Genomic DNA, 72,089 nt, shown 5'->3' on the forward strand with positions numbered 1-72,089 from the left:
TCCACATTTGTCCATATTTTGTCTTTCAATTTTGACCGGTTATTAGACATTATCTCAGCCGTTGGATCACACAAATCCAATAGTTCCTGCGTTTCCCAAAATAATTTGTTTAAACCCATAAAGGCTCGATATATGAGGGTCGTTGATCAAATGATCAAACGGTCCAAATTTCGTCTCTGGGTTTAAACCCACGAGACCAACCCCAATCCCCTAACCCTAAAATCATTTCTCCACGAGCTCAGCCGCCCTCATTTTACAAAACTCTCTCCTTTCTCTCATCCGCCCCAAGCCCATCAATCCCAAATCCTTGCACAAATTTGTGCAAGGTCAAAAATCAAAGCATCAAAACACTCAATCTGTCCCTTTACTCGCGAATCCCGCTGCTCTTTTTTCTCTTTCATCACTGGATTTGAAATGCCCAAATCTGAAACCCTAAGCTCAAAGATGAAATCTCAAATCGTCTGAATCTCTCTTATGCTCTTTCAAATCTGAAGCATGCATGAAGGATTCTCAGGTCTCATCATAATTATTTGATGTCCAGAGGTCAAATGCAGTGACCTCTGGACATTGAATCTTTGTCCGATGGTTTTCTCGTCTACAACAGCCGTCTCTCACTCAGGTAAATCTCTCCACAATTTTCCCCTTAGATCTCTTTGATTTTCACTTGTTTTCTCGCATCATTAATCTTTCCGTCACTCTCCACTATCAATTTTGAATTTTGTTGAACCCTAGAGGCATTGAATGCCACTATAAAAGGAGCCTTCAATGCTCTGACCTAACAACACAATATGCATACGAAAGTCACCTAACAAAATAGAGAAATATCAATTTTTAGTCTTGAGTAGTAAACCAAGCTAGGGTTTCTAACTAACCTTGATTTCTTTCGGATTCTGAGTTCTATACTAGTCGGAGTTTGAGTCTCTGGTTCTTAACGGCTGAAAAAGATTCTCGTTTGGTTTGCTGCCCAAAAGAAGGTCAGTAAACCTTGACATTTTCTTCCTTTTTAATTGTTTAATTGAAATCATGTTTGTTCTGTTGTTTCTTCTTAGTTAACTATGTCTTTGATATGTTATAGTCAATTACCTCTATGTGTTTTGTTATTAGCTCATGATTGATTACTAAACTTTAGAGGGCAAGTTTCTTTAATAACCTGAAATCATAATCATGTACTAATCAATTATCCTGGTAATCTTAATGAACATGTCTATGAATAACTTATGCACTGTTAAGTTCATGATATTTACAAAGAAACTCTCAAATGATCTCATATGGTTGCCTTAATTATTAGACCTTCTGAAGTCTACTATGGTTCTCATGTATGCCATATTAATCAACTTTAGTGTTATAGTTATGATTCACTTGATAAACTATCCCAAATGTATATGAACCCTTAAATGATAAAGACAAGACTGCCACTTTAGTCTAGGTACATCAACTCATGACATTTAGATCAATTTCTTCTTTCAAATGTGCTTCTTTGACTGTGTAATCATGTCTGGGATCTCTTTATATAAACATGTTCTAAAACCTATTGTATCTTTGCACTGGCCCCTTTGTGTGTATTTTGATGACTGTTACACATTTTGCTTAAGTCAGGGAATTTGGTTAAGATATATCTATGGTGTTGAGTTTCATTTGTCGGGTTAAAGTCATGATTAGGACTAAAAGAACTTAACCTAGACAACAAACCTTTAATACAATGCTTTTCACTATCTTTTCCTGAAACTTATACATAGTAACACTGTTGGTCTGACTCAACCATATTTGTGATGTTGTAATCCTGTTGGAATATCCTATGTATGCTCTCTCTCTCTCTCTCTCTCTCTCTCTAATATTCTGTACTTATCTTGTGCTTAAATAACACTGTCTGCCTCTCATGATCATGTATGCTCTTTCATTATCTCTGAAATGAACTAGGTTTGACCTCTGAACCTAAAATGAACTTTCTACTGCTGCCTGCTTACTTAAATATAGTAATATGCTTTAACTTTTAGTGAGATTAGTATGAGGAAGTTAAGAGCTTTTAAGAAGGAAGAATCATTCCATGACTTATTTACTTGCACTTCTGTTAGCATCCTTTAAAGATTCCAAAGTGTCCTACTAGTGCTCTCTCCCTATGTGTGCCTGTGGCTGACTTCATTAAGTACTGTTAAGTCTGTTAAAGCATATGACAGTGTAGAACATGACTGACTATGGATTATGATCTCTTTGGTGTTGTCTGTCGTGTTATGAGCAATTATATATAAGAAATGTACATATGTTTGTGTGTTATTATTACTGTTATATTATAATTTACATTGAGTGCCTCATTAGCAGTTAAACTTGTAGGGAAGAGTAAGTGTGAGTGATTGAGGGTATTTAGGAGTAAAATTTAATTGTTGGTTGAGATGCTCTCCCTGACACAAGCACTGCTCGGGATCCCTGAGATCCTTATGAAATTTGAAGTGTCAGGGATCCAAAAGGTATCTTGGTCATGAATGGAATTTACCTTAAACCCTTAATCTATTGGTATTTGCTAATCTCTTTAGGTTTAGTATTAAATGGAAACCAAGGTTTCATTGTAAATTGCTTTACTCTATGTGACTTCACCTTAATTTGCATTCCTCACTATTAATGATTGTTATAGTTTTCTCTTTGGCCTACATTAGTGTTGCTTATGTTTAACTGTTGAATTGGGCCATGTATCCAATAACCTTTTTTTTTTTTACGCATGTGTCTGAGTTGGGCCTGCCGAGTTCTCAAAGAACTCAGCCCCAAAGTTTAGCCTGAACTTGGGGTCACCTGAAGCTGCAACTATTCGCTCATTATCTGCTGGGCCTAATTCCTCTCAGGTCCAAACCATGAGTGCATTTCTCTTTCTCTATTACTTTTAGTCTACTATTGTTTATATGTATTAACACTGACAATATTGGATTAATTGTATACTTTTATTCCTTTGAATCATATTGACTACCCAGGCAAGCCTTAAAGTACGTAGGTAAAAAAGAAGAGTAGTACTGCAACTTAGTAGTAATTAATTCTAATTGTTAATCACTTCTATTATTTAACTTCCGTAATTATTTTTTTACTAAAGGTTTCCATGATAATTTGAAATAAGACAGATCTATCAACTGTCTCTCTTTCAAAAACAAGAGGAAAACTGAAAAACTCAGAAAAATAATTTCAAAAGTGGGTTATTTCTACAAATGAACAAACACTGTTGCAGTTAAGGATCTTTCAAACGGTTTGAATTTGAATTTGGGATTTTTAAGGTATATGTAAACCCCGTTTTACTAAAATGGTTCTTACTTTATACACATAACCACTTTGTTTCAAAGTCAAATGTTCTTTTTAAAACTTAACCTCATTTTATTAGTGAAGTAAGTATGGCCTCGTCCTACCACATCGACCAAGATCAGGAGTTTCGTGGGGCTAAGCTCAAGACCGTATTGACTACAACACCGATGTTAGTATTTCCCTCCAGTTTAGGATGTATACTATGTATTGCAACGCTTCACGCGTTGGCTTGGGCTGTATATTGATGCAGGTTGGATGAGTTATTGCATATGCTGCACGTTAGTTGAAGCCCCACGAGAAGAATTATCCCGTGCATGATATGGAGTTGGCCGTGATAGTTTATGCTCTCAAGACCTGGAGGCATTATCTTTATGGGGGTGTCATGTGAGGTCTACACCGATCACTGCAGTTTGCAGTATTTTTTAAGTAGAGGGACGGGAATCGGAGGCAGCGCAGGTGGCTTGAGTTACTGAAGGATTATGATATTACTATTCTCTATCATCCGGACAAGGCTAATATGGTTGCGAATGCCTTGAGCAGAAAGGCCGAGAGTATGGGTAATTTTGCATTCACTTCAGTAGAGGAAAGGCCATTGGCTTTAGACATTAAGTCCTTAGATAACAGACTTGTGAGGTTGGATATTTCACAGCTCAGTCAAGTTCTTGGATGTGTTGTGGCTCAGTCTTCTTTATTTGAGTGGATCAAGACTCGTCAGTACGATGATCCGCACTTACTGGTTCTTAGAGAGACGATGTTGCGGGGTGGTGCCAAAGAGGTCACTATCGGTGATGATGGCCTGAGGGCGACGATTCCAGAGGAGGCACACAGTTCACGGAATTCTATTCATCCAGGTGATACAAAGATGTATCATGACCTAAGGCAATATTATTGGTGGCGGTGGATGAAGAAAGATATAGTCGAACATGTGACGAGATGTCTAAATTGCTAGTAGGTTAAGTATGAGCACCAGAGGCCAAGTGGCCTCTTTCAGCAGATAGTTATACTGGAGTGAAAGTGGGAGCGCATCACTATAGACTTCGTAGTTGGGTTGCCGTGGATATTGAGGAAATTTGTTGCAGTTTGGGTCATTGTCGACAGACTCACCAAGTCCGCACACTTTATTCTGGTAGTGACTACGTATTCTTCAGAGAGGTTGGTCCAGATTTATATTCAGGAGATTGTTCGATTACTTGGTGTGCCTATTTCCATTATTTCAGATAGAGGCCCTCATTTCACTTCATATTTCTTGAGAGCAGTATAAAGTGATTTGGGTACCTAGGTAGAGCTCGACACGACCTTTCACCTGCAGATCGACGGGCAGTCAGAGCGGATAGTTCAAATTCCAGAGGATATGCTCAGAGCATGTGTGATTGACTTTGGATGGCAGTGGAATCGATTCTTACCTTTGGCCGAGTTTGCTTATAACAACAGTTATCAGTCCAGCATTGAGATGGCTCCATTTGAGGCCTCATATGGCCGGCAATGTCGTTCTCCAATTATTTGGTTTGAGTCCAGCGAGGCTAGATTATATGGTACTAATTTGGTAGAAAATATCTTGGATAAGGTAAAGCTGATACAAGAGCGACTTCGCATAACTCAATCCAGATAGAAGAGTTACGCGGATCAGAAAGTGCGTGATTTATCATTTATGCTTGGTGAGAAGGTTCTCTTGAAATTCTCGCCGATAAAGGGTATCACGAGGTTCGGAAAGAAGAGAAAGTTGAGTCCTCGGTTCATTGACCCATTTAAGGTGTTAGAGAGAATTGGAGAGGTTGCTTACAGGCTTGCTTTGACTCCTAGCCTATCGGGAGTTCATCCAGTTTTCCACATGTCTATGCGCCGGAAGTACCATGTCGACAGGTCACATGTGTTATATTACAACATAGTTCATCTAGATGAGATCTTAGGTTACGAGGAGGAGCTAGTTGCCATTGTTTCTAGGCAGGTTTGCCAGTTGAGGTCTAAAAAGGTGTCAGCGGTAAAGGTCTAGTGGAGGGGTCAACCAGTTGAGGAGGTGACTTGGGAGACCGAAGAGGACATGCAGAGAAGATATCCACACTTATTCAGGACTCCAGGTATAATTCTCGACCCGTTCGAGGAGGAGCGTTTGTTTAAGAGGTAGAAAATGTGACGACCCAACCGGTCGTTTTGCTTTCTAGACCCCCCATTCCCCTATTTAAGACTTCCCGTATATGCTTTTACTGTTTTATGACTTGCGGGAATGATTGATTTTATTTTAGAAAGGTTCAGGTTGAATTCAGAACACTTAGTTCCTTAATAGTGGCCTCAGATGGCCAAGTTTAACTTGAGTCAACATTTTGAGTAAACGACCTCGGAATTCGGATTTGATAGTTCCCACAAGTTTTATGATGATTTTGGACTTGGGCGTGTATTCGGATCGAGTTTTGGGTGATCGAGTTATGATCAAGTTTTATGATGATTCGTGACTTGTGCGTAAACTTTTGCATCATTTCGAGTTGTCTAAGTATGATTCGTCACGTTCAGAACTAGTTGAAGAAGTTTGAAATTCATAAGTTGATTAATTTGGTTTTAGGGTGCGATTCTTAGTTTCAAAGTTGCTTTACGTGTTTCGAGGATTTGAGCAGGTCTGTATCATGTTAATGAACTTGTTGATGCAATTGAAAGGGGTCTCGGGTGGATTGGGGGTTTTGGTCATTTTTGTGCTTCGCGTTCTCGAATATTGTATCGCGTTCGTGAATACTAGGACCAGTGGCCTTCGCGTTCACAATGGCAGTCCCGCGTTCGTGTAGAAATAATTAGGTTTTGGGGGGGGGCCAGGGGTCTGTGGGTCATTGCCCTTCGCATTCGCGAAGCGAGGACCGCGTTCTCGAAGCTTTGGTTGGGCAAGCCTTCGCAATCTTTTGCGAAGAACATTTTCTGGGCAGTGTCAACTTTTTCCTTCGTGATTGGCGGGCTTCTTTCGCGATTGCGAAGAAGGGATACTTGGGTAGTAGCTTGATTTAAAAACGGGATTTAGGGCATATTCTTCATTGCACATATCTCTTGGCCGATGTTGGAGCTCTTGGAGAGGGATTTTTCACCTAGCATCTTGAGGTAAGTAGTTTCTACATAATGCGAGTTTAATACATAGATTATGATTAGATTTTAACATAGAAATTTTATAAATTATGGGATTAAGTTGAAAAATCTAGGTTTTGGTAAAAATGGGATTAGACCACGAAATTGATTATAGAATTGAGTAGAAATTATATATTTGAGTTCGTAAGGTCATGGATAACATTATTCTACAAATATTTTGAGAATCCAGGCACGTGGGCCAAATTTGTGTTGGGTAATTACTCTAATAGGTAAATTATGAACTTTTGAGCATATAGTGATTAGCTTGCATGGCCTTTGGTTAATTTCGGATCTCTCGGCATCGATTTGGGGCAACTAGTGAGGTTGAAGGGCCGAGTAGTGGACTTGAAAGTGAGGTAAGTCTCTTGACTAACCTTGTAAGAGGGAATTAACATCATAAGTGTTTAAATTGTTATTTGTTAATAATTGTGGGTGCTACGTACGCACGAAGTGACGAGAGTCTGTACGTAGCTAAAATCAAGTTTATGTCTGGGTAGATATATGACATTATCATGCAATACTTATATTATTTGAAACCAACTTGTTAGTTTAATTACTTGAATTTATAATTGAAATTTGATTAGGGATTATGTTAGATCGAGTTTTGTTACTTTGAGTTTTGGCTTCGATTGTTTATAGAAAATTATACTCCTTTATGTGCCCATCATGGTGGGACTAGCCATGTAGGGTTGTAGGTTAGGAGGTAGTTGAGTCGTGCCTTACTTCGTACCATGGTGGGACTAGCCATGTAGGGTTTTTGTCTAAGATAGCTAGTGGGAATGTTGTGGCTTACTATTTCGCTTTTCAGTGCATATCCTATTTACTAGCTATCGCTTTTGCTTTGCTTCTTTCTTCTAGATTTTATGGTGTTCCTATTTTTCTTATGACTGTTGTGGTGATACTAATATTTATTAATATTGTCTCCCTTTGCTTTGCATCTTTCTTCTGGATTTCATGGTGTTCCTATTTATCTTATGATTGTTGTTGTGATACTAATATTGTCTCCCTTTTTGTCCTTTTGTCTATTTGTTTTTTGAGCCGAGAGTCTTTCGGAAACAACCTCTCTACTCCTTCGGGGTAAGGGTAAGGTCTGCTACACACTACCCTCCCCAGACCCCATTAGTGGGATTGTACTGGGTTGTTGTTGTTGTATGTGCCCATCATGGCGTTGTAAATGTATGTCTCGTAGTCTGAAGAGTTCAGTATTCTTGTGGATCGGGCCAAATATATATATATATATATATATATATATATATATATATATATATATATATATATATATATATATATATTATGAGATGCATCCATGGATCGGGCTGTACGACCTCGATAGTGTATATACCAAATTATTATGGATCGGGCCATACGGCCTCGGCATATGTGACGACCCGATAGGTTATTTTGAGTACTAGCCTTTATTTCCGTATTCCGAGACCTCTATTAGCTTCGTTTGATATTTCTGGATTTGCGTGCGTTTGCCGAGTCTTTTTCTAGAAAGTTTACTCATAAAAATTTGAAGAAAATATGATTTTTGAATTTAAAAACAACTTGAGTTGACTACGGTCAACATTTTATGTAAACAACCCCGAAATTGAATTTGGAGGTCCCTAGGTTGATTTGACTTATTTTGCTGAAAGCTAGTAATTTATAAGTTTGGAAATTTCCTAGGGTTAACCGTAGGTTGACTTTATGTCTATCGAGTTTGGGTTTTGATTTTGGGACTTGGTATAGGTCCTTTTGCGGCTTGAAACTTTCTGCAAATTTTGGTGCAATTCGGAGTTGGTTTGATATGATTCAGACACTCAGTTGTGATTCTAGTTGTTCTTGAGTATCCCTTTGAAATTTCATTCGTTTTGATGTTCAATTTGTAGTTTTAGATGTTATTTTGGTGATTTGGTAGCGCGAGCGAGTTTGTATGATGTTATTACACTTTTGTGCATGTTTGATTTGGAGCCCAAGGGACTCGGGTGAGTTTCAGACACATTTCAGATGAGTTTGGAAAGTTTGAGGACTACTGATGCAGTGTTGCTTCTGGTGTCTGGTGCATATCTCGCAATTGTGAGGTCTAGATCACAATTGCGAGCCTTGTTTTTGCTAATAGAATTTTGTATTTGCGAGGATGGGCTGGGGGCTGGGACATCATATTTGCGAAGAGGGAGTCGCATTTGCGATGTATTGTGTGTCCGCATTTGTGACTCTGGCATCGCAATTATGATGTAGTGTTGAGTTGGAGTATCTTCACATTTGCGAAGTAGTTGGCCACCTTTGCAAAGGAGGGTTGTTCATATTTGCGAACATTTTGTCGTATTTGCAATATCTGGTTTATGATGCACAATTCGCATTTGTGACAAGTGCTTCGCATTTTTAGTGTTTGCAATTGCGAACAAGACATCGCAATTGCAACATCTGCAGCTAGGTAAAAGAGGAAAAACATGACTTACCTCATTTTACACCATATCTCAACCCTAAACACTATAGAGGCGATTTTTCAAGGATTTCTTCTTCCCAAAACCATTGATAAGAAACTCTAATCCACTTTCTTTCAATTCCCCATTACTTTTCATGAGATTTCAATATCAAATTTAGGATTTCCATTGTCGAAGTTAGGGATTTGGGTAAAAATTGGAAATTTTTCAAAATTGAGGTTTAGACCTCAAATTGAGGTCGAATTTCATAATAAATCACATAACCGGGCTTAGAGGTGAATGGTAATCAGGTTTTGGTTTGAATCTCTGGTTTTGACCAAGAAAGCCCGAGGTTGACTTTTGTTGACAATTTCAAAAAGGATCAAAATTGAACCTCTTTCATTAATGGGTAGTTTCTAAAGCTTATTTTGAATTGTTTGATCGATAATTTCCTAGATTTGGTTGGTTTGGAGGCTTGTTCAAAAGGCAAGGTCGTGGTTGATTGATTGCTTTATTCGCGGAGTGAGGTAAGTGTTGTGTCTAACCTTGACTTGAGGGAATTAGGAATTGTTGAATTAATTGTTATGTGAATTATGTGGGGAAAAGACGTATATGCGAGGTGACGAGTGTATATACGTCGTCATGGGATTTAGCATGCGGGATTTGGATATTTATTCCCATGTTTTCGATTATTCCATGATACCTCTTGTTATATGCTTTAATTGTTACATGTTTTTACTGGACTACAATGCTATATTTGTTGTCATTTAATTGTTACTTTCCTTAATTTGTTCATTTGTCGTATGATTTCTGCTTATTTGCTACTTGTTTCTACTTGCCTTAATTGAATATTTTAATTATCACATATTTTACCTATTTTTATTGTTCTTATATTATTTGATGCACTCTATAATGTTGTTTCACTTATGTGAGCGGTTTAACTGTTCTGTACTGATAAATTGGTAAAGTTTGAGATTTTGAGATGTTAGATATTCTCCGATTATTCTGTGGTTCCTTACTGTCTTGTACATTCACCTTCTTTATGTTGACATTTTGTAAACATTATTGTTGAATTGCTTATGTTGATGATTTGAAATTGTTTGGGGATCGGATTGCACGCCACAACAGAATTTACTGGTATTGATATGATATAAAGCAATAAGGACGAATTATAATATGAACAGATGGTGATATGGTGGAATCGAGTTACGCGCCGCAACATATTTGATATGTTGTAATTGTTGAGTTATCCTAGGTATTGTGATATGAGACTTGACACTTTGTTATTCTGGGGCTCTCTAGTAGATGACCTTCTGGTCCTTTTATATGACTTTATTGCTTTATTTCTATTCCTATTTTTCTGTTATTATTATTTCGTCAGGTTATTTGTAAGTGACTTACCATAGTCTCATCACTACTTCGTCGAGGTTAGGCTCGACACTTACAGAGTACTTGAAGTCGGTTGTACTCATGCTACACTTTTGCACTTCTTGTGCAAATACCGGAGTGGGTTCGAGTGGCGCGTAGCGAGAGTGCTTGGATTCAGCTACTTTAGGAGACTTGAGGTATATCTACTCTGCGTCCGCAGCCTTGAAGTGCCATTTCCATTCTACATTTACTGTTTATTTAGTTTTATGTAGTTGTATTTTGTTCAAACTTTATCTGTAGTACTCTAGATGCTCATGTATTCGTGACTCCAGATTTTGGGATATGTTTAGACTTCGTCATTTAATATTTTATTAGTCTATTTCAAATGATTACAGTTTATTATTGTTAACGGTTTAATTCTTAATTGTTAAACTGGTTAAGTAATTTCGCTAATGTTGGCTTGCCTAGCAACTGAAATATTAGGCGCCATCACAGTCCCGAAGGTAGGATTCCGGGTTGTGACAAGTTGATATCAGAGCACTAGGTTTCCTAGGTCTCACGAGTCATGAGAAGGCTTAGTAGAGTTTGGAGGATCGGTACGTAGACGTCTATACTTATCTTCTAGAGGCTATATGTCTTTAGGAAAATTTTACTTATTTCTTTCTCTATCATGCGACTTTATTCTATTACTGAAGTTTGAACCATTCTATTCTTGTTCTCTCGCATATGGTGAGAACACGTACAACATCTACAGCCAGGCAGTAGCAATGCCCCATGTTGCAGCCACTACCAGGGGCTAAGGGTCGGGGTTGAGGCGTAGCTCAGCCTAGAGCACATACAACGGCACCTATTGCGGAGCCTCAAATTGATCGTGAGGAGGAGATCCAGTTCAGACCACACCGGTCCGATCCGCTCAGGTCTCAGAGGGATTCATTGCTACTCCCGTACTTCAGGACACTCTACTCCACTTAGTTGGACTCATGGAGATTGTGGATCCGGCTGGAGTATTTCCTATGGCAGTAGATGTCTCTCAAGCTGGGGGAAGAGCACAGACTCCCGCCACTCACACTCCAGAGCATATGGCTCCCATATTTTAGACTCCAGCGGTTCTAGCAGTTGGAGTAGTTCAGCCTGTTATTGCTACACAGCCCGGGGTGAGGCCTGCGATATCTTTTGAGGGATTGATGAGGTTGGGTAAGTTCACCAAGCTCTTTCCTATTCACTTTGGTGGTACACCTTCCAAGGACCCACATGACTATTTGGACTGTTGCCTTGAGTTGTTGCACAACATGGGTATTGTGATGTCCAATGGAGTTGACTTTACAGTGTTCTAGATGACCGGTTCTGCCAAGAGGTGGTGACAGGATTATGTGTAGAGCAGACCAGCCGATTCACCTCCACTTACTTGGGATCAATTTTTGCAGCTATTTTTGGAGAAGTTCATTCCTTTCACTCTGAGAGAGGAGTACTGCATGCATTTCGAGCGGCTCAATCAGGATGGCATGACAATTACCTAGTACGGGACTAGATTTATGGATCTAGCCCGTCATACATCTATTTTGATTCCCATATATAGGGAGAGGGTGAGGAGATTTATTGATGGTCTTACTTTCGGTATCAGGCTATAGATGGCCAATGAGACGGGGGATGATATTTGTTTCCAAAGGGCCATAGATATTGCTAGACGGATCGAGATGATTCATAGTCAAGGTAGAGAGACGGTGTCTGATTAGAGGCCTCGTCATTTTGGTAATTTCAGTGGTGCCTCATCTGGAGGCAGGGGTTCTTTGGTAGAGGCCATCCTCCTAGGCCGATTCAGTCAGCTTTTCAGGTAGCCTACGATATTTTGGGAAGTTGTGCTTCTTATGGATCTCGTCCCGAGTAGCCAGCATTCAGTACACCTTCAGCTCCTATCAGTGCACCACCGCTACAAAGTTACTACAGTGGTTATCCGGGCCGTTAGGGTCAGTATCAGCTTTAGCAGTCACAACAGCCGAGAGAGTGCTTTGAGTGTGGAGGTATGGGTCACATCAGGAGGTATTGTCCTAGATTGATGGGCGACAAACCTCACCAGTGTTCTCGTCCCATTATGCTAGCACCGGTTGCTCCACCTCCCGCATAGCCAGCTAAAGGCGGGGGTCAAGCATCTAGAGGTAAAGATCAGGCCATTAGAGGTGGAGGCCAGCCAACTAGAGGCCGTCCGAGAGGCGGAGGTCAGAGTGGTGTGTCCCAACCCCATTTTTATGTATTCCCAGCCAGACCTGAGGCAGAGTAATTTGACGCCGTCATCACTGGTATCGTTCTAGTTTGTCATAGGGATGCCTCAGTTTTATTTGATCCAGGCTCTACTTATTCGAATGTGTCATCTTAATTTGCTTCATATATGGTTATGCCTCGTGATTCATTAATTGCTCCTGTCTATATGTTCATGCATGTGGGAGATTCTGTTGTAGTAGATCATGTTTATCGCACATGTATGGTTTCTATCGTAAGCTTTGAGACTAGGGTATACCTTCTACTTCTTGATATGGTGGACTTTGATGTTATCTTGAGTATGGATTGGCTATCACCTTATCATGCCATTTTGGACTGTCACGCTAAGACGGTGACCTTAGCCATGTCGGGGTTGCCCCGATTAGAGTGGAGAGGGACTCCCGGCCATTCTACCAACAGGGTTATTTCTTATATTAAGGCTCGGCGTATGGTCAAGAAGGGTTTTTAGCATATTTGGCCTATATCCGTGATCCTAATATACAGGCCCCTTCTGTAGATTCAGTACCGGTTGTGCGCGAGTTTCCAAAGGTGTTTTTTTAGATTTCCTAGGGATGCCACCCGACAGAGATATCGAATTATGTATTGACTTGGCTCCTAGCACTCAGCCCATTTCTATTCCACCATATTGTATGGTCCCAACTGAGTTGAAGGAACTGAAGGAGCAGTTACAGGATTTGCTTGATAGCGGATTCATTAGACCTAGTTTTTCGCCCTAGGGTGCACCAGTGTTATTAGGGAAGAATAAGGATGGTTCGATGAGGATGTGTATAGATTATCGGCAGTTGAACAAGGTCACTATCAAGAACAAATATCCATTGCTGAGGATTGATGACTTATTTGATCATCTTCAGGTGCCAAAACATTTTCGAAGATTGATCTGAGATCTGGCTACCATCAGCTAAAGATTAGGGCATCAGATGTCACTAAGATCGCTTTTCGGACTCAGTTTGGTCATTCTAAGTTCATAGTGATGTCATTTGGCTTGACAAATTTCCCAACTGTATTTATGGATTTGATGAACCGTGTATTCAAGCCCTATTTGGATTCTTTTGTGATCGCCTTCATTGATGATATTTTGGTCTACTCCCGCAGTCGAGAGGAGCATGAGTAGCATCTACGGATCATACTTCAGACTCTAAGAGATAGTCAGTTATAATCCATGTTTTCAAAGTGTGAGTTATAGTTGGACTCTAAGAGATAGTCAGTTATAATCCTTTTTGGGCCATGTTGTATCTTTCAAGGGAAATAACTGGCCTAGACCTACTTCAGCTACAGAGATTCAGAGCTTCCTGGGTTTGGCAGGTTATTATCGCCGGTTCGTGGAGGAGTTTTTAGCTATCTCAGCCCCATTGACGAAGTTGACCTAGAAGGGTGCTATTTTCAGATGGTCTGACGAGTATGAGTTGGACTTTTAGAAGCTCAAGACTGGTTTGACTACAGCCTCGGTGTTGGGGTTGCCTATAGGCTCGGGATCTTACATCGTGTATTTCAATGCATCACATATTGGGCTTGGCACGTATTGATGCAAGATGGTAGGGTGATTTCCTACGCGTCTCGGCATCTGAAGGTTCATGAGATGAACTACCCCATTTATGATTTAGAGTTGGCATCTATTATTCATACATTGATGATATGGAGGCATTACCTCTACGGCATATCGTGTGAGGTATTCACAGATAATCAGAGTCTACATCACATGTTTATGTAAAAAAATTTAAGCTTGAGGCAGCAGAGGTGGTTAGAGCTTTTAAAATACTATGATATCACCATTTTGTACTGCGAGAAGGCCAATGTGGTGGCCGATGCTTTGGTAGAAATGATGAGAGTATGGGTAGCCTTATATATATTCCAGTTGGTGAGAGACTGCTAGCATTAGATGTTCAGGCTTTGGCCAATCAGCTCATGAGGTTAGATGTTTCGGAATCTAGCTGGGTTTTTGCTTGCGTGGTTTCTCGGTGTTCTTTGCATGAGCACATCAGAGAGCATCAGTACGACGACCCCTATTTGCTTGTTCTTAAGAACACAGTGCATCACAATGATGCGAAGGAGGCTTCTATTGGAGCTGATGGGGTGTTATGGATGCAGGGTCGGATTTGTGTGCCCAATGTTGATGGGCTACGCGAGTTGATTCCTGAGGAGGCCCATAGTTTGTGGTATTCCATTCATCCGGGTGCTACCAAGATATATCAGGATTTGAGGCAGCATTATTGGTGGAGAAGAATAAAGAAAGATATAGTAGAGTATGTGGCTCGGTGTTTGAACTGTCAACAGGTGAAGTACGAACACCAAAGGCCGTGCGGTTTGCTTCATAGACTTGAGATTCCCGAGAGAAAAGTAGGAGCGTATTACCATGGATTTCGTTGTTGGGATCCCACATATTTTGAAGAAATTTGACGCAGTGTGGGTTATTTTGGATAGACTGACCAAGTCTGCACATTTCATTCCGGTGGCGGCTACCTATTCTTCAGAGCAGCTAGCTCAGATCTATATCCGGGAGATTATTCGTCTTCATGGTATGCCGGTGTCTATTATCTCTGACCAAGGTACGGATTTCACATCGCATTTCTGGAGATCCATGCAGCATGAGTTAGGCACACAGGTTGAGTTGAGTATAACATTTCACCCCCAGACAGACGGGCAGTCCGAGCACACCATTCAGATCTTGGAGGATATGTTACGTGCGTGTGTTATGGATTTCAGGGGTTCATGGGATCAGTTTCTACCGCTTGCTGAGTTTGCCTACAATAACAACTACCAATCGAGTATTCAGATGGCTCCTTATGAGGTTTTATATGGGAGGCGATTTCGTTCTCTAGTTAATTTGTTTGAGCCGGGAGAGGCTAGGTTGTTGGGAACTGATTTGGTTCGGGATGCCTTAGAGAAAGTCAAGTTAATTTAGGATCGGCTTCGTACAACCCAGTCTAGGCAGAAGAGTTATGTTGATTGGAAGGTTCGGGATATAGCTTATATGGTGGGAGAGAGGGTTTTGCTCAAAGTATCAACCATTAAGGGTGTGACGAGGTTCAGGAAGAAGGGCAAGTTGAGACCTAAGTATATTTGTTCTTTTGAGATCCTTGAGAGTGCTGGTAAGGTGGCCTTCAGACTTGCATTGCCACTCAGCTTATCGACAATTCACCCGGTGTTTGATGGTAGGCTATAATTACGTATTTTAGTCGCTTATTGCACTCCAATTTACTGCAATTTATTCATTTTGAGCTTTAATTGATAGTGTTTTGCACTTATTATGTGTTTTATGCTTTGTAGGAGTGATTCCGAGCTAAGCAGATGCTATGAAATAAATTTGATTGATTTGGAGCTTTGAAATCTGAGTAAAAGCTCAAGGGATTAAGCTGGGATTGTGTTCGGGGGTCGAGAACCACATCTGGATATCAAAAAGCAAGGAAAATTCAGTACTCTGAGAATGCCCCATTGCCGCGGTGCGTGGGGCGCCACGCGTGTACATTTTCATGCTATCTGTCAGAAATCAACTCTCTGGATTTCTCCACTAAAGCCCTACATGGCACGTCGCCCCATGTGGCATGCATGTGCAATTTGTATAGAGTGAAAATCCAATTTCGGCTAGGAGAAGGTGATTTCATTTGGGCCCGACCCTACTTGGTATAAATACATGAAAAAATGTTATTTTCCATACTTTTTGAAATATTTGAGACCTAAGGAGGCTAAGGAGGAGTTAGAGAAGCAAAAGCACAAGGATTTCATCATTCAATCCTCACTCAAGACCCGAGTTTGGATCGTTTTATGTTTTCTTTTACTTTAAACATATTTGTGATGAATTGCTCCATATCTATGGAGAAATTCTCTTTAGGGTTTGATGGATTTGGTATATTGATGATTGTTTGTGTATTATAACTCTAGTTTTATGTATTGAAGCATTTTTGTATGATTTAATTGTTGCATCTATATTCACTTGTTCATGTAATTGAGAGAGGCATAACTTGTGATATCTTTGCATTATCTTGTTGGTTGAGTTAATTAATTCTTCTTAGTAATAGAAAGAGGCTAGTTGAATTATTGATTAAACCTAGTTAGGAGGATAATCGAGAGGGGTTCTCCTAAAGACCAATCCACTACGCATTCTTGCATATCTTCACGTGCTTAAATTGGTTCATCTTGTGAGGTTGAGACTTAATCGAGAGAAGAGTTTCTACTAAACGTTTGAACTAATAATTGAGTGAATTTGAGAGACTCACTTGAATATTAGAAGTGAATTATCTAGAGTTAGATCCCGAACAATTATCTTGCACCTATCCTATCAAAACCATATCTTCTCCCATTGATAACCTTATTTGCTTATTCCTTGTTTCGATAGTCATTAGTCAATAGCTCTAGATTCTTAGTTGATTATAGTTTTAATCAAATAAATCTTAACTGTTGATTCTCCTGAATAACAATCAAGCTAGAAACTACGAAAATACCGTTTAACTCCAATCCCCGTGGATACGATATTATACTATACTATCTTTGACTAGCAAGCATAATTAAAGTGGTGTTTTGCGCTTGTCAAATTTTGGCGTCATTGCCGGGAATTGGCAATCAATAGTGTTTGAAATAGTTTGTAGTTCTAATTCGGAAATGTTTCTTTATATTTTATTTTATTTTTCTCTTTTTACGTTTGGTGTTCTTTAACTGTGCGTATGTTTCAGGTTGAGGTTGGTGTATGACTAGAGCTTCTACGAAGGAAGTGCTACCATACGAGCCAGAAATTGAAAAACAACCGCGACAGCTGAAGAAGGAAAGAAATCTCACCGAGACAACAGAAAAGGTTGGGCAATCCTCAACCAAAGAACTTATAGCTGGAAACAATGAAGATAATGTGGATTTGGATGCGGGAGAAGCGGCCCAACGAAGAGAACAAGCTTCACGGGATGCTGAGGAAGCAACTATTAGAGATGCGCAGAACATTTGTGAAGAAGAGATGGGTCTCAAACTTAATCAACATCAACCCTTTCCTGGGAGACCACTTGGCGATTATGTTAGACCAGCCTACAATCAAGGTTTATCAAGTGTTAGACCACCTCCAATTGCAGCAAACAATTTCGAGTTAAAGCAAGGGTTGCTTCAAACCCTTCAAAATTGTTATGTTTTCAGAGGGAAGGCAAACAAAGATCAGAATACACATATAATGAATTTCGAGTAAATTATGAACACTTCTCAATACAATAGTGTGTCACAAGATGCAGTGTATCTAAGGGCATTCCCCTTTTCTCTTAAAGATGATGCAAAGCAGTGGCTTCGAAGCTTACCCACGGGATCAATTAGAACTTGGGAGGAGATGACTAGAAAATTTATTGATAAATATTTCTCCTCAGCTAAGACAGGCAAGTTTAGAAGAGAAATCCATAACTTCTGCCAGAAAAGAGAATGAAACTATTTTTGAAGCATGGGAGAGGTTTAAGGAGATTGTTAGAAAGTGTCAACATAGCGGAATTGAACTCTGGATGCAACTCCGGGACTTATGGGATGGATTGACACCGGCCTCACGTAAAACGTTAAGTAATGCAGCGGGAGGCCCGTTGATGAAGAAGACTCTAGAGGAGATAGTTACAATTCTTGATGAGTTATCTAAAGATGCTAATCAGTGGCTCTCTAAGAGTGCGGAAAGAAAAAGGTCAACTGGTGTTCACCAGATTGATGCTAACACATCTGTGTAGGTACATCTTGATGTTATGGCCAAAGAGATAAGGAAGCTGACCTTAGCCTCGATGCAAAGTGAGCCTCATGCAGCTTGTGATATATGTGTAAAAGGACACCCTACTCATGAGTGTCAAGCCTCAATTGAGGAAGTGAATGTTGTGGAAAACTAAAATTTTAATGCAATGGGTTAGAAGCACCCCAATTTTTCATGGAGTTCACATGGGGGTACTGCGAATGCTTGGCAACAAAATAACTCTAGACCTAGGGACAAGGAGTTCCAGCATTCCAAAATCAGCAGAGGCAGCAATTTCAGCCTCAACAGCCCATTCAGTCTGGCACAGAAGATCTCATGAAGGCCTTCATTCTGAAAATTGATGGGAGGCTTGAAACTCATAGCGCAGCTATCGGGAACATGAAGCAGCTATCAAAGAAATAGGTACTAGTTTTCGAAACTTGGAAAGACAGGTTAGGCAGCTAGCAACTCTATTGTCTGAGAGGATTCCAGGAACGCTCCCCGCTGATACTGAGATAAATCCCAAAGAAACGGTGAATGTTGTGACCTTGAGAAGTGGGAAAGTGTTGAAAGATCCCACCCCGATCCAAAAAGAGGTGAAACTTGAAAAGGAAATGGGGGAGCAGCTGAATAATGATATTGACAAGAAGAAGAAAGGCAAGAAGTGAGCTGATAAAAAGAAGAAGGAGGAAACTTCGAGAAGGGATGAATCTAATGAGAGTAAGCATATGCCTGCACTACCTTTTCCTCAAAAGCTATGTAGATAAAAGCAGGACAAACAATTTGAGAGATCAATTTATGGATATGCTAAAGCAAGTCCATGTAAACTTACCATTTACAGAAATGCTCTCACAAATGCCAGCTTATGCCAAATTCTTGAAGGAGATCACAAAGAAGAGGAAGATAGAAAAGACCTCAATGGTGAAGCTCACAGAGCATCGCAGTGTTATATTGCAAAACAAACTCCCACAAAAGTGTGGAGACCCAATGAGTTTTACTATACCTTGCTCTTTAGGATCTATTAATTTTAATAAATCTTTATATGATTATGGTGCCTCAATTAACTTAATTCCTATATCTATTTACAGGAAACTGGAGAAGGAGATTAGAGAGATAAGGTCAGTGCTAATATCTTTGCTGCTGGCAGACCAAACGACTCTGATACCCGAGGGGATAGTGGAAGATGTCTTAGTTCGGGTAGATAAGTTCATATTTCTTATAGATTTTATAGTAGTGAATATGGAGGAGAAAAAAAGAGATCCCCCTCATCTTAGGAAGACCATTATTAGCAACGGGTAGAGCAATATTAGACATACACGAGAGAAAGCTCATGATTAGAGTGGGTGAGGAGATTGTGACTTTCGATATGAATATAGAAAAAGGGGTACAAAAGAAAAAATCAGCTGCAAGTGTTGAGTGAAAAGTGAAGGGCTCAAAAGAGAAGGCTGCACTAAGTGAGAAAGGTAAGTGTGGGATGTACTCCAAAAAGGCTGAGAACAAGCTGTCTGCATGGTTGTGTGCATTAGTTCGAAGGCGAGGAATGGAGCTCGCCTTCGACTCAGACCCCGACTATGTTCAGGAAGTTTCCTTTACCTTATGCTTTTTAATTGTGTGTCATGGGGACATTCCACAACTTAAAGTGTGGGTTGGGGGTAATTGTATATTGTATATATATGTGTTGGTTTTGTTAGTTGTAGTAGTGGAAAATTGAAAAAAAAACATAAGAATTGAAAACATTTTGATTTTTCCCAACAATGGATATCATTCGACAGATTTCTTGAGGTATTAAAGTCAAAAGAAAAAGAAAAAAGATTTTATTTTGTTAGGTAGTGTAATAATCCCCCCTTGAGATTTTTTTGTGCCACGATTCTTTTCCAAGGGTTTTATTTGAACCAGGTGTAATTAGTTTTTATTTTTTTTACGAGCAGGAAACCTTGTGCTATGATTTTAAATAAAAGAAATATCTCTTTACATTATTATGCCTTGAGAATAGTATGTGCTTTAGTTCTGACACTTAGTCTCAGTTTTGACTCTTTTATAAGTACTTTAAATTGTATGACCTTAACTTTGCTCAACGCTTTGACTAGAGTGTCTTGATGAGTCTGATCTTGAGTGAGTTATATGCCATGTCTGTGCGAGGTTTTGTGTTATTCAGTGTATTGCATTTGATGTCTAGAACTTGTCCCGTGTATTTGCAAAGCGAAATAGTAGTTGTATTCAGTCTTGGAAGTGATATAGGCGTTTCTTTGTTAAGCTAGTTATAAGCTTTTACCCATCTAATGGTTATGTGTCTTAGTTAACTCTTTTGAGCCTGTAATCCTGTTTCTTTGGCAACCACATTAAAAGCCCTACCCATTTGTTTGGATTGACCATCTATTTGAACCTTTTACCTCACGTGAGCACTTGAATTTGATATAAACTTTGTAAAAGTTGAAGTGTTGGGTGGTTGGTTTGGCTTTTGAGTGGAATTATTGAAATAAGGAGAAAGGTGCACTGTTTTAAAAAAGTAAGAGCCACTTGAATTGAAAAAGAAAAATAAAAATAAATGTATAATTGTTAAAAATATTCCTTGATAGTGGTGACTCTTGATGTAATTGTACTTAAAAAAGTAGGGAGTAGACGTATATTGATGTGAATGTAGAGTTATGGTTTGACATAAGTGTGGGGTTTTGAATTGTTAATTGTATGTATTAAAAGTGCTTAGGGAGATGTGGTCACTCTTATATCTAAATGTATCCTACCCATCCCACAACCTACATTACAACTAATTAAAGTCCTACTTGATCCTTAACTGAATGAGCTCAATTAGTAGAGTAGTATAATACGGGCAAGCCTATGGTGCATCCTTTGTGGCATATGAATGTTGCTTCTGAGAGTGAGCGAATTATTTCTATCTTGAATTCCTAATTATTCTTAATTTCCATTGTGTGTGGAACTACTCTCTATTGTTGTGTGAGGGCACTTGATTCATGAAGGAAAGGTAATGTCGTTGACCTCTGTGTTAGAGTAAGTGGGCAGGTTATAAAAATATGTTCGGGGGTCGAGAACCACATCTGGATATCAAAAAGCAAGGAAAATTCCGTACTCTAAGAAAGCCCCACTGCCGCGGCGTGTGGGACGTCGTATGGGGTGCCACGCGTGTACATTTTCATGCTGTTTGTCAGAAATCAACTCTCTGGATTTCCTCACTAAAGCTCTGCATGGCACGTCGCCCCATGCGGCGTGCCTTTGCAATTTGTACAAAGTGAAAATCCAATTTCGGTTAGGAGAAGGTGATTTCGTCTAGGCCCGACCCTACTTGGTATAAGTACATGAAAAAATATTATTTTCCCGACTTTTTGACATATTTGAGACCTAAGGAGTCTAAGGAGGAGTTGGAGAAGGAAAAGCACAAGGATTTTATCATTCAATCCTCACTCAAGACCGAGTTTGGATCGTTTTATGTTTTCCTTTACTTTAAACATATTTGTGATGAATTGCTCCATATCTATGGAGTAATTCTCTTTAGGGTTTGATGGATTTGGTATATTGATGATTGTTTGTGTATTATAACTCTAGTTTTATGTATTGAAGCATTTTTGTATGATTTAATTGTTGCATCTATATTCACTTGTTCATGTAATCAAGAGAGGCATAACTTATGATATCTTTGCATTATCTTGTTGGTTGTGTTAATTAATTCTTCTTACTAATCGAAAGAGGCTAGTTGAATTATTTATTAAACCTAGTTAGGAGGATAATCGAGAGGAGTTCTCCTAAAGACCAATCCACTACGCATTCTTGCATATCTTCACGTGCTTAAATTGGTTCATCTTGTGAGGTTGAGACTTAATCGAGAGAGGAGTCTCTACTAAACGTTTGAACTAATAATTGAGTGAATTTGAGAGACTCACTTGAACATTAGAAGTAAATTATCTAGAGTTAGATCCCGAACAATTATCTTGCACCTATCCTATCAAAACCCTATCTTCTCTCATTGATAACCTTCTTTGCTTATTCCTTGTTTCGATAGTCATTATTCAATAACTCTAGATTGTTAGTTAATTGTAGTTTTAATCACATAAATCTGAACTGTTGATTCTCCTGAATAGCAATCAGGTTATAAACTACGAAAATGCCGTTTAACTCCAAACCTTGTGGATACGATATAATATTTTTTTTTACTAGCGAGCATAATTAAAGTGGTATTTTGCGCTCGTCAGTGTTCCATATTTTCTATGCTCCAGATGTATAATGGGGATCCATCCCATGTATTAGATTTGAGCTCAGTCCAATTGGACTAGGATTTGACTTATGAGGAGGAGCTGGTGGCTATTCTAGCTCGGCAGGTCCGGAAGTTGAGGTCTAAGAGTTATCCTTATGTGAGAGTGCAGTGAAGAGGTCAACCGATCGAGGCATCTACATGGGAGTTCGAGTCCGATATACGGAGTAGATACCCACACCTTTCCACAATTTCAGGTACTTTTCTATGTCCGTTCGAGGATTAAAGTTTATTTTAGAGGTGGAGAATGTGACGACCCGATAGGTTTTTTTAGTACTAGCCCGTTTTTTAAAAATAACTTGAGTTCACTACGGTCAACATTTTATGTAAAGGACCTCGGATCGGTGTTTAGACGATTCCGATAGGTGCGTATTGTGATTTTGGACTTGGGGTATGTCCCGAATTGAATTTGGAGGTCCCTAGGTTGATTTGACTTATTTTTAGTCGAAAGCTAGTAATTTGAAAGTTTAGAAATTTTCTAGGTTTGACCGTAGGTTTACTTCATGGCTATCGGTTTCGGATTTTGATTTGAAAGTTTAAAATGTGGTGCAATTCGAAGATGGTTTGATCTGATTCGTGCGCTCAGTTGTGATTCTAGTTGTTCTTGAGTTTCCCTTTGAAATTTCATGTGTTTTGATATTCGATTTGTAGTTTTAGATGTTATTTTGGTGATTTGATCATGCGAGCGAGTTCATAAGCAACTCTAATCCACTTTCTTTCAATTCCCTATTACTTTTCATGAGATTCAACATCAAATGTAGGATTTTCATGGTAGAAATAAGGTATTTGTGTAAAAATTGGAGATTTTGTAAAATTGAGGTTTAGACCTAAAATTTAGGTCGGATTTTAAAACAAATCATATAACCGGGCTCGGGGATGAATGGGTAATTGGGTTTTGGTCTGAATCTCGGGTTTTTGTCCAAGCGAGCCCGTAGTTGACTTTTGTTGACTATTTCAAAAATAATCAAAATTGAACCTCTTTCATTAATGGGTAGTTTCTAAAGCTTATTTTGAATCGTTTGATCGATGATTTGCTAGATTTGGTTGGTTTGGAGGCGTGATCAAAAGGCAAGGCCGTGGTTGATTGGTTGCTTTGTTCACGGAGTGAGGTAACTGTTGTGTCTAACCTTAACTTGAGAGAATTAGGACTTGTTGAATTAATTGTTATGTGAATTTTTGGGATTTAACATGTGGGATTTGGATATTTATTCCCATGTTTTCGATTATTCTGTGGTACCTCTTGTTATATGCTTTAATTGTTACATGTTTCAATGCTATATTTGTTACTTGTCATTTAATGGTTACTTGCATTAATTTGTTCATTCCTCACATGATTTCTGCTTTTTTGCTACCTATTTCTACCTGCCTTAATTGTATATTTTAATTGTCACATGTTTTACATGTTTTATTGTTCTTATATTATTTGATGCACTATATAATGTTGTTTCACTTATGCGAGCTGTTTAATTGTTCTGTACTGATGTATTGGTAAAGTTTGAGATTTCGAGATGGTAGATATTTTCCGATTATTTTGTGGTTCCTTACTGTCTTGTACATTCACCTTCTTTATGTTGACATTTTATAAACATTGTTGTTGAACTGTGTATGTTGATGATTTGAAATTGTTTTGGGATCAGGTTGCACGCCGCAACAGAATTTAATGATATTGAAATGATATGAAGGAATAAGGATGGATTATGCTATGAATAGATGAGGATATGGTGGGATCAGGTTGCACCCTGCAACAGACTTGATATGTTATAATTATTCGTGATTGTTAAGTTATCCTCGGTATTGTGATATGAGACTTGAGACTTTGTTATTCTGGGGATCTCTGATAGATGACTTTCGGGTCTGTTTTAATGAGTTTATTATTTTATTTCTATTTCTATTTTTCTATTATTATTATTATTATTATTATTATTATTATTATTATTATTATTATTATTATTATTATTATTACTATTACTATTATTATTATTATTATTACTATTATTACTACTACTACTACTATTATTATTATTATTATTATTATTATTACTATTACTATTATTAGTATTATTACTATTATTATTATTATTACTATTACTATTATTATTATTATTATTATTATTGTTATTATTATTATTATTATTATTATTATTATTATTATTATTATTATTATTATTATTATTATTTCGTACATGTTATTTGTAAGTGACTTTCCATAGCCTCGTCACTACTTCGTCGAGATTAGGCTCGGCACTTACAGAGTACATGGGGTCGATTGTACTCATGCTACAATTTTGCACTTCTTATGTAGATACCGGTGTGGGTCCCATCGTCATGTAGCCAAACTGCTCGGATTCAGCTACTTTAGACTTTGCAAAATTCGTTTGCACTAATATAGTCTGATCAGATATATCATATAATTTACATCTAGGGTTTAACGTAGATAGCAATTTAAAATAAATTTTATACGATAAACATATATAAGTTCAGAACCTGGTGCATAATTATAACCATGCTTTTTCACATTTAATGTTAAAGCATCAAGTATTATTATTATTATTATTATTATTATTATTATTATTATTATTATTATTATTACTATTACTATTATTATTATTATTATTATTATTATTATTATTATTATTATTATTATTACTATTATTATTATTATTATTATTACTATTACTATTACTATTATTAGTATTATTACTATTATTATTATTATTACTATTATTATTATTATTATTATGATTATTATTATTATTATTATTATTATTATTATTATTATTATTATTATTATTTCGTACATGTTATTTGTAAGTGACTTTCCATAGCCTCGTCACTACTTCGTCGAGATTAGGCTTGACACTTACAGAGTACATGGGGTCGGTTGTACTCATGCTACACTTTTGCACTTCTTATGTAGATACCGGTGTGGGTCCCACCGTCATGTAGCCAGACTGCTCGGATTCAACTACTTTAGGAGACTTGAGGTATAGCTGTTCGGCATCTGCAACCCTGAAGTCCCCATTCCATTCTGCATTTACTGTTTATTTAGTTTCAAACAATTGTATTTTGTTCAGACTTTATTTGTAGTATTCTAGATGCTCATATACTTGTGACTCCATATTCTAGGATATGTTTAGACTTCGTCATTTAGTATTTTATTAGTCTATTTCAAATGATTACAGTTTATTAATGTTAATGGTTTGATTGTAAATTGTTAAAACTGGTTAAGTAATTTCGCTAACATTGGCTTGCCTAGCAAGTGAAATGTTAGGCGTCACCACGGTCCCAGGGTGGGATTCCGGTCGTGACAACATAACTAGTGTGTGAATCGCTAGGATTCCGATTATACTTTGATATTTCCTTCATGACTTGAGAATTACTTAATGGCTCTTATTTGTTAAAATTGGCAAGTGATAATTGGAGATTTTAAATTTATATTTAGTTAAAGAATCACTTATTTATTGTTTCTTAGTCCATTGTTATTGTTGTATTCCGTGCCTATTTATAATTCCTGCACTTTATTTATTGATCACTAGTAAGTGTCGATGTCGACCCTTCATTACTACTTCTTCGAGGTTAGACTAGATACTTACTGGGTACAGTTGATTTACGTACTCATGCTATACTTCTGCACAAATTATGCAGATACTGAGGCAGGTACATCTGGTCTCCGTTCGGGCGCGCATTCACATTATTCGGAGACCTAGTGGTGAGCTGCTTCCCATGCTTCGTTTGGCAGCACCCAGAGTCTCCTCCTTGTTGTATTTACTATTTCTATCTATTTTATTTCAGACATTAGTTATAGGTATTTTGTATATTCTACTATATTGCTCGTGCACTTGTGACACTGGATTTTGGAAATTTCTAGTAAATGTTTATGGTTTTACCTGATATTGTTACCATTTGATTTTTATGTCTTATGTATGCGTTATGTCACCATGATCTTTTATATTTAATTTCTTTATTAATTAAAAATTTATAATTGTAAAAGCAACAAAAGGAGTAATTAATTTGATAGTTCAATATTGGCTTACCTAACGGCGACGTTGGGCGCCATCACGGCCTATAGTAGGTTTGGAGTCGTGACAATGTTACTGTCAGAATACTTTTTATCTTGACATGGTTTTACTATTGCTACTTCTTATCGGTCATATTAATGTCTCTATTGCATTTTCTTGATAATAATTTAATTATTTGAATATTTTATTTGGATGATTACGGGAAAAATGAGGAACTTTTGAGGCAATTTAACATGAGTTTTTTTATTTAGATATTGATTTTTATAAAAAGATGAAATATCTCAACTTATAAGCTCAAAAACAAAAATTCAAAATATCCAAATAAATTAATCTGAAATCGAACTTAAAAAATCTGATCCAATCCGAGCTTATGTGGATTGGATTTGGATTGTTATTTCTTCAATACAAAAATCAAAAATCCAAATCGAAATTTTCTTATCCAATCCAAACTACCCAAACGCCCACCCCTACCAAAGATCCAAGAGCGGGCAGAGTTTAATTTATGGGTTGGCCGAAGCCAGTAAGTTTGGTCCAAACTTTATATATTTTTTTTTAAGAAATCATAAAATATCTACACATTATTAATTTTAAAAGAGCTAGAATCCTGAACCCGTAAACTTCAAAACTTGACTCCGCATCGTCTGGATCTAAGTATCACATTTCATAGGGATCCCTGTCAAATCCAATCAACATAAACCATAGACAATATACAATAAATAATGTAGTAGTAGTAGTAGAAGAAGAAGAAACAATTTTCTAGTAAAAGTATGGCGGCTATCAGATGGAGGATCATAATTCATAAAGGTTCAAAATTATTAGTCTTTTGCAACAAATTGTCGAAAACAGAGGACCACTGCCATGACCCCAATTTTTCACCTTAGGGTATCGTGATGGCACCTAGTCTCTAAGACTAGGTAAGCCTAATATTTAATAATAACATAACAGAAATAACCAAACTAAGATACTAATGTAAAACAGTCAAACTCATATAACTTCCAAATTAGGACCTCAACAACATATATCCGAAAACTGGTGGAACCGAGTCATAAGCTCTACACGAATATAATGTAAAATCTCTAGTACAACACTGTCTAGATAAATAGTAAACAATAGTAAAATAAGGAGATAATGGAAGGTGAATCCGAGGTCTGCGGACGACGAGCGTGTATACCTTGAAGTCTCCGGAAAGTAGCTAACAAGTCAATCACTAACGTCCAACACGAGAATATGTACCTGGATCTATACAAAATATGTGCAGAAGTGTAGTATGAATACACCACAACGGTACCCAGTAAGTATCAAGCCTAACCTCGGTAGAGTAGTGACGAGGTTAGGTCAAGACACCTACTAGGTCCTGATGAACAAAAAAAAATATAATAACGAGAAGTAATGGAAAGTAGAGGAATGAATGATAATGAAGCAATTTAATAACGTAAACTAATGACAAAATTGTAAGCATAAGATCACAAGAAGGAAGAAAATAATGAGAACCACAAATAGTCGAATACGGACAAAACTGATAAGACAAGGAAGAATAAAAGCAACAAGAATTGTTCAACCAATAAATCTTTTCAACATGAGATGCACATCAATAATAATAACCGAAGTACCGCCTCACATTCATATTTTCTCAATTTAAATCACAATCTTTTATTATATCGCCGCATGAGTCTTAAATTTAGATAGTTTTGAAAATATTTTTTCCGAAATAGCTACCCACACTTTAGCCCACCTTATGCTGCTGCGTGGCTTCAAGTAATTCCCTTACAAGCAACACGCACATAAATCCCATCTTATACTGCCGCATGCACATTAACCCCTATCCTTATACCGCCGCATGTACATCAATATTGTAACCTAATAACAACTTACACCACAAGTGACCATATGCCACAACTTGCCAAAATCAACAATATCAATGTTTCCATAACAACTAGCTCATGGCTCAACCACAATGTGTATAAGAATCCCAACAATAACAAAATGAATGTGAATGCTCAACAAGAATAATATTTCAACAATTAACAACTTCACCTCAACGTGATAATGACTTTTACAACTTCAAAACCAATAACTCAACAAGAAGATCTTCCACAAAATAACAACTTTAAATAAAAGTAAATCAACAATTATAGATGTAACAAGGCAATAAGGAAGGCAATAACTTCAACTAAGACATTTAAGAGCAAAGTATCAAGTAAGAGGTAGAACAAGTGTTAACAGAGTCAAATAAAACATGTAAGCATAGACTAACACATGTAAGAGTAGATTAACAATGAGGATTAAAACAAGATATGACAATTCAATTAAAGGCATGGAAAGAGTTTTATTAACCTAAACCGGTCAAATACCATATATAACTCGTGTACCCACTCATCACCTTGCGTACACGGCTTTCACATAACACAAATAGCACAATCAATCCCAAATCCTAAGGGATAGTTCCCCCCCACAAAGTTAGGCAAGACACATATCTCAACTAGGTCAACACAATTGTCGAAAATAGCTTTTCCCTTAAAACTCGCCTCCACACGGCTCAAATCTAATCAAAAGTGACTTAATAACATCAAACAATGCAAGGGAACACAATTACAGTAGATAAAGTTTTGATCTTTACAAAATTCCAAAAAAAAAACCCTAGGGCCCACCCGATCAAAACCCAGGTCCAAGAGTCCATATATGTGATTAGTTTTCAAATCCAAGTCCGAATCGACTCTCAAAACTCAAATTCTCATTTATCAAAAACTTGATTTTTTTTTCAAATTTTTCCTCTTTGATTCACATTAATTTGATGTTAAATCTAAGATACAATCATGAAATATAGTTGAAAATTGATTAAAATCACTTACCCAATGTTTGTAGATGAAAATCCCTCTCCAAATCGCCTCCTACTGATTCTAGGGTTCTAAAATATGAGATATAAGACTAAATACCGACTTTCTATCCCTTCTGTCCAGTTGCAATTGTCGCAATTGCAACATGGGTTCGCAATTGCGGCACCGACAATCTTAGGGAAAATCTCGCAAATGCGAAAATGGGTTCACCAATGCGAACCCTGTTCCCTTCGCGAAAGCGACACAGTTGTCGAAAATGTGAGCCTATCCCATCCCAAGTCAACTTTGCAATTGCGATACTTGTGATCCCCTGCTAAGGTCGCAATTGTGAGGTGTTTGCAAATGCTATACCAGAGGCATCAGCACACCGAATTTCCTATTTTCACTCCAAAATATTCTGAAACTCATCCGAGCCCTCGGGGCTCCAAACCAAATATCTACACAAGTTTAAAAATATCATATGAACTCGCTCGCGCGACCAAAACACAAAAATTGCATCTAGAACTACGAATCAGACACCAAAGCGCATGAATTTCAAAGTAAAGTTCAAGAACCTCTAGAATTGCAACTAAATATCTGAATTCTATTAAATCAACTCCAAACAATACCAAATTTTGCAGACAAGTTCTAAATAATATAACAGATCTATTCTAAGTCCCAAACCAAATTACAAACCCGATAGCCAAAAGTCAACCTACGGTCAAACTTCTAAACCTTAAATTGCCAATTTTTGGCAAAACAACATAAATCAACCTACGGACCTCTGAATTCGAATCTGGGTATACGCCCAAGTCCAAAATCACGATACGAAGCTATCGGAGCCATCAAAATACTGTTTCGGGGTCATTTACAGAAAAGTCAAATATTGGTCAACATGATCAACTTAGGCTTCTAAGCCAAGAGCCAAAGGGTCTAAATCAACCCGAAATCTTCCCGGAAATGGGGTGCAATTACATAAAACGATTGGTCAGGTCATTGCATTCTCCCCTTCTTAAAACAAATGTTCGTCCTCAAACGTGCATACTGAAGTGATGAAAATGTGAGGATAACGACTCCGTATGTTGTGCTCGGTCTCCCAGGTCGCCTCCTCGACTGGATGACCCCTCCATTGAACCTTCACTGAAGCAATGTTCTTTGAACTCAACTTTCGGATTTGTCTGTCCAAGATATCCATCTGCTCTTCAACATAAGTCAAATCCTTTTCCAATTGGATTGAGCTGAAATCTAAAACATAGGACAGATCGCCATAATACTTCCGGAGCCTGGAAACATGGAACAACGGATGAACTGCAAATAAGCTAGGTGGAAATGCAAGATTGTAAGCCACCTCACCAACTCTTTCAACAATCTCAAAAGGACCGATAAACCTAGGGCTCAATTTGCCCTTCTTGTCGAACCTCATCACACCCATCATAGGTGAAACTCGAAGAAATATTCGCTCTCCAACCATAAATGCTACATCATGAACCTTCCAATCATCATAACTCTTATGTCTAGATCGGGTTGTACGAAGCCGATCCTGAATCAACTTGACTTTCTCCAAGACATCTCGAACCAAATCTGTGCCCAACAACCTAGCCTCTCCTATCTCAAACCAACCAACTGGAGAATGACACCGTCTCCCATAAAGGGCCTCGTAAGGAGCCATCTGAATACTCGATTGATAGTTGTTGTTGTAGGAAAACTCTGCAAGCGGCAAGAACTGATCCCAAGAACCCCGAAATCCATAACACAAGCACAAAGCATATCCTCTAATATCTGAATAGTGCACTCGGACTGCCCTTTTGTCTAGGGTCAAATGCTATACCCAACTCAACTCGTGTGCTTAACTCACGCTGCATAGCTCTCCAGAGACGTGATGTGAACTGCGTTCCTTGATCGAAGATAATGGATACCAGCACACCGTGGAGACGAACAATCTCATATATATAGATCTTAGTTAGCCGCCCAGCAGAATAGGTTGTCACCACCGGAATAAAATGAGCCGACTTGGTCAACCTGTCCACATTCACCCAAACTGCATCATATTTCTTCAAAGTCTGTGGGAGCCCAACAACGAAATACATGCTAACATGCTCCCATTTCCACTCAAGAATCTCAAATATCTGAAGCAAATCACCTGGCCTCTAATGCTCATACTTCTCTTGCTAACAATTTAGGTACCGAGCCATATACTCCATTATATCTTTCTTTATTCTCCTCCACCAATAGTGTTGCCTCAAATCTTGATACATCTTAGTGGAACCCGTATTAATGGAGTACCGCAAACTGTAGGCCTTCTGAAGGATCAACTCACGTAACCCATCTATATTGGGCACAGATAACCGGCCCTGCATCCGTAACACACCGTCATCTCCGATAGAAACCTCCCTGGCATCGCCGTACTGTAGCGTGTCCTTAAGGACAAGAAAATGGGGATCATCATACTGATACTCTCTGATGCGATCTCATAAGGAAGACCGAGAAACCACGTAAGCAAGAATCCGACTAGGTTCCGAAACATCCAATCTAACAAAGTTGGCCAATGCCTAAAAATCCATGGCTAGCGGCATCTCTGATGCCGATAGATATTCCAAACTACCCAAACTCTCTAACTTTCTGGTCAAGGCATCGGCCACCACGTTGGCCTTCCTTAGATGATATTGAATAGTGATATCATAGTCTTTAAGAAACTCTAACCATCTCCACTACTGCAAATTAAGATCTTTCTATTTGAACAAATACTAGAGACTCCGGTGGTCGGTATAGACCTCATAAGGGACATCGTACAAATAATGCTGCCAAATCTTTAATGCGTGAACAATATCTTCCAATTCTAAGTTGTGGACAAGATAATTCTTCTCATGTACCTTCAGCTACCAAGTCGCGTAGGCATTTACCCTACTATCTTGCATCAACACCACATCAAGTCTAACACACGACGTATCACAATACACAATGTAAGACCCTGAACCCGTAGGCAACGCCAACATTGGGGTTGTAGTCAAGGCAGTCTTGAGCTCTTGAAAGCTCGCCTCACACTCCTTGGACCATATGAAAGGAGCACCCTTCTAGGTCAATCTGGTCCTATGTTCATGAATTGATGAGAAACCCTCTACAAAACGGAGATAATACCCGACCAAACCAAAAAAACTATGGATCTTAGTAGCCGAAGATGGTCTGGGCAAACTCTAAACTACTTCAATCTTCTTTGGATCTACCTTGATCCCCACACTCGATACCACATGACCCAAAAACATCACCGAATCAAGCCAGAATTCACACTTTGAAATATTTGCATATAACTTCTTTTATTTCAAGGTCTGGAGCACGATCCTCAAATACTGCTCATGATCCTCTCGGCTGCAGGAGTACACCAAGATGTTGTCAATAAACACAATGACGAATGAATCAAGATATGGCTGAAATACACTGTTCATCAGGTGCATAAATGTTGCCGGGGCATTGGTCAGCCCAAATGACATCACAAGAAACTCGTAGTGACCATACCGAGTCTTGAAGGCAGTCTTCGGGATATCCAAATATCGTATCTTCAGCTGATGATACCTGACCTAAAATGAATCTTTGAGAACACTCTAGCACCCTGTAGCTGGTCAAATAAGTCATCAATGTGCAGTAAACGATACATGTTCTTTACTGTAACCTTGTTTAACTACCGATAATCAATAAACATGCGCATAGAACCATCCTTCTTCTTTAAAAACAGAACCAGAGCACCCCACAATGAAAATTATTAGCTGAATGAAACCTTTGTCAAGCAACTATTGCAACTGCTCCTTCAGCTCTGCTGGTGCCATACGGTATGGTGGAATAGAAATGGGCTTAGTGTCCGGCAACAAGTCAGTACCAAAATCGATATCTCTATCGGGCAGCATGCCCGAATGATCTGCTAGAAATACATCTGGGAAGTCTCTCACTACCAAAATTGACTCAACGACAGGAGTATCAACACTGACATTTTTGAATAAGGATATATATGCATCACAACCCTTCTCAACAATTTTCTGAGCCTTTAGAAAGGACACAACCTTGCTAGGAACTTAATCAAATATACCCCTCCACTCTAACTGCGGCAAACCTAGCATAGCTAGTGTCACAGTCTTGGCGCGACAATCCAGAATAGCATGATAGGGAGACAACCAGTCCATGCCCAAGATAACATCAAAGTATACCATAATTAGCAACAATAGATCAAATATGGTCTCAAAACCACCAATATCAACTAAACACAGCCAATATACACGGTCTACAATAATAGAATCTCCCACAGGCGTGAATACATATAAAGGAGAACTCAAAAAATCATGAGATATATCCAAATACAGAGCAAAGTAAGATGACACATATGAATAAGTAGATCCCAAATCAAATAAGACTAATGCATCCATATGACAAATCAGAACCATACCTGTGATGACTGCGTCTGATGCGATTTCCCCTGTCCTACCCAAAAAAGTATAGAATTTTGCTTGGACTCCCTCTCTAGGGAAGCCTCTACCCGTCTGACCCTCACCTCTAGCTGGTTGTGCAGCAACTGTAGCAACAACCATGACCTATGAAGTCTTCGGACCTAGTGAAATCCGTGCATCCTGAGTAATCTGTGGAGGTGAACCCCTCCTAAGTCTGGGGCGGTCCCTCACCATCTGATGGGTATTACCATACTCAAAGCAAGCACTCGGTGGGCATGGATACTGAAACTGGCCCTGGCCTAGTCATCTAGAGTGACCGCTGAAGGCACATCATGCAGGAGGTACACTAGAAAGTGGCCGAGCAAAGTGTTGAACTTGAGACTTCGGAGTAGCCGGAGTACCACTAGAAGCTGGAAGTACTAAAAGAACTGGACGGCTCATATAGCCCCTACCATGACGGGTTGTAGATGCAGCATGGCCCCTACTAAATCCTTCAGTACCTAGAGGCCTTTTGGCCTCCCAGTCCTCTCTCTTACGTCCCCCATATACCCTGCAACCTCCGCGCGATCTCTACCATCTACCAATAAAGGGTATCTATCTCCAACTCCCGAGCCATGCTGAATCTAATACCATAGTTGAGCCCTGCCTAAGCTAGAGTACTGAACATGCTCAAGAACTATGTTAGGGTCTCCTGAAGTGCAGTTGTAATAACAGGAACCTCGGGTGCCTGCCCTCCAACTGGAGTTACCGGTGGCTCCTTAGTTGCAGCTGGGGCAAGTGCTCTAGCTGCACCACGTGCCCTTCATTAGTGTCACAACCCAAAATCCCTAACCATTGTGATTGCGCCTAACACACCGGCAAGGCAAGCCGAAACATGATTACAAAGACAAACTAAATAATGGAACTTATATAAATAGCATAAGTCTGAAATCTCAATATAATAAAACTGTTAATACAAGGCAAATCTCTCCAAAACTGGTAAGTACGGAGTCATGAGCTCTACAACGGAATACGAGTATGAAACTGAATAATAATAACACTGTCTGAACTGTAACAACAATATGAAAGGAAAAGACAAGTCAAAACTGCGACCAAGGATGCAGCTCTACCTCGCCTCTAACAGATAGTCTAACAAGCAAGCCTACTGTTGATAACTGGTCCCCACACCTGGATCTACACAATTAAGTGTAGAGGGTAGTATGAGTACAACCAACCCAATGTACTCAATAAGTATCGTAACTAAACACGGTGAGGTAAAAGAAGCACAAATTATTAAATGAGTCTAGCTATCACATGTGCAGTTTCATCTTTTAAACACGTACAGAACAATAATGGAATCAAATCATAAACTCAGTAAGAAAACATCTGTGTGTGTATGTGTACAATTTCTCAAATACCCCGATCAGTCAATACTCAACATATAGAGATGATATACAGTTGAATCAGATGAATGATTAAGGAGACTGCAGGTAAAGATGAAATGCAAAATCTAACCTAAACACTTGCCAGATTTCCTCAACTTTTCCATATCTGTACCAAACCACTGATTAGTTTTCCTTAATAACTGCATGTACACCATCAAGAGAGAAACATGAGAGGGTAACCCTAGTAGGATGGATCCATGTCCACACGTAAGCATGACCAATTCAACGTACCACCAACCCGACGTGGTTACATGATCAATATCATAAACCGCCCGACGTGGTCACATGTATAACAGTACTATCCATCTGGCGTGGTCACAGGCAAAAGAACACAATTCTCCCGGTATGGTCACAAACACAACAACACAATTTGACCGGTATAATCATAGGAAGTCAGTCCAATCATATCATACAGGAGCAAATGAACAAGTATACATGTATATAATAAATGAATAATAAATCTCATGCTCTTGGACTAGTATAGACGACATGCTAAAGTGTAGGCATGTGCAAAGTGTACTATCATAGGTCAAACCGACAATTTCATCAGAGAATAATATTTATCACTCCAGTTAGGGATTAAACCCCTATGCAGCCTCAAACATGGCTCAAATAGTTCACAACAAGGTCACAAATGTGTGAAGCATCATAGCTTAAGGTTTAACAGTCAATTATAGGCTTATTATAGTATAAGCACAACCGAACATGAACAAATACCCCCGATGTCAGCACATGGGCTCAAACCCACACATGTGCGCACCCAATAGCACGTGGATATCACAATAATTCAGGTAACTATCACCACAACCAAGTTTAGATAAGATATTTACCTAAAGAATATCAAATCATTCCGCTAGCAAGCCCTTCCCAAGTGTACTAATCTTCGGAAGGCTCACATCTAGCCAAAAATAACTTAATACTATCAATAAAAGCTATTGGAATTGATCCCAAATGATAAAGTTAATATCTTTAACCAAGCTCAAAAAGTCAACAGAAAATGTTAACCACGGACTCACACCTCAGAACACGACCAAACATACAAAATACGAACACCCATTCAATAACGAGTCCAACCATACCAAAATTATCCAATTCCGACTCTGAATCGATGTTCAAAACTCAAATTATCACCTTAGAAAAGTTTAGACAAAACCCTCAATTTCTCTTGTTAATTCCCATGTTTTGATGTTAAATCTAGTGATGGATCCATGTAAAATCTCATAGATATACATTAGAATCACTTACCCCAAGCTTGTAGATGAATCTCTAGATTGAAACCCTTCAAACTCGAGCTCCCAAGTTTCTAAAGTGGTGAAGAATGAAATTAAAGTCCAAAAATCCCGTTTATATCGTACGAGATCTGATCTCCCATAGTGTTGACCTCACTTTTTTTGTGTGGTCCGCATTTCTAAGTTCTGCGGCCGCGATCCAAATTGTGCGGCCGCACTTCGGTAGTAACTGCACTACCAGTCTTCAATAAATTAACCATAACTTTTTGTACAAATATCCAAATGACAAACGGTTTGATTTTCTGAAAACTAGACTCAAATGCTATAACTTTTGTTTTTGGATCATCCCCTAATTCTTCATAGATTGAGAGATATGAGCTTCCAAAGTCAAACCAAAAAATCTGTAGATTTCCCCTGTTGCGGCACCCGAGATGATACAAACGGCAATATGATAGTCTTTTAATAGCTCCAACCATATACGCTGCCTCAAATTTAGATCATTTTGCTTGGACAAGTGATGTATACTCCGATGATATGTAAATACCTCAAAAGACATACTATAGAAATAATGCTTCCAAATCTTCAATACATGGATAATGGTTGCCAACTCTAAATCATGGATGTGGTAGTTCTTCTCATGGGGCTTTAACTAGCATGAAACATAAGCAATCACTCTACCGTCCTGCATCAAGACACACCTAATACCAATCTAAGAAGCATCACAATACACTGTATAAGAACCCGATGCTGATGGTAAAACTAGAACTTGAGCTATGATCAAGGCAGTCTTGAGCTTTTGAAAGCTTTACTCAACCTCATCAAACCACCTGAATGGGGCACCCTTTTGGGTCAACATAGTCAGAGGTGCTGCAATGGATGAGAAACCCTCCATGAAGCGGCGATAATATCCGGCCAAGACAAGAAAACTCTGAATCTCAGTACCTGAAGATAGTCTGGGCCAACTCTGAACCGCCTCAATCTTCTTCGGATATACGTTGATCCACTCACTGGACACCACGTGCCCGAAGAATGCCACATAATCGAGCCAAAACTCAACGTCTGTAGTACAATCCTCAAATGCTGCACATGCTCCTCCTGGCTAGGAGAGTACACCAGTATATCATCAATAAATACTATGACAAATGAATCAAGATATGGATGGAATATACTATCATATGCATAATGTTCCTAGGGCATTAGTCAGCCGAAAAACATCACAAGAAACTCATAGTGACCATAACGGGTCCTGAATGACGTCTTCAAAATATCAGAGTCTCAAATCTTCAACTGGTGATACGAGACCTCAAATGAATCTTAGAGAACACTCTAGCTCCATGAAGCAGGTCAAATAAGTCATCAATGTGAGGCAAATGATACTTGTTTTTAATTGTAGCTTTTTTCAACTGTCTATAATCAATGCACATCCGCATAGTACCATCATTCTTCTTCACAAACAGAACCGATGCACCCCAAGGTGACATACTAGGCCTAATGAAACCTTTATCAAGAGGCTTCTGAAGTTTCCCTTTTAATTCCTTCAACTTTGCTGGTGCCATACGATATGAAGGAATAAAAATGAGATTGTGCCTGGTACCAAATCAATACCAAAATCAATATCCCTATCGGGTGGCATGCCCGACAGGTTTGTAGGAAACACATCTAAAAGGTCTCGCACTACCGGAACATAAACAATGTTAGGATTATCAGCACCAATATCCCTCACAAAAGCTAAATATGCCAAACACCCCTTTCCAACCATCCATTGGGCCTTCGGTTATGAAATCACCCTACTAGAAACATAGTCCAAAGAACCTCTCCACTCAATCCAAGGGCATCGCCAACGTCACGGTATTTGTGTGATAATCCAGAATAGCATGACATGAGGACAACCAATCCATGCCCAGAATCACGCAAAAATCAAGCATACTAAGTAATAAGAGATCCTCTCATCTGCAATACCCAATAGTCACCATACACGACCGATACACATGGTCCATAATAATAGATTTGCCCACCAGCGTAGATACATGAACATGCGTGACTAAGGACTCATGGGTCATATCAAAGTAATGAGCAAAATACGATTGCACATATGAATTAGTGGAACCAGGGTCAAATAATATGAAAGCATCTCTATGGCATACTGAGACAATATATGTTATCATTGCGTCTGAAGCAACATCCTCTAACCTGGCAGGAAAAGCATAGCATCGAGCCTGACCGCCACCTGATCGGCCTTCCCCTATAAGGCGACCTCTAGCTGCCTGAGCCCCACTCCAAGCTCGATGAGTGGGTGGTGAAGTAACTGGTGGTGGAATCATAGGCTAGGACCTCTGCTGTGGAGCCCTACTCAATAGTTTGGGGCAATCTCTCTTGAGATGACTCAAATCCCCGCACTCAGACAAACCCCTCCTGATGGGATACTGACCACGATAACCTAAGGAACTGTATGTAGAAACCTGGGAAGACGAAACATGGTAAGAACTCTGTGCTGGTAATGCACTGAATGATGATTGACCCGAACGAGCACTGTAGGAACCATGGCTAACTGATGCACCACAATAAACCGGACGAGCCATGTGAGCGGGCCAATAAGGACAACCCCTGTTGTGATGGGACTGTGCTCCAGAAGAAACATCGCTGAAACTACCCAAACCTGCTCTATGCGCCTAGCAATCTATACCACCTCGTCGAACCTAGCATCTGATGCAATCTCCTGAGTAATGATGAAACATAGTCCATAGTTGAGGCCATCAATGAACCTCCTGATCCTCTCCCTCTCAGTGGAAACTAACCATATCACGTGACGAGCCAACTCTAAAAATCTCATCTCATACCGGGTCACTGACATACCCTCCTGGAGTAGCCGCTCAAACTGCCTATGCAACTCCTCCCTGCGAGACTGTGGAACAAACTTTTCTAAGAAGTGAACTGAGAACTCATGCCACGTAAGTGGTGCAGCGCCGACTGGCCTACTAAACTCATTGGCCTCCCACCATCTGAAGGTTCTTGATACCCAATTTTGCCCTAATATTTTTATAAATATCCTATATACTTTCAAAATATCATTCCAGCGTCATCATTAATTTACAAGGGTCATATAACTACTTTTCATAATTTTTAAGGCTTTAAAATAGATTTTCTTGCATTTAAATTATTCAAATATTTATTAATTACTCCTTCAAATTATTTTTTGATGACTTAATCATCCACATTTATTGTTTACACCTACATATATGCTTTATAATATTTTACTTTATTTTATATAATTACATTTGTATTTTTGAACTATTTACGTATTTTTTGTTATAATAGCCTATACTTAATTACATTTAATAGCCTATTAATTGCATTTATCATTTTATTCAGGGTCAAAATAATTTTTATATTTTTATAATCTTTAACTACTATTTTAAAATATTATGTTTCATATACAGTAATTTTATATTTATTTAGTTATTTCATTAAATTATTTTTCCCTAATTTTTTTTTTTTTTAAATATGGCCCAAAACAGGCCAAATTTCGGACCCAAATCCCTAGCCCAATTCCTCAGTAGCCTAGCCAAATGACCCACTACCTTTGACTAGCCCAGTCTCCTATTTAATCTTGTCCGTTGATATCAAATGATCAACAACCCATAATAAATCCCCCATTCTCCTTATATCACCAAATCCAAACCCTAAAGATCCATTCTCCTAAGCCGCCGCCCCTAAATCCTCTCTACTCTCTCTTTTTCTCTGAGAAACCTTAATTGTCGCTGCTTTGTTCCTCTCCGATTCCAACATAGAGATGGAATTTGCCTATGATATACTTACCTTATTAATCTTCTCTCATCATTGGTCACCCATTTATGGTGTTACTTAGGTACTTGCCTAAGTTTGGCAAGTATCACTTCCGAGATCAGACTGGAATAACTCGAATCTTTGATTTTGGGCATTATTCCGTCTATATACGCTCAACGACGAGCGAAAGGCACTCTTGGATTGATTTTCGTATGATTGAACCTTAATTAGGGATTAAGACTCTCCATCTCCTTTACTGATTTTTATTTGCATGTGATATTTTCTTTCTTTATTGGCGCTTAATATATTGTTTTCCATGTTAGTTCTTTTAATTTTTACCACTATATAAACCCCCTTCCACGCTTCCCCTAAAGGACTTAACGATTACAGCAAGAACAACTGCCACTTGACTATTGTTATCACTATCACTCTCTCACTCAGTCACTCACTTTATTATGAAATTCTTGATTCTTGGCCGGCTGAAAGACAAGCCACCGGAGTTTGTTCTACAGTTTTCCCAGTGCGAGTATTGCACGGGGCTCATTTGAAGCCCTTGTGAACTTTAACACATTGGGTTCTGGTGCTCTTTTCTACTATTGATTATGGGAGTGTTGCTGAAACTATTCCTCTTGTTTACTTGTTCATTAATCTGTAACTGGTAAGTACCTATGACCCTTGCAATTTCATTCTCTTTTCGTTTGAGTTCCTGCTCTGTATATCTATGTCCCTGAGACTTTTGTGAATCAACATGCTATTATCTGCTCTGAAGTTATTCTTGAGGATCTATACCTTTCTAGTAATCGAACTTGCCAATTTTTTACCTTGATTCTATTTTCTTAAGCCCATTTGCCCTAATGTGTGTGTTTGAATGATTATTGTCATTACTTATTCTGAGTTTAGCTCTTTGCCTTGTTATGTATTTTTTTGATAAGTCAATTCATGCCCAGAATGTGTTCTAATTCTTGTTGAGTCATTCATGTGCAACTTAATACTTTCCTAGAGTTAATTTCTGATCGCGATATTAGCCCAAACATGCTTTTCCTGCTACTTGTAAATTTTAATGCGTGTTCCCTGCCTTATTTAATCTGGTGTTCTTTAATACTGCCTAAGAATTCTAGGATGAAATTTAATATCTGGCCTCTTCTCTTATATGTGGTTAAGCCCTAGTGCAGGCCAGTCCTGTTAACCTTGATTTGACATATTCTTGTCTATTATGAGTTCAGGTGCTATTTAAAGCTTTGTGTATGATTGATAATGTTTAAATTTCTCATGCCCAGTTGAGTGAATTATTACAGACCATGTTCATCAACCTTTTTGTTATGATCATATTGCACTAGACCCTTATGCTAGAAATTTCCATGTGAAAAACGCTATTTTACTTGCTTCTGTTTGTGATTCTGCAAGATTCTTCTGTTAAAATTTTATTTAAGTTGATCTTAGATCATATTATATTCTACAACTCTACTTGGGATTGTTTGTTAGCTTGTGATGTTCCACCCTGTCTTTTTGAACTTATAGCTTATAACTCCGTGTGATCTCATCTATCTGCTCTGGTTTAACTACTGTTAGTTGCAGTCCTAAGAACTAAGTGTGTGGACTACAAGTTGTTTGATGAATTTTATATACACTTTGTTACTCATATATGTAAGTTTGGTATTGTTGGGTAAGTTAGTCCCCCATTCAGACTTGGTATGGGTCTGTGTCTAAGTTCGAGTCATGCAACTGATACACTCTAATGTCCTGAGGTGTACCAAGACCTGGGTTTGCTATTTTTTGTGAAGAATGAGATTACTCAAGACCTCAAAGTTGCTGGGTTATTCCTCTTTGGGCCTATACTCATTTTAGATTGTAATATTTGAGCATGTATTCTTTATTTTGGGCCTGTAATGATTTGTAAACAAATAATTGGGGAGTTAGTGAAATTGGGGGAAACGGGTATACTCTGTTCTTGCATAAAAGGGGTAGAAAATATGCCTATAGGGTCTAAATGCCTTACTTTCTATCTCGTTGTCATGCCCTATTTCTGTACACTGATAGAAAGCATGCCCATAAGAATCTAAGTGCTTCACTTGTTCACATGTCCATCTCTATGCGCTATTAGATAACATGCTTATACGAATCAAATGTCAATAATTATTTGCTCAACGTGTGTGATTCCAGTATGATAGCATGCCTATAGGGTCATAAGTTTGGGTTTATGCCGGGGCGTTCAACTACAGAAGCCATCCACCTTGTTAGGAGATTAATGGAGCAATATAGGGAGAGAAATAAGGATTTGCATATGATGTTCATCGACTTAGAGAAGGCGTACGATAAAGTTCCGAGGGAGGTTTTGTGGAGATGTTTGGAGGCTAGAAGTGTACCTATTGCCTACGTTAGGTTTATTAAGGACATGTATGATGGAGTAAAGACCCGAGTGAGGACGGTGGGTGGGGACTCGGACCATTTTTCGGTTATGATGGGGTTGCATCAGGGGTCGGCACTCATCCCTTTTTTTTTTTGCTCTGGTGATGGACGTATTGATGTACCACATCCAAGGGGAGGTGCCATGGTACATGCTATTTGTAGATGATATTGTATTGATTGACGAGATGCAAGACAATGTGAATGTGCAATTAGAGGTATGGTGGCAGACCCTGGAATCTAAAGGTTTCAAGTTGAGCAGGACCAAGACAGAAAATTTGGAGTGTAAGTTTAGTTGCGAGATTCAAGGAGGGAAAGGGGAAATGATGCTGGACTCGCAGGTCATCCTTAGGAAATGGAGTTTTAAGTACCTTTGGTCGATTATTCAGGGGGATGGGGAGAATGATGAAGATGTCACACATCGTATTGGGGCGGGATGGATAAAATGGAGACTCGCTTTCGGCGTTTTGCATGGTAAGAAGGTGCCACCGAAAATTAAGAGTAAGTTCTACAGAGTGGTGGTCAGACCAATGATGTTGTATGAGGTTGAGTGTTGGCCAATCAAGATTGCTCATGTCCAAAAGATTAAGGTAGTAGAGATGAGGATGTTGAGATATATGTGCGGGCACACCAAGTTAGATTAGATCATAAATGAGGTTATTCGCAACAAGGTGGGTGTGGCCCATATTGAGGACAATATGCGGGAAGCGCGACTTAGGTGGTTTGGTCACGTGAGGAGGAGGAGCACAGATGCCCCAGTGGGGAGGTGTGAGAGGTTGACATTGAAGGGCCTACGGAGAGGTAGAGGTATGTCAAAGAAGAGATGGAATAGGCGATTAGGCAAGACATGGCGCAGCTTCAGCTGACCGAGGATATGACCCTTGATAGGAAGGTATGGGGGTAGAGGATTAGGGTAGTAAAGTAGGTAGTCTAGAGTATTCATAACAGTAGTTTTGGCATGCAGTATCGCTTTCTGTTGGTAGTAAGTTCCTATTATTTTCTTTCATTGTTGATCACCTTACTATCTTGTTATTTTTATTTTTCTTTTATATGGCTTTTTGATACTGTCCTTTCTTGTCTATATTTTCATTAATGTGGTGCTTATGCTTTCCTGAGCTAAGGGTCTATTGGAAATAGTCTCCTTATCCTCACAAGGTAGGGGTAAGGTCTGCGTACACACTACCCTATCCAGACCCTACGGTGTGGGATAATACTGGGTATGTTATTATTATTCTGGAAGTTGAGGTTTGGTATCTTGGCATCATATTTGACATTAAATATATTCCCCGCATTATTTATTACTCGATTTCATATTATCATTGTTACATGGTGAGGACGAGAGTAAAAGCACGAAGGGTGATATCATGCCATTTATCTCATTTATTCATTATTACATGGTGAGGAATAGAGTAAAAGCACGAAGGGTGATGCCGTGCTATTTATCTTATTTATTCATTATTACATGGTAAGGATGAGAGTAAACGCACGAAGGGTAATGCCATGCCATTTTTATATCATTGGTTTAACTGATTTACTGGTTGGTGATTTACTTGGTTACTTCATGATTTCATACCTGTCCTAGTTGTTATAATATTTTTCCCCTTCTTGCATGTCCCCTCCCAGTTTGTACGTTACCATTCTCTGTTATTATTGGTTGTTTATATAAACTTGTACATTTTTATTTACGTAGGTGTCCTATCATAACCTCGTCACTACCTCGTCGAGGTTATGCTCAACACTTACGGAGTATATTGGGTCGGTTGTACTCATACTACACTTTTGAATTTCTTGTGCAGATACTGGTATTGATCCCCGCAGTGTGTGAGGTGCATTCGCTTAGATCACTGCTTATGGAGACTTGAGGTAGATCTGTTGGCATCCGCAGACCTTAAAGTCTCCTTCCTTTTCCCACTTTTACTGTTCATTTCCTTCGAAACAGTTGTATTTACTTCAAACTTTATTTGTAGACTTCTAGTTGCTCGTGTACCCGTGACTCTAGATTTCTAGGAGTAGATATTATCACGTGACTTATATTGGTACTGTAGCAGATTGGGTTTCTATTTCTCGTTGTATATCATCATTGTGCTTTTAACTAAAAATTGGCTATTTAATTATCTCACGTCGGCTTGCCTAGCAAATGGATATTAGGCGTCATCACGATCCCGAGGTTAAGATTCCGGGTCGTGACACAAGTAAATATAATTTCGTAAAAATACAATTTCACAAACTCCGAGAGAAGTTACTATCTCAAAAATTATACTTATACACCGATAATGGGCACAATAGCTAATGATGTGTTTTTTTCCCATAATACAAATAATTGTACATACATCGATTCTAGAAAAAGTCAAAGTTATAAGCTCGTGCTGGAAAGATATGCTTATAATTCATCCGGATGGGGATCAATAGAAAAAGCAGCCAAATAATTTTGTTAGACATCACTCAGAAAATATTGATGAATTTTGGCAATTTACTTATTGGTTTATAGTTCCTCCACATTTCTGCTTATTTGATGATTTCTTAAAATATGTTAAGATATTAAACGAGTTGGATCTTTGCATGTGTGAAGCAAATTGCTTTGACACACTTGTTTGCTTTCGTTGTTCATCTTATATATACACCGACAACGTAAAAAATTATATTATTAGTATAAATTAATATTTAAAGAATCTACCTTACGTCCAGGTTAATAATCAATTAACACTTCCCTACAATTATCTTTTTGGTGATTTAAATGATAGAGATAAAAAATAAACTGTCTAATCCATGCACAGAAATTAAGTTAATATAATTGTATTTTTTGGTAATTAGAATATTTTATTAATCACCAAGAGCAATCATTACAAATCAGCAAAGTCATCCACGACTTGCTACAATCCGTACATAGTCCTATCTCTATAACTATACTATAAGCAGTACATAAATCCACAAATTACTAGCTAGCTCGCTGATCTTTGTATTGTTGTTTTGCCTTAGAAATGAAGTTGCTGCATCTTTGTCCTCACTCCCCCTTGTGCTCTAATGTTGCATATGCATGCCACTTCCCTAGCCATTTTACATTCCTTGCTTGATCTTCAAACACTCCACTGTTCCTTTCTTTCCAGATCACATAACTATATTCTGCATACATCATCTTGAGTATCCTTGCCTTTAGTGACTTACCTTTGGATTGGATAAACAACCATGTAAACACTTGTTGCCAAGAATTAGTTGGGACATTCAGTAGTATTAACCATCTCAGCAATCTCATCCATACTGCTTTGGAGAAGCTACACTCACCAAAAAGATGGAGATGAGATTCTTCTGCAACCATACACAGAATACACCTTGAATTCACTTGGATTCCCCATTTGGCTAATCGATCCACAATTAACAGTCTTTCATGACACTGGAGCCACATTGTAAACACTGTTTTAGGTCTAGCCTCATTATGGAATAGCAAGCTTCTCTATTCTACTTTGTTATGATTCCCTAGAAGACCTAAGTATATCTGCTTAATGAAGCTCTTCTGCTGGTTTAGTGCAGGTATTTGCTATGCATTTTTCCTAGCATCTAGAATCTTCCTCACCATCCAACTTGCCTGTTGTGGATAATAGCCATGTCAAGTATGTTTTGCTCTTTGATGTAGTATGCATGGATCCATCTTATCCAAGCTTTATCCTCCTTATGAGCCAGGTCCCAGTATGTTTTAGTAATTGCTGCCTCATTCCACACTTGGAGATTTATTAGGTTATAACCCCTACTGATTTAGGTATGCACTTCTTGTCCCAAGCTATCAATGCTCTCTTTGTGATTGTATTGGTACCAGACCAAATGTAACTCCTACAATAGGCCTCTACCAGCTTCATAACCTCTTCTGGTATGATGAACAATTGTGCCCAGTAAGATTGGATGCCAATTAATACAGTCTGCACAAGCTGCACTCTGCCAGCATAAGATAGCTTCCTAGTAGTCCATGAAGACACTCTTGCTACAATTCTCTCTATCAAAGGTTGCCATTGAAGAATAGTTATCTTTTTTGTGTCTAATGGAATCCCCAAGTATTTGAAAGGTAGCTTTCCTAGTGAATAGCCTGTAATTTGTAGTATTCTCGTTTGTTCTGGTTTTGCCACTCCTCCAAAGTATATAGAACTCTTTGTTAGATTAGCTTGTAAACTTGAAGCAGTAGAGAATTGCTTGAAGCATTGGTGTAGAGCTTGCACAGAACCAGTGTCACCCATGGCAAACATGAGTAGATCATATGCAAAGCTGAGATAAGTGATTTTCATTTTGCTACATCTTGGATGGCATTTGTACTCCTTTATTTGCTTCAATCCTCTAAGTAGCCTGCTCAGATACTCCATGGCAATGGCAAACAGGAATGGTGACATGGGATCACCTTGTCGAAGACATTTAGCTGCATTAAAAGGCTTTGTCAATTCTCCATTGATCATGATAGAGTAGCTCACTATTGACATACATGTTTTCACCCATCAGAGGAATTTTGTAGGAAAGCCTAAGTATTCCATAAGCTGCTCCAAGTACACCCATTCCACTGAGTCATAAGCTTTCATTATGTCCACCTTTAGCATGTATCTGGGAGATATATGTTTCCTGTTGTATGCTTTGACAAGTTCATGGGCTAGTATGATGTTATCTACTATTTTTCTCCCTGGGATAAATCCTGCTTGAGCTTAAGATATAATTTATGGCATTAGTTTTTGCTATCTTCCAGCATTGACCTTAGATATCAGCTTGTACAATACAGTGCAACAAGCAAGGGCCCTGAAATCCTTGATTGTCACGGGATTGGGATCTTAGGCAACTAGGTTATAGTGATGCAGTTGATAGCCAGATACATTACACCTGTGTAAAAGAAGTCTTTCACTGTGACAAAAACTTCCTTTTTGATCACATGCCAAGCTCTCTTGAAAAATTCAGCATTATAGCCATCTATTCCAGGTTCTTTGTCACTTCCAATACCTTTCAGTCCATCATATATCTCCTGGTCAGTCACTTCTGCTCATATCTCTATTGTTGTTGATGTGTTAGAATCGGCCCATTATTCATAACCATCATACTGACAATAGGTAGCTTGTTAGCCCTAGACCCCATCAGACTTTTATAGAATTGTACAATATCCTCCCTAATAGTTGATGGTTCTATAATAGTAAAGCCTGATATTGCTTGTATTTCAGTGATATGTTTCTTTTGTTGTCTCTCTTTTATGACAGATGAAAAGAATTTATTATTGGAATCTTCTAATTTGATCCAAGTTGCTCGGGCCTTCTGTTGGAGAATCCATTCTTCCACAAGTGACCATTTCTCCAATTTGTGTAGCCATTCCTTTTCTTGGTCTAGTAATGCATCAGAGTAGTGTGTTTGCATTTGACTTTGGACTTGAGAGAGTGTTATCCGAGCTTGTTCTATCTTTTCTGTTACTACTTTGAATTTTGTTGCATTTAGGTGCCTAAACTGACTTTTAAGATCTTTAAGTTTGAACCAGATGTTCTTCATTTTCTCTGATGCTTTGTTCTTTCTCTACCCTTCAGCTACCATCAATTGAAAAGATGCATTATTTTCCCAAACATTGAAGAACCTGATTGGACATTTGGTTTGAGTCTTAGGCTGCCTTATAGCAGTAATCATAGGGTTATGATATGAAATATAGGGCTCTTCATACTCTGTGACTATATGGGCATAATTCATCATCCAGACATCATTTCCCAATAGTCTATCTATGCGACTCCACACTCTGGCATCACCTTGTTGTTTATTAATCCATGTGAAATAGTCCTCTGTCCAAGGAATCTCTGTAAGACTGATGTTGTGGCATAGTTATGAGAAGTCTCTAATGTCAACATTGGTCACATGCACCTTAGACAAGCTGCCTCGGGGAGTAAGTAGTGCATTGAAATCTCCCCCAATTATCCATGGTCCTGTAGTTATTTATGCTATTCTTTGAAGATGTTTCCATAAGCTCTTCCTCTATTCAACTGTTTTTTTCCATACACCACAGTGAGATAACATTGCATTCCATTATGTTTCCCTGTAACTTGGAAATGGATAAATTGATCTTGTTTTGCAATTGGCAGCACATCATACATTTGATCATCCCATATAATCCATACCCTACCATTCACTGCATGCTCATAATTAGTAATCTTGTTCCATCCAGAGGCAATTCTACTCATCACCATTTCTGCTTTAGCTTCTTTCATCTTTGTTTCTACTAGACAAGCTAGCTTTATATATTTTTCCTTTATGTACTACTTTATTTCTTTTTGCTTATATCGCTTATTCAAACCCCTAATGTTCCAAATCAATCAAGTCATTATAGTAGTGTATCTCCACCTCCTATATCAGGAGGCATAGGATTCTCAATTCTCTTATCTTCTCTCTGCAAAATTTAAAATCCATTGTGAGTTGATACTGAAGTTGTTCCAGGTACAACTTTCCTGTTACTAGTCAGTACTGGCTATTCTGTTTTCACTCTTTGGTTTTGGGTTTCCTTTGATTTCCCTTTGTCCTTTATTATTGCAGTTTCCACACTAGGCTCACTAGTTGTTGTTACAGTAGCTTGATCATGTGCCTGTTCTTTGGTTGATGCATTGTTCTGCCCAACTAAAGACTGTTGTCCCTGCCTTTTAACTTACCACCTTGTAGTGACTTTCTCCTGTCTTTTCCTTCCTCTAGGATGCTCTTCTTTGTTTTCTCGTTTAGTTAGTTCACAATCATGGCCAATATTCATACACTCAGCACAATAGTGTGGTTTCCATTCATATATCGCCTGTTGTTGGAACATTCTTCCATATGGATCTTGTAGTGTCAACTCAGTTGGAAGCTTTTTAGTGACATTTGCCTCCACCAAAATTCTTGCATAGGATATGCGCATCTGATTTGCTGTGCATTCATCCGCAAAGAGTGGCTTTCCTATGGCACTTGCTATTTTACTTAGAGCCTTATTTCCCCAGCAACTCATTGGCAGCTTTGGTAATGTAATCCATAGTCGAATTTCAGTCAAGAATTCAGTCGTAAGGTCAAATTCAGGGGTCCATTGTTTCAAGATCATTGGTATACTATTAATCGTGTATGATCCTCCATATAGAATATCCTTCAAATCATTAAATGTATGAAGTTTAGAAATGTTATACCCTTCCTCATGAAGAAACAGATCTGGAGCAGTCACTTGACTCCAATTTTGAGCTACGTACCTCTGCATAAATTTGTTAATATAATAGTTACTTGAAGCTGTAAGCACATACAACTCTTCTGATTTTCCATTCCTTAAGTTATTTGTTAGAAAATTAAAATTAATTGTTGATCTTAAATGGTGGACTGTCACGATCCCAATTTCCTTCCGTAGGAAGTCGTGATGGAACCTAGTCTTAAAGACTAGGTAAGTCATACATACATTCAATATTACCTGAGAATTTACAAAGAACCTTCAAATAACTCAACCTCTATCATATAAAGAAACTCTGTAACTCAACAAAACACAACTTCCCAAAATCAGACGAATACAAGTCACAAGCTCTATAGATGGTACTGAACCTCCCTATACATCAGTGCCTGTATAAGGATAAGAAAAGAAAATAGACTAGATAGAGGGTGACTCCGAGGCCTGCGAACACCGGCAGGTATACCTTGAAGTCTCCGAACTGGGATCGTCTCACTGGTGCCTGGACTGGTAGGAGGTACCTTGATCTGTACAAAATGATGTGCAGAAGTATAGCATGAGTACACCACAACGGTACCCAGTAAGTGTCAAGCCTAACTTCGGTAGAGTAGTGACGAGATCAGGTGAAGGCCCTACTGGAATAAATAAGAAACTCAACATATATATAACAATGATATAATGATAACATTAGAAATGAGACAATAAATAAATACACCGAAATTAGCTACATTGAACTAAGGCAAATAATGCATCACAGAAGAAAAACAAGGAATGATATGATACGGAACAAAGCAACAAAACACAAGTGAAGTAATAGAAAAGTATCAACAAGAATCACTATCGAGGTACTGCCTCGTAGTCTCAAATCACAAAACATTTCACAATCATTCCTTATACCACAACGGGAGCCTTGCATTTAGTTTTGAAAATTATTTTTCCCGAAATAGCATCCGCGTTTTAGCCCACCTTATCACACCACGTGGCTTCAAGTAGTTCCCCTGCTAGCAACACGCATATCAAGCCCACTTTATCTCACCGCATGCATTTCAACCCCAAAACCTTATGCTACCACATGCGTTTCAACCCCAAAACCTTATACAAGATCTCACAAATCGCACCTCAAGTGCCCAATATCACAACTTGCCAAAGAAATCAACAGTAACAGTGTTTTCACAATAAATAGCCCATGGCTCAACCATAATATGCACAGAAGTCTTAACAATAACAATCGAAGATGAATAACTCAACTAGAATGGTATTTCACAACTTTACAACTTTGCCTCAATATGAATCACGGCCTTCATAACTCAATACCAATTTCAACAAAAAGATATCACAAGAACAACAACTTCAAGTAAAGAACTCAACGGGTAAATAATGAATAAGGAATAGAGGAAACAATACTTTAACTAAACATGTAAAGACAATTAGCAAGTAAGAGATAAAACAAGTAGAGCATGTGAAGATAGACTAATGATGATGAATATAACATGTTAAAGTAACTCAATTAAGGCATGAAAGGAATCTACATAGCTAAAACCAGTAAATTTAAGCCCCTGTACACACTCATCACCTTACGTATACGGCTTTTACATATCACAATTAACATAAACCAACACCAATCTTAAGGGGTAATTCCCCCACACAAAGTTAGGCAAGACACGTACCTCAAAACACGCTAACTCAATCCACTAGTAAGTCTTTCCCTCAATTATCCAACTCCGAACGATTCGAATCTAGCCAAAATAACTTCATACCATAATTATAAACTATAGGATGATATTCCGAACAATAAAGTTATGATATTTGAAGAGAAAAAAAAATTCAACTCAAAATTCAACCCCGGACTTGCATCTCGAAACTCGACAAAAATTACAAAACCCAAACACCCATTCGATAACGAGTCCAACCATACAAGAATTACTCAAATCCGACCTAAAATCGCCTTTCAAAATCTCAAATTTAGTCTAGAAGGTTTTCACAAATTTTCCTCAAATTTTCAACTCAAATCACTAATTAAATGATGAAAATAACAATGGATTAGTATAAAATAACCAAAACCAAGTTAGAATCTCTTACCCCGATTAATTTCTTGAAAATCTCTTGAAACATCAACATAAACCGAGCTTTCTAGGTCCAAAATGAATAATGAAATCAAACCCTCGAACTTAGCCCTTTTGTGCCCACTGAATTTGCATCTGCGAAACCACAGCCGCATCTGCAGCTCCGTACCTGCTTAATTACCAGCGCGAATGTGGTTCTCACTAAGGTCCTGAGATTTCGCTTATGTGGACCACCCAAACGCATATGCGCCCTCGCTTCTACAATCTAATTGCATATGCGGTCCCATCTGGGCAAGACCAAACTCGCTTCTGCGGCTCGAAGGCCGCTTATGCGGTGTCGCGCCTGCGGCCCAAAGTGCGCAGCTGTGATTGCACCAGACACAACCCAGCTTCAGCGATCACACAACTCCAAATTTGATCCAGATACAATCTGAATCGGGGCCCCCGGGACCCTGTCCGAATATACCGACAAGTTTCAAAACATATAACTAACCTACTCGAGACCAAAAATCACATAAAGAACAACGATTCTACGAACCGCAACACAATTCAAGCCTATTGAAACTATGAACTTCCGAATTCCAAAACTAATTCATACCAAAACAACTCCTATTGACTTCAAATTTACACACAAGTCATAATTGACATGACTGACCTATTCCAACTCCCGAAATCGAAATCCAACCCCGATATCAATAAAGTCAACTCCCGATCAAACTTTTCAACCATCCAAACCTTCCACTTTCTAACTTTCGCTAATTCAAGTCGAAACGACCTACGAACCTCCAAATCAACATCCGAACACTCTCCTAAATCTAAAATTACCATACAGAGCTATTGAAACCATCAAAACTCCATTCCGGAGTCGTCTATACAAAAGTCAAACTACGGTCAACTCTTTCAACTTAAACCTCCAACTTAGGCACTATGTGTCTCATTTCACTCCGAAACAAATCCAAAACCATAACCAAACACCCTCGGCAAGTCACATAACCATAATACAACATAGAGGAGGCAATGAATATTGGATCGGGGCTAAAATATTCAAAACGACTGGCCAGGTCGTTACATCCTCCCCCTCTTAAAACAAACGTTCATCCTCAAACGAGTATAAAGACATACCTAAAGTGGTGAAAAGATGAGGATAACGGCTACGCATATCATGCTTGGTCTCCAAAGTCGCCTCCTTGACTGGTTGACCCCTCCACTAAACCTTCACTGAAGCAATGTTCTTCCACCTCAACTTTCAGACCTTCCTGTTCAAACTAGCCACCGACTTTTCAACATAAGACAAATCCATGTCCAACTGGACTGAGCTGAAATACAACTCATGAGACAGATCACCGTGATACTTTCAGAGCATAGAAACATGGAATACTGGATGAACTGCAGCTATACTAAGTGGCAGTGCAAGCTTGTAGGACACCTCTCCAATCCGCTCAAGAATCTCAAAAGGTTCGTTATACCTAGGGCTCAACTTTCCCTTCTTCCTGAACCTCATAACACCCTTCATGGGCGAAACCCAGAGCAAGACCCGCTCTCCAACCATGAACACAACATCATGAACCTTCCGATCCGCATAACTCTTATGTCTAGATTGGGCTGTACGAAGCCTATCTTGAATCAATTTAACCTTTTCCAAAAGATCCTAAACCAGGTCAGTAGCCAATAGCCTAGCCTCGCCCGACTCAAACCAACCCACCGGAGACCGATACCGCCTCCCATACAAGGCCTCATATGGAGCCATCTGAATGCTCGACTAGTAGCTGTTGTTATAGGCAAACTCTGCAAGCGATAAGAACTGATCCCAAGAACCCCCGAAGTCTATCACACATGAACGAAGCATAGCCTCTAATATCTAAATAGTGTGCTTGGACTGTCTGTCTGTCTAAGGGTGGAATGTTGTACTCAACCCATGTGTCTAACTCTCGTTGTACGGCCTTCCAGAATTGCTATGTAAACTGAGTACCCCAGCTAGAGATGATGGATACCGGAACGCCATGAAGTCGGACAATCTTGCGAATATAGACCTGAGCCAGCTGTTCTGAAGAATAAGTAGTTACCACTGGAATGAAATGATCCAACTTGGTCAACCTATCCATAATCATCCATACTGCATCAAACTTCTTATGAGTCCGTGAGAGATGAACAACAAAATCCATGGTAGTCCGCCCCCATTTCCACTCGGGAATCTCAAGCCTCTGAAGCAACCCACCTGGCCGCTGATGATCCTACTTCACCTGCTGATAATTTAGGCACAAAGCCACATACTCATCTATGTCTTTCTTCATTCTCCTACACCAATAGTGTTGCCTCAAGTCCTAATATATTTTAGCGGCACCCAGATGAATGGAGTACCGCGAACTGTTGGCCTACTGAATAATCAACTCATGCAATCTATCTATATTGGGCACACATAGCCGGCCATGCATCCGTAACACACCGTCATCCCCAATAGTAACCTCCTTGACATCGCTATGCTAAACAGTGTCCTTGAGGACAAGCAAATGGGGGTCGTCATACTGACGCTCTCTGATACGATCATAGAGAGAATACTGAGAAATCACACAAGTCAAAACTTGACTCAGCTCCGAAATATCCAATCTAACAAACTGGTTGGCCAACACCTGAACATCCAATGCTAATGGCCTCTCTACCGCCTTTAGCTATGCTAAACTGCCCAAGCTCTCCGCCTTTCGACTCAAGGCATCAGCCACCATATTGGACTTCCCGGGATGATATAGAATGGTGATATCGTAGTCCTTAAGAAACTCTAACCATCTCCGCTAACTCAAGTTAAGATCCTTCTGTTTGAACAGATGTTGTAGACTTCGTGGTCAGTATAGGCCTCACAAGGGATACCGTACAAATAGTGCCGCCAAATCTTCAAGGCATGAACAATAGCTTCTAACTCAAGGTCATGGATAAGATAATTCTTCTCATGCACCTTCAGCTGTCTAGATGCGTAGGCAATCACCCTACCGTATTGCATTAATACCGCGCCGAGGCTAACACGTGACGCATCACGGTACACAGTGTAAGACCCTAAACCCATATGAAAAACCAACACTAGGGTTGTAGTCAAAGCAGTCTTGAGCTTTTGAAAGCTCTCCTCACACTTCTCGGTCCATCTGAATGGAGCACCCTTCTGGGTCAATATGATCATAGGTGCAGCAATAGATGAGAAACCCTCTATGAATCGACAATAATACCCTGCCAAACCAAGAAAACTCAGATCTCAGTAGCTGAAGACAGTTTGGGCCAACTCTGCACTGCTTCAATCTTCTTCAGATCTACCTTGATCCCCTCACTCGACACTACATGACCTAAAAATGCCACCGAATCAAGCCAAAATTCACACTTTGAAAATTTTCCATATAACTTCTTTTCTCTCAAGGTCTGGAGCACAATCCTTAGGTGAAGCTCATGATCCTCTCGGCTCTAGGAGTACATCAAGATGTCGTCAATAAACACATTGACGAATGAGTCAAGATAGGGCTAGAATACAATGTTCATCAAGGGCATGAATGATGTTGTGGCATTGGTCAGCCCAAATGACATCACAAGGAACTCATAATGACTATATCGAGTCCTGAAGGCAGTCTTTGGAATATCCGGATCCTGAATCTTCAACTGATGATAGCCTAACCGCAAATCAAACTTTGAGAACACTCTAGCACCGTGTAACTGATCAAATAGGTCATCAATACGTGGCAATGGATACCTGTTCTTCACTGTAACCTTGTTCAACTGTCGATAATCAATACACATGCGCATAGAACCATCCTTATTATTTACAAATAAGACCAGAGCACCCCAAGGCGACACGATAGGCTAAATAACGCCTTTATCAAGCAACTCTTGTAACTGCTCAACTTCTTCAACTCCGCTGGGCTATACAATATGTTGGAACATAAATGGGTTGAGTGCCCGGCAACAAATCAATAACAAAATCAATATCCTTATTAGGCGGCATACCCGGAAGATCCATCGGAAATACATCTGGATAGTCCCTCACTACCGGAACTGACTCAACGGTAGGAGTATCAACACTAACATCTCTCACAAAGGCTAGATATGCCTCACACCCCTTCCCAACCATCTGTTGCACCTTAAGGAAAGACACCACCCTACTAGGAACATAATCCAAAGTACCCCTCCATTCTAACCGCGGCAAGCCTGGCATAGCCAACGTCACCATCTTGGCGTGACAATCAAGAATAGAATGATAGGGCGAAAACCTACCCATGCCCAAAATAACATCAAAATATACCATACTAAGCAATAATAGGTCAACTCTGGTCTTAAAACCACCAAGAACAACTAAACACGACCGATGCACACGGTCATTAACAATGAAACCCCCCACTAGCATGGACACATAGATAGGAGAACTCAAGAAATCACCGGATATACCCAAATATGGAGCAAAGTAAGATGATACATAGGAATAAATGGATCCTGGATCAAATAAGACTGATGCATCTCTATGACAAATCGGAACAATACATGTTATAATTGAGTCGGATGCAACCGCCTCCGTCCTAGTCGGAAGAGCATAACATCTGGCCTGGCCTCCCCCTCTAGGGCGACCTCTACCTTCCCGATCTCCACTTTTAGGGCGACCTCTACCCGCCCGACCTCCACCTCTAGTTGGCTGTGCAAGTGGAGGGGCAACTGGTATGGTAACCATAACCTGAGAAGTCTGGGTGCCCTGTGGAATATGTGGAGCCGGAGTAGTTTGTGATGGTTCACCTCACCATGTGACGAGTATCACCACACTTAAAATAAGCTCTCAGAGGCCATGGTTGCTAAAACTAGTCGGGCCTGGCCGACTGGACCGTCCATTGAAAACACTCCATGTAGGAGGTGCACTAGACAGTGGCGGTGCATAAATAGGCAACCTGAGGCCTGGGAGTAGCCGGAACACCGCTGGAAGCTAGGAGTGCTGAATGAACAGGACGGCTCATATAGCCTCTACCATGTCGGGCTTCCATTGGGGCACGCGCTACACTATATGTGCCAGAACCTCGAGGCCTCTTGGCCTCCCTCTCCTCTCTCTCCCATCCTCACATACCCTCCAATCTTCGAGCGATCTCCACCACCTGTTGGTATGGGGTATCAGTCGCCAACTCTCGAGACATTTTGAATCTAATATCGTGGTTGAGCCCCTTGATAAATCGACGGACTCGCTCTCTGAATGTGGAAATTAAGGCTGGTGCATGTCTGGAAAACTCGTTGAACCTGACAGCATACTCTAAGACGGTCATAGCACCCTGGTGCAACTGCTCAAATTGTACGTGCCATGCATCCTGAATACTCTGGGGAACAAAATCCCTCATGAACATCTCAGAGAACTCAGCCCAGGTGAGTGAAGCTGCCTCGGCCGGGCTATCCAACTCATATACTCGCCACCACTAATAAGTTGCCTCCTTAAGCTGGAACGTAGTAAAAACAATCCCATTCGACTCCATAATACCCATAGCATAGAGGATACAGTGGCACTCCTCAAGAAAAACATGTGCGTCCTCTGTAGCTAGGCCGCTGAATGTAGGAGGGTAGTACTTCTTGTACATCTCGAGCCTGATCTGCTCCTCATCATATGCTACTGCCCTAAACTCGGGCTGAACTGGAACAACCGGCTGCATTGGTATGACCTATGTGACCTGGTCAACCTGGAATCGCTGCTCTAGGGTACGGGCACCGGGAGTCTATGCTCCTTCCATAGTTAGAGATGTGACATGAGAAAGTGGAATCAACCCTGCCTGAGCTAGAGTGCCAAACATGCTCAAAAACTGGGCGAGGGTCTCCTGAGGTGCAGGGGTAGTAACAGGCGTCTCAGGTGCCTGCCCCCAACTGGAACTACTAGTGGCTCTTCTGTAGCAGCTCGGACAGGTGCTCTAGCTGCACCACGTGCCCATCCCCGGTCTCTGCCACGGCCCCGGCCTCTTGCGGCTCTAGCTGGGGACGTGGGTGTCTGATCATCAGATCCAGCTGTGCGTGTCCTCACCATCTGTGAGAGAATAGAAAGATAGAGATTTAGAATTTCGAAGTCAACAATTCGCATGATAAGGAATAAAAAAAGTGAAGCTTTTCCTAACAGTTCAATAGCCTCCCGAAGATAAGTACAGACGTCGTACTGATCCTCGAGTCTCTACTAAATCTGCTTGGGACGCATAACACATATGATCCTAGAGCTCTGATACAAACTTGTCATGACCCCAATTTTTCTCCGTAGGATGTCGTGATGGCACCTAGTCTCTAAGACTAGGTAAGACTAACATACATGAAATATTAACTGAGAATTTATAAAGAACCTTCAAATAACTCAACCACTATCATATAAAGAAACTCCGTAACTCAACAGAACACAACTTCCCAAAATCCAGCTAATACAAGTCACAAGCTCTATAGATGGTACTGAACCTCCCTATATATCAAAGCCTATAAAAAGATAAGAAAAGAAAATAGACAAGATAGAGGGTGACTCCGAAACCTGCAGACACCGGCAAGTATACCTTGAACTCTCTGAATTGGACTCATCTCACTGGTGCCTAGAGTGGTAGGAGGTACCTGGATCTGCACAAATCACAAAATATTTCACAATATTTCCTTATACCAACGCGGGAGCCTTCCATTTAGTTTTGAAAATTATTTTTCCCAAAATTGCTTACCGCAATTTAGCCCACCTTATCACATTGCGTGGCTTCAAGTAGTTTCTATACTAGGAACATGCGTATCAAAACAGAGTTGGATTAAATGATGAAAATAATAATGGATTCGTGTAATATAACCAAAACCGAGTTAGAATCTCTTACTCCGCTGAATTTCTTGAAAATCTTTCAAAACATTGCCACAAACCGAGCTCTCTAGGTCCAAAAATTAATAATGAAATCAAACCCTCAAACTTAGCCCTTTTCTGCCTAATGAATTCGCATCTACGAACCCACAGCCGCATCTGCGACTCCACACCTGCGGGATTTCCATCGCAGGTGCGGTTTTCACTAAGATCCTGAGATTCCGCTTCTGCTCACTCCCATATGCGGAGTCTGCGGTCCCAGCTAGGCACGACCAAACTCGCTTCTGCGGCTCGAAGGCCGCTTCTGCAGATCGAAGGCCGCTTCTGTGGTACTGCACCTACGGCCCAAAGTGTGAAGGTGCGATTGCACTAGATACAGCCCAGCTTCAACAATCACACAAGTCCAAATTTTATCCGGATTCAAGCCGAATGACACTCGGGGCCCCCAGGACCCTGTCTGAATATACCCACAAGTTTCAAAACACATAACGGACCTACTCGAGGCCAAAAATCACATCAAACAACATCGATTCTACGAATCGCAACCCAATTCAAGCCTATTGAAACTATGAACTTCCGAATTCCAAAACTAATATCGATTCATACCAAAACAACTCCGATGGACTTCAAATTTTGCATACAAGTCATAATCACTACTAGAAATCTGGTAAAAACCGACCAACGTTGGTCGGTAATGGCCAAAAACAGACAAAAACGCGACCATTTACGTGTGGACGGTATTTTTATGATCGGAAAGGAATACCGACCAAAGTTGGTCAATTAAATTCAAAAAAAAAAAAATATTGCAAAAAAAAACCGACCAAAGTTGGTCGGTTTTTTTCGACCAAAGTTGGTCGGTATTTTAATTATGTAAAAAAAAGATTCACCATCTGGGAATCGAACCGGGATCTGTACTGTGGCAGGATACTATTCTACCACTAGATCATTGGTACATTTTGTTTTAAGACTGTCTTTTATTTGATTTATACTCTTTAATTGTATTTTCGCACGAAAATAATCGACCAAAGTTGGTCGGTTTTATTAAAAAGTAAAATTACCGACCAAAGTTGGTCGGTTTTTTTAAATGACCCGCCGAATTAACCGACCAATTTTGGTCGGTTTTTTTAATATTAATTTTTATTTATATTAATTGAAAAACCGACCAAAGTTGGTCGGTTTCTTGAAACATAAAATTCGCGGGACTCAAAAATAGTTTTCCGCATTTTTGCGCCAAAGAAAACCGACCAAAGTTGGTCGGTTTCGTAAAAAAAAAAAATATATTTTTTGAAAAACCGACCAACTTTGGTCGGTTTTTTGGTCGGTTTTTTTACCGACCAAAGTTAGTCGGTCGACCTTGGTCAGTTTTTGCCGAATTTCTAGTAGTGAATTGACATGACAAACCTACATTCCAATTTCCGAAATCGAAATCTGACACCGATATCAATAAAGTCAACTCCCGATCATACTTTCCAACCTTCCAAACCTTCAACTTTCTAACTTTCGTCAATTCAATCCAAACAACCTACATACCTCCAAATCAACATCTGGACACGCTTCTGCGTCCAAATTCACCATATGGAGCTATTGGAGCCGTAAAAACTTCATTCCGGAGTCGTCTACACAAAATCAAACTACGGTCAACTCTTTCAACTTAAACCTCCAACTTAGGGATTATGTGTCCCACTTCACTCCGAAACTCACCCGAAACCAAAACCAACCCCCCCTCCCCCCCCTCCCGGCAATTCACATTATCATAATACAACATAGAGGAGGCAATAAATAGGGGATCAGAGCTAAAATACTCAAAACGACCCGCAGGGTCGTTACATGGACCAACCCTAATAATATCGTGTCCTTAATTCAGAGGAAATTATTCTCACCGATTGAGATGTTGAAAAATATTTCTTGTAAAGCTTCATAAATAAAACCCGTATTTTCTTTTTGTAATCAGTAAAAATGTTAGCCAGTAGATATTTTTCTATCCATGAGAAAGATTAAAATGCTTTATATATGTGTAGGTAAAGGTTAGTAACTCCAGATTTCAATAGTCCATAATGAATGAATTTATATTTGGAAGTGAAAATAATTTTAACGGGTAAGTTAAGAATACTTGTTGACGTCCCTGATTTCATAGCAAAGATAATACCGAAGTCAAAATTGATCGACTGACACCTTAAATTAAAATATTTACTAAGACTCATTCGCTAAGTAACGAATAATAATTTGTTTATGGTGTTAATCAATTACATCAGCAACTTTAACTTGAATACTTGATCTATGTTTATCCTAATCTTTTTCATCATTTTTCCTTTTCCAATTTGATAGTGATCATATATATAGCAGCTACATTTGGTTTATTATTCTAGTAACTGGTATGCTTTTGCATTACGTAACTAATTTTCTGTGTTGTGTTAATTTGAAATTGAAATCTTCTTTACATGCAATAACTTAATAGTAAGTAATTGACTAGAGCAAGAGAGGTGATAAAGCTTAAAACATATACAATGCAATTATGCAAAAGGCCATTGATAATGATATTTATGAGGGAAATTGTAAATGGGCAGCCGTCTAAACAAATCAGACTTTTCGAAATTGCCATAATGTTATGTAGTTTTGATGAATGATATTCTATGTTTGAGCATGGAAAGGGTTCGAAAGAGGGTGAGATCAGCCATCAAACCATGAAGGACAAGGACAATGGCATTCTTCAACTTGATATCACTAATTATCGACTTGTTTTTTATATTAAAAATAACTTTTGGGAATTGAGTTATGTGAATAAGCAAGCTATTTTATTTAAGTTTTCATATCATAGTTAACTCTTAATTACTAAAGCATGATGAAAAAGAGATGGATTATTCATTGTGCAATTTAGGATTGAAGACAGGATATAATATTATTTTTGTTCTTTAATTTACCATACCAAAGTGCTGGACGTATAAATGTTCATGCAAATTAAGAAACTATAGTAAAATATTATTAAGGAAAGATCTATTTGCATAATACTATTAAAGCCGGGTGGAAATGTTATTTATATGAGTAAACCATTAGCAAACCGTTGGTTGATTAATCAGACAAAATGGCATCTAATTTTAGTTATACACTATAGCTTAAAGAATTTTTACACTACGAGAGTAGTTTAACATGTGATAAAAAATTAGTTTTTATTTTTACCGATTCATGAATTATCGCTTTTAATATACAATTACTTGTAATTATCTTACAAGTGACTGATTGTGTAAATTTTTTAAGTCATCAATACATAAAATTTAATTTCAGAATCCTTCCTTCAGGTTTGGTAAACCGTCAGATAGTAATTATATCACGTTAGTGATTTATATGTTGAAATAATAATTAGAAACAAATTAAAATATAAGACGTAAATATATTTTTGCAAACTACGAGAGTAACTATACTTACATCAATTCTAGAAGAAGTCAAAAGTTATAAGCTCGTACTGGAAAGATATGCTTATAATTCATCCCCGTGGGCCGTGGGGATCAATAGAAAAAGCTGCCAAAACTTTTGGCAGACATCACTCAGAAAATATTGATGAATTTTAGCAATACACTTATTGGTTTATAGTTCATCCACGCTTCTACTTATTTTGATGTTTTCCTAAAATATGTTAGGATATTGGACAAGTTGGAGCTTTGCATGTGTGAAGCAAATTGCTTTGACATTTCTTTGTCTAGTTCATATATGTATACACCGATAATGTAAAAGATTATATTATTAGTATATTTTAGTATAATAAAGCAAATTATCGACATTAATTCCTGAGTTAATAATTAATTGACACTTGCCTACAATTATCTGATTGGTGACTTAATTGATAGTGTGAAAAAAGTAAACTATCAGTTAAGTTCATATAATTGTTACTCTTCTTCTGATTTTCCATCCCTTGAGTTGTTTGTTGAAAAATAGAAATTTACTGATGATCTTAAATGGTGGAGCAACCCTACTATTTTACTCCAACAGAAATAATACCGTGTCCTTAATTCAGAGAGAATTAATCTCACCGATTGAGATGTAGAAAAATATTTCTTGTAAAGCTTCATAGATAGAACATGTATTTTCCTTTTGTAATTAGTAAGAATGTTAGCCAGTAGATTATTTTCTATCCATGAGAAAGATTAAATATACATATGGTAGGTAATAGTCAATAATGAATGAATTTGTAACGACCAAAATCTCATAATAGGTCGTGATGATACTCAATTATGCTATTAGACAAGCCAATGCGTGAACCTCCACTTAATTATCCATTTTAAGTTTTAATATCAGGAATTTCATTACATAAATAGAACTAAATCTAACACTCATAGAAACATACGCTTTTCTTTACCAAATTTTCGAGTGTAAATAAATCATAAAGTGAGATGAAGATAGTAATAATAAGAATAATAAATATGACTATGAACCTCCACTAGGAATCCTAAAAACCCGGTGTCACAAGTACATGAGCATCTACTAGAACAATACAATACTACTACAACATCTCTCTGGAATGTAAAATAGACAAGATAAAATAAATGAGCATGATGGAGACTCTATGTGCTGCGGATCGCAACATGAAATGCAGCTCAGCATGAAGTCCCCTCAGCAGCTGCGCCAAGATGACCACCAAATATATATGTCTCAGTACCTGCACAATCAATGCAGAAGTGTAGCATGAGTACGTAAATCAACGCATATCCAGTAAGTATCTAGCCTAACCCTGAAGAAGTAGTGACGAGGGGTCGACATTGACACTTACTAATGGTCCAATAAATCAAATATAATAAGGTAGACATATAGGAAACATAGTGACTAAACAACGAGAACGGATATAGGTACATAATACGATCCCCAACTGAACAGTAAACACAAAGTCCTCAAATATCAGATACTTCCTCAAATGGAATACGTCATGGTCAACACCAAATCAACAGTCACATATCATGTCAGGAAAAAAACTCATAGTATGCAGTCTCATTATCAAATATTTCGCACGATTCTTGAGAGGCAAGCGGCCCGATCCCATAAGAGAAAAAGTATGAATTCATGCTTCACACATGCATCTTTATAGTTTAATGACTTGTGGGGTTGGTTAGTTTCGTTACGGAAAGCTTTCCAGTTGATTTGGATCCTTGATTCTTGACGTAGAAGTTTAAATTAGAAAATGTTGACCAAACTTTGACTCTTGTGAAAACGACCTCGGAACTGTATTTTTATGGCTTCATATCGTGATTTCATACTTGGGCGTATGCCCAAGATTGATTTCAGAAGTCCGTAGAATGATTTGTGTTGATTTGGCAAAATATGGTAATTTGAAGTTGAAAGGTTTGACCATAGCTTGACTTTTAGCTATGGAGATCAAAATTTAATTTTGGGACTTGGAATAGGTCTGTTATGGTATTTATAACTTGTCAGTAAAATTTGGTGTCGTTTGAAGTTGATTTGTTAGGATTTATACGTTTAGTTTTAACTTTAGAAGTTCTTGAACTTTACTTTGAAATTCATGCGTTTTAGAGTTCAATTCATAGTTTTAAATATTATTTTTGTTTTTTAATCGTGTGAGTGAGTTCGTATGATGTTTTTAGACTTGTGTGAATGTTTGGTTGGGAGCCCAGAGGGCTCGGATGAGTTCCGGACATGCATCAGAATGGTTTTGGACTTACAATAAACTGTCGATGTGCTGGTGCTCTGTTATCGGAATTGCGAAGGTGATAATAGGGGCTCACATGTCACAAATATGACTTCCCTTCGCATTTGTGAAGGCAGCAGGACTTTAACTTTGTTCGCGTCGCTTTTGCTATGCCCTCCAGTTCACAATTGCGATGAATACTGAGGCTGTCAGGGTTCACAAATTCGAGTCCTGATCCACAATTGTGAAGGTTCACAAATGCGAACCCTGTGTCACGAATGCGACATCTGCAACTTGTTAAAGGACTGGGAGATAGGATTTTTGAACTCATTCTCTCATTTTTGAACCCTAGACTCGGTATGAGGCGATTTGGAGAGGGAATTTTCGCTTACAAACCATGGGTAAGTGATTCTAATCTATTTCTAATCATATTCCATCAACATATCTTGGATTTTAACATCAGAATCAAGGAATCAAAGTGAAACTTTGTGAAACTTTATCAAGTTGTTGAAAAATAAGAATTTGAATTTTGAGAGTCAGTTCAGACTCGAATTTTAAAACTAATCACATTTATGAACTCGTGGGGTCATGGGTAGTCGGAATCTACCATTAGACCCGGGTTTGGAACGGGCGGACCCTTGGTTGACTTTTGTTATAATGACCTAACCGGTCATTTTATTTTCTAGATCCCCGATCCCCTAATTAAGACTCCCCTTATATACCTTTATTGTTTTATGACTTGCGGGGATGGTCGACCGGGGTTTGGAAGGGTTCGAGTCGAAATCGGAACACTTAGTTTCTTAATAGTGGCCTAAGATGACCATGTTTGACTTAAGTCAATATTTTTAGTAAATGACCTCGGAACCGGGATTTGACAATTTCAATAGGTTCGTATGATAATTTTGTACTTGGCATGTGTTCGGATCGGGTTTCGGATGATCCGGGAGCATGTCGATGCTCAATGTTGAAAGTTGGTTCATTGAAGGTTTTCTAGTTCTTTAGATTTGGTTTGGAGTAGACTTTGGAGTTATCGAGGTTCGTTTGAGATTTCGAGCCTGGGAGTAGTTCCGTATGGTGATTTGTGACTGGCACACAAAATTTGGGGTGATTCCTAGTAGTATAAGTATGATTCGGCGCGCTAAGAGCTAGTTGAGAAGTTTTAAGTTCATAAGTTGATTCCATTGGGTTTTAGGGTGAAATTATTTGTTTTGATATTGTTTTATGCATTCTGAGGGTTTGAGCAGGGCCGTATCATATTTATGGACTTGTTGGTGCAATTGGATTGGGTCCCGGGTGGCTCGGGTGTGTTTCGAACCGCCTAGAGTGAAGTTCAAAACTGTTGCACTTGCTGATTCTGGTTTCCTTCTTCGCGAATGTGGAGATTGCCTCGCATTCGCAATGAAGGAATGGGACTGGGGGGAGGTTTAGTTCTACGTGTTCGCGAAGAGGAGCTCCCGATCGTGATGCTCTGGGCCATTGTTCATCACGTTCGCATACATGTGCCATCATTCGCGTAGAAGAAGTTGGGTCTGGAGGGTCACTGGCAAATTGCCCTTCGCATTCGCGTAGGTATGGCTGCGTTCGCGAAGCTTTGGTCAGGCAAGTCTTCATGATGTACATTTTCTGGGGCCTGGGCAGTTTGCCTTCGCGATCGCGAAGAAAGATTGTTGGCTAGAAACTTCATTAAAAACGGGACTTTGGCCTCTTTTGTTCATTTCTCTCATCTTGTGACCGATTTTAGAACTTTTTAGAGAGGAATTTCCACCTAGCATCTTGAGGTAAGTGTATTCTATACAATGTGAGTTTAATACATAGATTATGGGTAGATCTTAACATGAAAATTGTAGAAAATTTTAGTATTTTTTGAAAAAACTAGGTTTTGATAAAAATGGGATTAGACCATGAAAATGATTATGGAATTGGGTATAAATTATATATTTGTGTTCATGATGTTATGGGTAACTTTTATTTACAAATATTTCCAGAATTCGGGCCCGTGGGTGAATTTTAGGAATCTTCCCATTTGAGTTGGATAATTACTCTAATAGTTAAATTATAAAATTTTGAGTATATATTGATTAATTTATAAAATATTTGGCTAGTTTCGGATTGCGTAGCACCGAGTTGAGGCTTTAGTGTGAATTGTGGACTGGGAATAGAACTTGAAAACGAGGTAAGTCTCTTGCCTAACTATCACGCCCCAAAATCGAGGAGCGCGACCGGCGCCCAATCGAGTGAATCTGACAGAGCAAGCCTGTTAGATTTTCTTCTACCCAAACTCATCCACGAATGAAGATAATACATAATTTCATTAATTCGACAAAAACGTGTTCATGTCTACAATACCAATTCATTACCAATAGTTTTCATCATTTTTAGAGTCTCAAATGGGACAAGTAATACAACTACAACATAACATAGTTTGTCTTTCCCAGCACCAATAAACAACCCACACTATGTCTACGGAGCCTCTATAGATAAAGACGAGTACAATGATAATGCCGGCAACAAGGCCCCGGCTATACCTCAAACATAATACACAAAGAACAAAATATACATGACCCCAGAATGAAGTGGGGCTCACCAAGTCAGCTGGGAAGAAGGTGTACTGTTATCACTGATCAATATCTCCTGTTGTGGAACCACCTGCATCCATTTAAAGATACAGTGCCCCAGGCAAAAGTGACGTTAGTACCGTCGAATAGTACTAGTATGAAAACCAAACACCAATTTAAGAATTTTGAAATACAATATAAATATGATGAATTAGGGCGGCAATAGGAAAATATAGATAACCGTTTAAACCAGAGCAAGCTTATTAAGAGCTATCGATAACATTTATAGGATTTAAGATGAGATCATCTGTAACCATCTTCACACAAAGTGGCCCCGCCGCCTCACCCGAAGTATGCAGGTGGAGGTGTAAGTACAATACCATAACTCTACTTATATATCCCTGAAGCCTCACCCCAATGTATGCGGGTGGGGGTATAACCACAGTACCAAGAACCTATATAAAGCGGCTATGCCGCCTCACCCCAATGTATGCGGGTGAAAATGCATCAACGATACCAATGCCAACACAAAGCGGCTATGCCGCCTCACCCCAATGTATGCGGGTGAAAATGCATCAACTATACCAATACCAACACAAAACGGCTATGCCGCCTCAACCCAATATATATATGTGGGTGGTGGTGCCACAACAATACCAAAACTATACACAAAGCGGTCGTACCGCCTCACCCCAATGTATGCGGGTGGAGGTGCAGTCCCACAATACCATAATTCCCACACAAAGCGGTCATGCCGCCTCACCCCAATATATGCGGGTGGAGGTGTATCACAATCACAATCTCTACTCATCTTGGCATAATAACTTTCAGATAAATCACGACTTGAAATTATAATATGTGGATACACAATCTATAGTTTGGGACATATCCTCAATTTATAATGCAATATGATAAGAGAATTTGAAATACGAATTGAACATATATCTTCATCATAAAACTTATCGGAATACTCGATTTGTAATCAACATCTCGAAACTTACAAGGAAAATGGGAATTCCAATTCTTAAAGAAGGGTTTAGCCAACATACCTCACTTGAGCTTCCTTACGCTCTAAATGTTCCGGAATTCTTAGCAACTTCAATCTATTTTGTAAATATAATAAATTGAACCACAATTAGGATAATGATAATGGTCCTATCTCATTTGAGCATTTTATCAAACACTAGGTGTGCGTTAAGGTTTCAAGGTCCTTTTATGGAGAATTCCATCATCCCACAACCCAATCTTTACTATTTTTAGCTCAACAATCTTCTTACACCCTTTAATAACACGTGCATGTAAAATAGATAACTCTCATGCCCAAATATTATCTTGCTAATTACCTATTTCTTAGACAAAATTCAAAATTGAGGGTTAGGGTATAGAATCTTACCTCTAGGATGAAGACCTAGAGAGATTCCCTTATTAATCTTCCAAAACTTGACCAAGAATTGAAGAATAATTATTGAAGAACACCTTCTCACTCTATGGAACTCTCTCTCTCTCACTCTAAAATGTCAGATTATCGCTCAAAAATGGCCCAAAAAGTGTATTTAGCGAAATAGGGTCGGGTTTTAAAAACCCAAAAATGAAGCTCTGAAACAGGTTCTGCGATCGCATAATCAATATGCGGAATGCATATCAGTCGCATAATTACTGACCAAAACGATCAAAAATCTGCATGTGTCTATGGTCACTATGCGGTCGCATAGTCGACTGCATAATTGCATCCATACTGACCCTCTTCTGCCTCACTTTTGCGGCCATTATGCGGCCCGCAGAGTGATTTTGCAGTCGCATTATGGACCGCAGAAACGCATGTTTCCGCCAAAAATTTTCTTTACTTTCAAGTACATTGCTCAACCCAAAATGTCCGAGCCGCGGCGAGCTAAGAATTTCTATAATACTCAACACGTAAAATCAATTCGGCACCACGAAATATTATTTTCTTTTGCAAAATTTTACAGGGCCTTACACTAACCTTGTAAGAGGAAATTTTCCTCGTAGGTGCTATAAATGATTGTTTTCTAATAATAGTGGGTGCTATGTGCGCACGATGTGACGAGATTCCGCATGTAGCTAAAAATCATGCTTATGTCCGGATAGTTTTAGGACTCTACCATGTATTACTTGTATTATTTGTACTCAAGTTGTTAATTTAATTACTTAAATTATATTTGATATTGGGTAAAGGATTTGTAAAGACTGAGCTTCATTACTTTGAGTTTTGGTGGGTTATTTGACCGTTAGTGGAAATTATGCATGTTGAGTATTATTCTTGTAATAGCCGTTAATCGGAGTTCGTATAGTATTCTCTCTTTCTGTGGATCGGGCCGAACGCCTCGGCAGTATAATAGATGCATCTATGGTTTGCGCCGGTCGACCCTCGGCAGCGTATACATTATTCTGGATCGGGCCGTACGACCTCAGCATAAATCGTGTATGATATTGCTCGGAGTCCGATTATACTTGATATTTCTTCCATGATTTGAGAATTTATAATTACTTGATGGCTCTTATTTGTTGAAATTAGTACGTGATAGTTGGAGATTATAATTGATATTTAGTTAAAGAACCACTTATTTATTATTCATTAATTCGTTATTACTGATGTATTCCATCGTCACTACTTCTTCGAGGTTAGAATAGATACTTACTGGGTACATGTTATTTATGTACCCACGCTACACTTCTGCACTAATCGTGCAGGATCTAAGGTAGGTGCATCTGGCGGCCATTCATGCACGCACCTCCGCTACCCAGAGACTTAGTGGTGAGCTGCTCTCTGTGCCCGTTCTTCAACGCCTGGAGTCTCTTCTTGTTGTGTTTATTTTTCTGGCTATCTTACTCCAGACAGTAGTATAAGAGGTTTTGTATATTCTACTAGTTTGCTCGTGCAATTATGACCCTGGGTTTTGGGAGATTCTAGTAGATTATAATTTTAATTATTAAATTCACAACTTTGCTCTTTCGTTTATTTCATGCTTTACATTATTATAATCACCTATTAATCGTTCTCTTATTAAATAATATCAATGACTTTAAAAACATTAAAATTAATAATTACATGGATAGTTCACCATTGGCTTGCCTAGCGGCGACGTTGGGTTCCATCACGTCCTATAGTGGGAATTGGGTCATGACATTTGTTGACTTTTTGGGAAAAGTGTAAAGAACTTAGCTTTATCTATTGCAATTGATTTCCCTAGCATTGTTTGATGATATTAAGTCGCTTTTAGTTAGATTTGAGTCGTGTGGAGGCTAATTATAAGGGAAAAGCTATTTTGAGTGTTGAATTGGCCTAGTTGAGGTAAGTGTCTTGCCTAACTTTGCGTGAGGAAAATACCCCTTAGGATTGGTATTGATTGATTCATTTGTACTATGTGAAAGCCGTGTACGCAAGGTGATGAGTGAGAATATAGGTTGTACGTGGTATTTGACCGGTTTATGCTCCTTAGACTCTTTCCATGCTTGAATTAAATTGTAGTAGCATGTTCTAAATTCTCATAATCAATCTATTCCTACTTGAGCTAGTCTATTCTTACATATCTTAAATGATTTCGTTAACACTTGTTCTACATTCTAGTTGATAAATTGCTTTAATGCTTAGTTGAACTTGTTGCCTCTATTATTGTTACATGTCATGTTTTCCATTGTTTATTCTCATTATTTGAAGTTATTGTTCGTGTTATCTCTTCTATTTGTGATTGTCATTACTTTAAGTTATTGTTCATGTTATCTCTATCCTTGTTGATTTCCATTATTTGAATCCATTGTTACACGTTATCTCTTCCCTCGTGATTTATTCTTATTTAATAACGTGGTTATACATTATCTCTCATTGTTGAGTTATTGGTGTTGAAGTTGTGAAATCCGTTATCATGTTGAGGCAAGATTGTTATTGTTGAAACAATCTTCCTTATTGAGCATTTTACATTCATTATTGTCATTGATATTCTTGTACACATTATGGTGGAGCCGTGGCTATTGTTGTGAAAACATTAATATTGTTGATTGTTGCCAAGTTGTGATACATGGGCAGTTGTGGTGCAAGTTGTTATTGTAATGTGATATTGACGCGCATGAGGCTGTATAAGGCTTGGGGTTAATATGCATGCGGCAGTATAAGATGGGACTTATGTGTGTATTTCTTGTAGGGGAACTACGTGAAGCCAAGCGACGTCATAAGGCGGGCTAAAGTTGCGACGTCAGGAAAACTATTTTCGAAACCTATTTGTAATGTAAGGCTCACGCGGTGGTATAAGGAAAGATTGTGATTGAAATTGAGAAATGTGAATACGTGGCAGTACCTCGGTTGTGATTCTTGATTATATGAGGCGGTACCTCGATTATGATTTTATTGTACACGAGGAGGTACCTGGTTGTGATTCTTGTTGTTTATTTCGTGTTGTAGAGAGGTTTGGTGGGAACATTTCTTGTTGTTTTGTTATTCATTGTTCTAGCAGTGTTGTCCGCATATGATCATAGTGATTCTCATTAGTTTCTTCTTTTATGTTATTTTCATGTTTAATTTCTGGTATTAGTTCATGCTATTATCTTGGTTCGTATCAGTTATTTCTCCGCATTCCATTATCTATCCTTATTACATTTTCATAATATTTATTTATATCGTAGTAGGTGTCTTGACTTGGCCTTGTCACTACTCTACTGAGATTAGTCTTGATACTTACTAGGTACCGTTGTGGTGTACTCATACTACACTTCTGCACAATGTTTGTGCAGATCCAGGTACTTCTGTCGGTGCCGGACGCTAGAGTTGATTTGAGCTGCTGCTTTGGGAGACTTCATGGTATACGTGCTCCACATCCGCAGGCCTCGGAGTCACCTTCCTTCATTTATTCTATTGTTGTATTTTTCTTTCAGACAGTGATGTACTAGACACTTTAGCTTACTTCGTAGAGATTATGACTTTGTTCAACCGTTCTTGAGGAGTATATTGTTTAGATTCTATTTTTTGGAAGTATATATGAGTTTGTCAAACTGGTTTTTAGTATTTTTTTTAATTATATCTGTTCAGTTGTTATCAAATAACAATAAACGTGTGGTCCTTCCCTTTGTTTCTTGTTCATTAACAATATATTAATAATTAACACAAAGGCTGTGATGGATCCATATTTACAATTTTAAAAAGCAAAAATATGAGCTTGCTCTTCATACTAGGGCACTAAGATAGAGTGCTGGAAGCCTGGAAGTCGACGAGATAGAGTACTGCAGGGTGGCTGCTGGAGTGCTGGTTGAATTTCTACTGAAGCTGGTTGAATTATGGTCGAATAAAGAGAACCATAATTCTGCTAGTGGCTGCTGGTTGAAGTTTAGGCTTTAGGATTCTGATTATTTAGGAATTAGGCGTTAGAACTTAGAGATAAAGTACTGGAAGAAGTGGAAGATTTTTGATATTTAATATATATATT

The 72,089-nt window shown here is 38.8% G+C and overlaps 4 protein-coding genes and 1 non-coding gene across 5 annotated transcripts; 2 read left to right on the forward strand and 3 right to left on the reverse strand.

Moving 5' to 3' along the window:
- Positions 1–14,249: 14,249 nt before the first annotated feature.
- Positions 14,250–14,697, forward strand: LOC138905689 (uncharacterized). The gene is made up of 2 exons (XM_070194209.1): positions 14,250–14,575; positions 14,694–14,697. The coding sequence occupies exons 1-2, from the start codon at positions 14,250–14,252 to the stop codon at positions 14,695–14,697; spliced, it is 330 nt and encodes a 109-aa protein (XP_070050310.1).
- A 3,066-nt stretch (positions 14,698–17,763) lies between these two features.
- Positions 17,764–17,871, reverse strand: LOC117280434 (small nucleolar RNA R71). The gene has a single exon (XR_004510969.1). It is a non-coding gene; the product is annotated as a small nucleolar RNA R71 (small nucleolar RNA).
- Positions 17,872–30,195: 12,324 nt separating this feature from the next.
- On the reverse strand, positions 30,196–30,654 carry LOC138905690 (uncharacterized). The gene has a single exon (XM_070194210.1). It carries the CDS (start codon positions 30,652–30,654, stop codon positions 30,196–30,198), a length of 459 nt encoding a protein of 152 aa, XP_070050311.1.
- A 2,311-nt stretch (positions 30,655–32,965) lies between these two features.
- LOC138905691 (uncharacterized) lies at positions 32,966–33,754 on the reverse strand. The gene is made up of 2 exons (XM_070194212.1): positions 33,302–33,754; positions 32,966–33,214 (listed from the first exon to the last, which is right to left on the reverse strand). Exons 1-2 carry the CDS (start codon positions 33,752–33,754, stop codon positions 32,966–32,968), a joined length of 702 nt encoding a protein of 233 aa, XP_070050313.1.
- Positions 33,755–42,559: 8,805 nt separating this feature from the next.
- Positions 42,560–43,096, forward strand: LOC138905692 (uncharacterized). Its single transcript, XM_070194213.1, has one exon. It carries the CDS (start codon positions 42,560–42,562, stop codon positions 43,094–43,096), a length of 537 nt encoding a protein of 178 aa, XP_070050314.1.
- The last annotated feature ends 28,993 nt before the right edge of the window (positions 43,097–72,089 follow it).

This window comes from Nicotiana tomentosiformis, chromosome 2 (assembly GCF_000390325.3).
Source record: "Nicotiana tomentosiformis chromosome 2, ASM39032v3, whole genome shotgun sequence".
NCBI lineage: Eukaryota > Viridiplantae > Streptophyta > Magnoliopsida > Solanales > Solanaceae > Nicotiana > Nicotiana tomentosiformis.

Excerpts from the sequence above, each read along its gene's own strand:
- LOC138905689 (XM_070194209.1), top strand. The coding sequence starts at position 14,250 with ATGGGTAGCCTTATATATATTCCAGTTGGTGAGAGACTGCTAGCATTA.
- LOC138905690 (XM_070194210.1), bottom strand. The coding sequence starts at position 30,654 with ATGGTTGGAGAGCGAATATTTCTTCGAGTTTCACCTATGATGGGTGTG.
- LOC138905691 (XM_070194212.1), bottom strand. The coding sequence starts at position 33,754 with ATGGTTGTTGCTACAGTTGCTGCACAACCAGCTAGAGGTGAGGGTCAG. Across the intron at positions 33,215-33,301 it reads TGGATTGTCGCGCCAAGACT|GCTCAGAAAATTGTTGAGAA; the intron begins GTGACACTAGCT and ends TCCTTTCTAAAG.
- LOC138905692 (XM_070194213.1), top strand. The coding sequence starts at position 42,560 with ATGGACGTATTGATGTACCACATCCAAGGGGAGGTGCCATGGTACATG.